Here is a 70,974-nt window from a genome sequence, read left to right on the forward strand (position 1 = left end):
TCAGCACCAAACATTTGGGCCAACCATTTTTGTCTTACTTGGGTTAGAAGTTTTGGAATGGGCTGATTTTTGGTGAGGATGATCTCCATCATCCTCACCAAAAAAGATCATTCTCACCAAAAATCAGCCCATTCCAAAACTTCTAGCCCTATGTTTACAAGTTGAAAAATCGTGGACCGTCCATTTTTTGTAAACCATTTTTGATGGGGTTAGAAGTTTTAGAATGGGTTGATTTTGGTGATGATGATCTCCTCATCGTAGAGATCATCCTCATAAAATCAGCCAATTCCAAAACTTCTAACCCATGTTTTGAAAAATGTTTTGTCAAAATGTTTGGTGCTGAAAATTTCCCAAATAATTATTCTATATCTTTACTATTATAATGAGAGAAGGCGGAGTGTAACTGGTTTCACACCAAAATTTGGATTCCAAAAATGCCCTCATCTTAACATTTAAACATAATATATATATATATATATATATATATATATATATATATATATAATCAGGGTCATTATGGTAAAAAATCAGAAAAAATTGTAATCCCACGTCCCTAAAATCACGTTGGTTAATTTTCAAAATTATAAAAATATCCTTTGTTTTTCTATGTAATCTTCAAAACCACTCTTCAATTAATGTTTTAAATTACAAATGAGCCCTTCAAATACATGTGCAATTGAACATGCCACATTCTCATATATTTAAAGATCTTTGGCTTTCACACTTAAATTTTTTATTGACATGATCGTTGAAGTATTTTCAAGGAAACCCAATGATAAATTCGAAGGAGTAAAGATCATTTGATCATTGACCTCTCACGATCCAGATTTTTACTCACATAATTTATTATTATTATTATTATTATTTTCTGTCATGAGCTTGTAGTGTGTCTTTTAAGTACAATCTAATTTAAAGTAGAAAAGACTTTGTAGAGATTTGAGATGATCAAAATACAATGTTATAAGTAGAAATAATAAATAATTTTTGAAATAGAAATAAAACAAAAGAAAATTTAATTATTATTAATCACAAAGGTGCTTTTTTATTTATTTATTTACAAGTAATAAAGATTTATAAGACCATGAGATTTTATAGAGTATTTCCACACTTCAAACATGTAAATAATTAAGCTTGGTAGTGAGTAATAGAGAAATAGATATTTTTTCCTTTGTACCTAATAATGGCACCAAAGATACCAATTGGATGTGTTTGAGGGTGGAAGCTGACCAAGTCAAGATCAAGTATGAAACCTCATGCTTAGTGTATTGGAAAGATGTGCACATGGAAAACCATTTGTCCTTAACCATGCAAATTTATTTTCTTTGTAATTCATACATAGAAAACTGAGTTATTACAGTTACTTCAAGGAAATGAAATAAGTTGATTATGTAACATTGCAGGACTCTGTTCGAGAGACCTGTTTCATTTGATTCTTTGTGAACTTGAAATGGTGTAGTAGTAGTCGTCCTTATACTTACATGTGATTATTATTATTATTGAAAGGTATAATCTCCCACATATCGGTTGTTGCTAGACCTAAGAAGTTGAAATCTCACGACATACATACATAAATCATTTCGATTTATCACTCATGATGTCACGTGTAATCGACATTGTACTTGAATTGGATCAAATATCTTAGAAAGAATCCACTACCTTACAGATAAGAAAATCTCTAATTCATAAAATTTTCATATTTTAGTTACACAAAATACTTGAAATTTTGGCATTAAGAAAATGAAAGCCAGTCAGACAGATAAGCAACCACATGTACTCAATTTAGGAAACACAACATTAACTACAAGCTGTTCCAATGGCACACAAGCAACACCACTTTCAACATGAAATCTTTTGTAAACTAGTCCTACAATCAAATTTTCAGAAGAAACAAAGCTTACATATAATATATATACATACATATAGGACACCCAAAGCAAAAGATTAAAGAGAACAACTGACAGATGGGATGATGGTTGTGTCGTTCCACTACATTCTGTTCTCATGGGAATAGAAAAGAACCCACATCTTTTCTTTTCTTTTCTTTTTTCCTTCTTTGTATAGTCTAAAGTCTAAACCAATGCACGGGTATCACACACACTCATTCCTGTCACACGCAACCTTTTCATATCATGCTTTCTTGAGTGAAATTGAGAACTGAATGAGAGCCAGCCACTCCCTGAAATACTACAAATATGAAGAGTCGTGACCAGGACTATCTGCATGCATGTCCATTGGGGAATCGCTGGAATTGGAATCCCTGCTTTGATGATGTGACAGGTTGGCTTCGTTATTCCTGGCTACGTTTACAGCGGTTGTAACATTATTTGGATGGTAACCTCCCTGAGCCAGGTGATAGTGCTGAAGGCTCCGACGAATAGGACTCGAAAGAGCATTTGAGAAGACTGAATTCTTTGCTTGATTATCAGAAAACGCAGACCGAGGGCCTTGGCCAACAGTGGCTGACCCAAACGAACCAGATGGGACGTGGGCAACTGGGTTAGCCACGTTTATTGTGGATTGCGACTGTTGAGGTTGGAATTGAAGCCTGGGAGACGTCGGGGGCTCCTCTCCACCATGGTCAAGCTCATTCTACACAAATATTGGAAAAGTTATGTATGGAACAGCAAGCATTGAATAATATAGTAAGCATATTTTATCAGAAATCTATATAATAACGCACAATGGTGGACCCCATTTCAACTATAGTTGTGGGAGATAAACGTCTCATCCAGCTATAGTGGAGTAGAGTCCACACTACCACATTTTATTGTCTTTTCTCTTCATCCCCTTCGACTTTATTGTCTTTCTCTCCTCCCCTCCTCCTTTTCATTAGTATCCCTCCAATTTTATTATCTTTCTTCTTTTACCCCAATTTTCAATGATACCCCTCTAACTTTACCATCTTTCCTCTTTTACCCCTTTAACCTCAAAGAGGATGCCCGTGCTGTAGGTATTATTGTCTTTCCTCTTCTCCTCCTTTCCTAATAATACCTCTCCAACTTTATTATTTTTCCTCTTTTACCCCCTTATCCTCAAGGATTTTTACTAGTTACTATTGCCACACCAACTGTGCAATCCTTTGGTGATTTATATAGGAATTGGTGTGGCAATAGTAAATTTGGTGGGCAATAGCAGTTCTCTTTTTAATAATAACCCTCCAACTTTATTAATTTTCTGCTTTTACCCCCTTAATCCCAAAGAGGATGCCCGTGCACTCTAAGTCATTGCTATAATTCAAATCAACATAACCCTCTTCTATGGGTTGCATTTGGTGTTACTTTTGTTATTTTTGAATAACATCTGCAAAAACATTTTGGTGAGAGTAGCTACCAATTTTTTGTTTTTATGAGAGTAACTTTTGAAGTAGTGATTTTCAACAACAAAAAATTGTTGGGTAATGTTGAATTACAAGACTACTTATGTAACCAAAAGTGCTTCAGAATGAATAATAGTGGTTTAGCAACATCAATAACAAAAAGGAAAACTTTACTAATTAATTCACAGTAGCCAGCGAGCAACCAGGCATGAGCAATTTTCAGTACTCTGGAATGCAACTTAGAAGCTTGATACCAAAACAAGTGACATAATAACTAGTCCTAGTTCAAAAACAAGGAGTTAGATATCAAAGAGAGCAAACAGAAGTACGTGAAGATGAAGGCATTATTGTGATTGAATTATTGTCACACCAATAAATTAATCTTATATCTAACATGCAAAGATAGGGAAAAAAACACAGAGAATGCAAGAGCAAGACTGAAACAAGCTGAAAGAAATAGCAGACTGAAAAAAAAAAACCTGTAGATAAGTGAGTATATCAGCTGTTGTCACCCTCGATCCTTCTTCCTGTTGTCGCAAGACCCATTGATAAAGCTTCTCCTGCACAAACTAGAGGATTAGGCTGAACAGCTGAAATCCCAACCCTCATTGGCCATTTCAACCAAACAAAAGTTCTCATATGGAGGTTAAAAGCATGGGTCAAAATTTAGTACTGTCTTGGAAAGCTTCTGTGGAACATTCTGGTTTCGACCGAGACCGTAATGAAACATTGAATGCTTCAGGAATGTTTTGGTCGAGACCATTTCAATTGTTCTGGACTGAAACATTGCCTCAGAACAAGGTTTTAAACCCTGGATAAAATCACTCAAACCAATGCTATTGTAGTCACTTAAAGCACCATGAGAACACCAAGACAAATCATAGGGCTTTGATCATAGTAAACTAGTTCTTTAAAGTTTAAGCATATAGAGTATGATTTGTATTGCAGATAGAATACGTATCTTTTCGAAATATGTTTACTGCAAGTATAAATGCATGCATGTGTGTATTTAAGTATGTATGGATGAGATTTTAATATTTTTACTTCCAGAAAAAAGACATCTTTGGACTATCCTTCCTTCATCCATTGGTTGGGGTATTTAGATGGAGAGAAACAAAAGAGTGTTCCACAGTAAGGAAAGTAATACCCATGATGTGTTCTTGGAGAACTTGGGGCTTCTTTACTTTTGGTCAAAGCTAAATGGAGATTTCACAGGGGTTTCCTTTGAGGATTTTGTTTTTAGATAAGATGCGCTATGTGAAGCATAGTTCTTTAAGTTGACTTGTTTTACTTTTTGTCGCTTTTGCATTTTTGTTGGGAAGTAGAAGAAGTGGGTAACTTGATAAATCACACTAGTTCACTTCACTTTGATCTAGAGAGTGAGGGCACCAAAATATCGAAAGAGAGTAAAGGTGATTTGTTCTCTGTGCATTCTTTCTATCGGTCTTTGATTTGTGACGTTTCTTCTTCAAGTACTCCGGAGCTTATTCTAGCAATTTTGGTCTTATATTCTTGTGGTCGAAAAATTATGATGAATTTAACGGGGTCCTCTTTGCAGATTTTGTAGGAAGATGGGATTGGGTTTGTAGCATTACGAGAGATTGATATTGTGTATTGTTTTCGCTTGACTGGCTTACTCGGACGGTCTTGCTATTTCACTATTATTAATGAAATCATTTTATTTATCGAAAAAGAAGAAGCAAACACTCCACAATCAGTTAAGCTTTTCTTCGTTGGTTGAGAAATCCCATTTTAGCATAGTGCCATAACCTGCATATCCAAATTCCAAACCACCTCTTCCACTATTTTGTGCAAGGGAAATTGTTTCTATTGGCTATTAATACCTTCTATGCATTGGCACACAAACATCAACTGAATTCATGATTCTAGAGGCATGCAGACTCGTTCCTTTTCAATTGTCACCTGCATGACGTCCAAGCTCTAATTTATCAGTCTAAGTTCATCATCATCATCATCATCGAAGCCTTAAAGATTTGGGGTCAGCTAAACTAGTCATGCTCACTCAATTTTGTCCATATCCACGTCTTATGTTATTGATAATGAGTTTATATCCACTTCTACTATCCCAACTCACGCTCTGTCTTTTAGAATCTTCAATCTGTATATTCCTTCTAACTGGGGTTATAATCGACCGTCATTGAACATGGCCAATGAACTTTCTCTTACTTAGTTCATCGCCTATTTGAGCTACTCCTAAATTTTTTCGAAGGCCTCCTTTCAAAAGTTAAATAACAAGTGAAAAGATGAGAGAATAGCAAAACTACAAGGAATCATACAAATTAACCATCTACAACTCCCTACATTCAACCCATAAATGGAAATCAAAATTGTGAAGTTTGAAATGAGGTTTCTACTAAAGCAAGTCCAATCATGAAATTCAGCAAAAAAGTTTTATACGCTCACAAGTCACAACAAACAAAGTTCCAACCAACAGGAAAAAACTCAAAATAGAAGCATCAAATTGCAAAACCAGACCATTTCCAAATGTCACCAACCTTTTGATTCCAATCTCCTCATTGGCTCCTTCAAGATAATTAAAATCAAATCCAAACCAACCTTTTCATTTAAATTCTTATTTTCCGCATTCTTGTCTACCCATTTTTGCATTCTACCTCAAGACTTACTGATGCAGGACGATGAGGGAAGAAGAGAAAAAATAAGTGGTTAGGAAATTTGGTTTAAGATTTTGGGTAAGGATTAAAGATTTTGGATTGGGTTTACGATTTGAGATAGGATAGGATAAACCCAAAAGGTAAAATGAAATTTTTTGCAATTATTGTAGGGTAGAGAAAAGGGTTACAGGTTAAGGTTTGTAAGGTAAGGAAAGTATTAAAAGTTAAGGTTTATAAGGTAATGATTAAAGGTTAAGAGAATGGAGAAAGGATTAAGGGTTGAGGAAAAGGGTTTTCAAGAATCAAGAAAAAAAAAACAAGATTGAAAGAATGTTATCTTGGACTCACTCTAAAATGGCCTCACACCACACCCATTGTTGGGAAGATTAAAGTTTAAACTCTATTTTTATTCAACTTTCTTCGTTACAAAGAAAAAAACCTAATATAATCTATATAAAGAAAATAAATCCAGAATCCTAATCAAACTAAAGTACCAAATAAATAATTTAATTTTCGTAACTCTCTCTCTCTCTCCTAAATTGCCAACCCTCATAAACTTAAATAAAAGACATAATAAATTTATCAAATTACCCTTAAATATTATACGAAGACGATAGGCATATTAAATATGAAAATAAGTTAAAAAAACATAAAAATAAATCCCTCACAACTCAAAACTAAAAAAATAACGAATCTAAAATAATCTTGAAAAAAAAATACTAGACACAATTAAGTGAAAACCTAAATAATTACAATTTTTTTTCAGAACCTCCGTTGACTTGATTTGTGTTCTGCATTACTTACCCAATGAACATAACTCCTTTAAAATCTTTTGCCCCAATATTCTCTTTTGATGTCATAAGATATCCTTTTTCAAACACAACAAACCCATTATCCAATAACAGTCTCCTTTAATTTTTTTTATTTTATCGGTAAGCACCTAATGTTCCTTCTCTCAACCTTGATAAAAATTATTTTCTCATTGCATAGGATATAAAAAATGCCTCTAATAAAATCACTCAATCAAAATTAGCACGCACTTGTGCAGGGGTAGATCTAGAAAGATTTATTTGGAGGGGCCGAACTAGTATAAAATAAAATTAGAAATAATAATTTATAATAAAAGTATTATTGTATATTCTTACTGTAAAAGAAGAACTAAGATTAGATTTTTTTTGTACCAAAGGTAGAGATGCCAAAACTGTCAAAGCCCCTTCGAACATCATTTGCTTCTCATTCTTGATTTAATGTGTATTCATAATATTAAAATACAGTTAACACCAACTTTCCATAAAAAGAATAATAGAGAATTTTGAATGACTTTTTTAGAGCAACTCCATCACATGACTTATCCCACTACCCATCCCCTTTCAACTGCCATTTTGGACCGTGGAGTCCAAAATAAGGGTCTCCAACACACTACCTATCCAACAACATTTTTTGTGTCATTTTCAAGATCCAAAAAAGAAGAAAATAGATTACTCAAAATAGAAGGAAAAAAAATTAGAGAAAAAACAGACTTGTAGGCTGTAGTGACGGACAAATAGGCCTGTAACGGCGGATTATCCACCGCTATTGTTTTTTGAAAGATTGTATATATAGTTTAAAATATTGTTGAAAAATAAAATTGATGTGGGGCATGGCCCCCTTTAGTCTCCATGCAGTTTCGCCCTTGCACTTGTGAAACCAATTACCATCTCACATAAATTTATTTACTCACCCATTAAATCACATCAACCATACATGATGATGGCAACGACGATAGCAATGGTGTTGATGGCATGGTTTCAAATCTCGTCCAAGACCGAGATGACTCGCCCAGCAAGAATACAGATATACACTGCGTCTCAACATTCATATCATCCCAAGAGATGTCTCGGACGATATTTTGAAAATCTCGGCCAAGTCAACTGGGATTTTGTAGATTTTGATTAAAATAAGGGAAATTTACTAAAAGAGGGCTAAATATTTTAATATTTACAACAACAAAAAAAGATTTATTTCAAAAGTTACCAAAAACAAATTTAGTCAGCATTTTAGTAAACTCGTTAGACTGTCCAACGTCTTAATGTGTTAAATTGCATTGTTTTACCAAAAATGCCCTTTGGATGATTAAAAGGCTGGATAGTCCAGCATTTTAATCTTGCTTTTAACACCCCGGCAATTTAGCTTTCATTTAAAACATTGGACAGTCTAGCAAGTTATTAAAACACTGGACTGTCCAATGACTTAATTCGTTTTTGGTAATTTTAGAAAAAAAAATAGATTCTTTTTCGTAAATATTAAAATATTTTACACTCTTTTAGTAATTTACCCTTAAAATAATTAATTTTTTTAGAATTTAAATACTTATTATATGACTAAAACATGATTTTATGCTTAAACAATTTCTAATCTACCTTATTTTTATTAAAAATTATTTTAATTTACATATATCTAAATCAATCATTATAAACCGAGTTAAATGGATTGTCTCGTCCATACGAGACGTCAAACTGAGTTTTGAAACCATGGTTACTTGATGGTGATGATGATGAATTTCATAAAGAAGTAAGTGTTCTTCATCGAAAAAAAAATGGTCATAAAACTTAATAAATAAATAAATAAATAAATCATAAACTCATAACAATTAACAAGCAGTCAATCACGCAAAAAAAAAAAAAAAAAAAGAGCAATCCCTTAAAGAAACCTCAAATCAATGAAATCTATATCAGATCGGCCTTATAAGCAACAAATCAAAATTATAAGAAAAGGGATCAATCAAACCAGTCCTTGGCGTTCCCCGGCTTGAAAAGCGAGCTTTTGCTGATTCATCGCTTGCGAATATAGTTGCGAAAGCGAATTTGCAGCACTGCAGAAGGACGTGTACATTGTTCGATCGAACTCATCGAGGTGAGCCGAATCAGATTTCCTCTTCTTCGCCATGAAACCCCCTTTCGAATTCTCTCTCTTAATTTTTTATTTATTTATTAAAGAAACCCTAAAAAAACAAAAACTTAATGGAGGTATTCTCGACAATCAACTACCGTCTGGTTGCAGAAACTACAAGGAAACCACGGGGTTTTCTTTATTTATGGAGAGTAGGGGGTTAACTATCCTCCGCAAGTCTCAATACTTTTTTGTGGCTAAGATAAGAAAATAAATTTTCCATACACAACATTTTCTAGAGTTGCTTCTATTTTAAGTAATAAAAAATGAGTCCAGATCATGGTTTTAAAACTTGGTTTCGCGTCTCATCCATGCCAAGCACCATGTCGTCTTGGACAAGTTTCATGATACGTTTGAGACGTCCCATTCAAAAATGAGAAAAATAAACGTAGGATTTTAAATCTCGTCCGATACATTGACTTGTCCATCTGTCTCCATGATTTTTAAATTTGTTCGAGACCGAGATGTATCGCCCGAGTTAACTTGGTATCAGAGCTGAACGAGACCAACTTACAAAGTCATTTTTTGATCGAGTTTTACGTCTCATAGTGTAATTTTTTGAGTTATTTCACGAGACGTCTCAAACGTATAGGAAAGCTCGTCCGAGACGACTTGGTATTGAAGCTGAACGAGACGAGATGCGATACCAAGTTTAAAAATCATGTCTGTCTTGTCTATGCCTAATACCGAGATAACTTGGGCGATACGTCTCGAACAAGTTTTGAAATCACGGTGCAGATCGTATGCACCTAAGGTGGAGGATTGAAGCCCTCCTCCCACACCCCTAATATCCACATAAGCCGTAATCCAAGAAAATATTAAAAAGAAACTATTTTAGGTACTAAATCCTTGGATTATGGCTTATGTGGCATGTAGACGATTTCAATCCTGGAAGCAAATCTTTTGTAGCAGAAGATTTGCTGTAGAACGCTTTAGCACTCTCTCCACTAATGAGAGAGAGAGAGAGAGACATGTACAAAAAATAACACCTTAGCCCTTTTGCGATCATGGTTTAGATCTGATTTTTTTTTTTTAATTTATAAAAAGTCCAAAAAGAAATTTTTTTTTTTTTTTTTTGCAATATCGAAGTCTTTCAAAATGAACAGCTACTTAACTCCAATTTTTTAAAGTGTTGGATTTTATTGATTCACGGATGTGACTCACTTACAATGGTACTATAGGAAACTTCCGGTTCCTTCAATCTTCCACCATATGGTCAGGACTCATAAAAAATTGGAAAAGTAAGGATCAATATATGGTATCGTTTTAGAATGCATCAATGATATGTATCAGTTTTTGGATATTTTGACGATACAAATTAAGAATCAAATGCTTTATGGGTTGGGATCTGTAGACTCATGAAAGTGAGCTCATATGTTCACACACAGCCGTACAGTGTGTACGTGTGATCCAATGGTTGAGATTTATTTTAGACATCTTTAATGTATTCCCAAGATCTTGTATTTCAACCGTTGGAAGTCACATATGAATGGTTGCGATTTTTTGTGAGTATATGAGTTCACTTTTCATGAGTCTACCGATCCCGACCCATGTTTTATTTAGTGTTTCATTTTGGACAGATTGTATTGTGATGTTTTAGTTGAAAGGTATTGAAATTACTAGTACAAATCAAAATACTGTTCTCACATTTGAACTCTCTTGTATCCAATTCATCATTTTCGTCCCTCACATGTGCACGCACGTGCACCTAGAGAGTCTTGCTCACATTTGCCAACTTGTCGAACACAACGAAATATTAACTCTCAAACATCACTCAACTTTCAATTTTTAATGAAGTTTTAACTCTCGAACACCTAGGTGGGAGTTGCAACATCTTAATAAAAATAAGAGTTCTAGTTCTCTCCAGGAGTTTGAGAACTGATATTTTTAGTTCTCTCATGTTGTCTTGTTGGATTAAAACCCTAGAGAAAGAGCTGTGACAACCAAGGTCGATTGTCATCTATGAGTCTATTAGACTTTCATCACTCTCTCTCAACTAAGCCCTTCACATGGGGTCAAGGAGTTTGCTCCTTTTTTGGTCTCAAGTTTGAATCCCACTACCCATAAAAAAAATCTTGGTGACCTCGCACTATTGCACGTGTGTAAATTAACATGTGATGGGCAAAGCCTAGGCGTGGGGCGTAGGGACTAGTCTGGTGCACGTAAACTGGTTCGGATACCCTTTGTTATCAAAAAATAAAATAAAATCGTAACGGAGCTAATGCTTCTTCTAAAACTGTTGTTGTTGTGACAAAAAATCTTCAAATTTTTGTGTTTAGATGCGAGATATGTTAGAATTTGATATGATGAGATTGTGAATAACTTAGATTCTTTGATCTCTACTAAGATTCTTATTAAATAGAGAAATGCAAATATAAGTAATTACATAATTGACTAACTACTTGATCTCATGATCTAATCCTAACGTACAAATATGATTATCTGCATCTACATGTACCATAAGACAATACATATACTAATATACTAATGGGTCGGGATCCGTTGACTCCTAAGAATGACTCAAGAAAAAAACATATGATCCCAACCTTTAAATGCAAAATCCGACGGTTGAGATTTATGAATATCTCGATAACACAAATCTCATAAATACTTTTTCCAAGGAGAAATCTCAATTATTGGATTTTGCATTTAAAGGTTTGGGATCATGTGTTTTTTTATGAGTCATTCTTAGGATTCAAGGGATACTGACCTTGTACTAATACTCTAATCAGATCTACCCTTTTCGTAAAGTACACTAACTTGATAGAATTGAAGGTCTTTAATGTTTATTTTCAATCGTTCTTTCAGGGTTTCTCCTTTTATTATGTTTTGCTTACTGGTATTTGGAATTGATGGATTTTGATTTTTTTTTTTAATATTGATTGGTGATTTTAATTTATTATTGTAAATAAGATTTTTTTTTTCCCTCACTTTAGTCTTTCATTTTTAATATAACGTAGGATCCACATGTTGTAACTGAAGATACATATAGGGTCCAAATATTGTGATTATATATAAAAATGTAGGTTGTTGATTGGAGATATGGGTAGATTCCTCGTATTGTGGTTGAAAACGTGTGGGGCCAATATATTTATCTTGTAATTGGAGTTTTCTGGGTGATTCACACATTCAGATTGAAGACATGTACCATACATATAGGGTCCAAATATTGTGATTAGAGTTACATGTAAGTTGTCGATTGGAGATATTAGGGAACACGTGGGATCAATAAATTCATCTTGTAATTGGAGTTATCGATGATATTCACACATTCTTATTGAAAACATGTATGAGTGGGTCTCACGTCAATTTAGAAAATCAATAATGAGACTTATTGTACCTAAGACAAAAATTGAAATTTTATGCCAATACTCGAAGATGAATTCTTCTGAGCAATCAAACATTGGAATTATAATTAACTCTCATCGTCAATTCTCAAAAATTAAAATTCAAATAATTAAATTCTAATAGTCAATCCTCAGCTTAGTTGAGAAAACTTTGTATTAACCTCAACATAATCAATTACCTTGAATCATTAGGGGCCATTTGCAACTATTCTTGTAATGAATTGAGATCAATAATCCATTATTGACCTTATAATTGATAAGGAGTGTATTTTTTAATTAATCAGACTCAAACCTCTTTATCTCTTCCAATTTCTATTTGCAATGTCTCCAGCAGGCTGAAGATGAGATATTTCCATCACAATTATTTTGACATTGAACCAATTTTGAAAAATCAGTTTTATTCTAATGACAAACAAACGAGCCCTCAACCAATTAAACAGAAGTTCGGTTCTCCCAAGAAAAACCAGCGCATGAAAGTCATTTTCCTACATGTGTTTTTACTATTATACCTTAATAAAAGCCAATAGGTATAATTTAAAATTGGGTGATTTAGACACATCTCCCTACCTTTTGATAAATATTTGAGGTATCCCAGTGTTTTTCAAACTGATGAGACACCCTTGACCTTCATGACCAAAGGAAATGACCTAAATGTCCTTGCATTCAATCTATAGATAAATATTCTCTGAATTTACTCTCAGAAACTTATCATCTTCAACTTCTTGGATAAATATTTCTACCCTCATCTTCAACATTATGATTTTAACTCATTTAATCTTCAAGCCTCAAGATATGCTTTCGGGAAAGTAGATGATGGATATAATGATTGATTCAAGGTGAGGATGAATGGGTTAAAACTTAAGACAACAATGTTTTAAAATTTGACTGAATTGGTGGTACAAATGAGTTCAATTGCATTTTATAATTAAATTATTTTAACTAATAAATCCTTAATTTTTCTAGAGCTGTTATTGGCACCTCAAATTTTACTTATCGCACCCCATATAAAGTAAAGAAAAGAAATGCTTTGTTGAGAATAAGTAAAAGTTGGGGTCCCAATAGAAGTTCTCTTTTTTTTTTTTTTTTGCTAGATTTCATTTTGTTACGTTTAGGATTTTATATGAGCCTAATCATAATTGCAAACAACTATTGAAATAGTTTTCAAACGAGTGTTGTAATGTAGAGATTATAATTTGAATCAAACCTTTGTTGAAGATTGTGTTTTAATCTTTAACTGGGGTGTGATAAATAATTTAACAAATTGGAGTGCCAACAGTAGCTCACTTTTTTTGGGGATTTTTTTTTTCAATAAGTGCGCAACTTATGTCCAAATTCTATTTTGATACACTGTTCATTTTAATTCTCAAATACATGCTTTTCGAGTGAATTCATCACTTTTATAATCAATGAATTCACTAGTATATCTACAAATTCATAGATATTAAAAGTGACAAACTCACAAATTCATAGGTTATAAAAATAATGAATGCATGTTTTGAGAATTAAAATGAACAATTATTGAATTCGGAATTTTATCATATTCAACGCATGAAATGAAGATTCACCTTTATATATATATATATATATCACCCTAATATGAATATAAGAGGCCAAGTCCGTCTGACCAATTTCAGGTAGATTAGTATTGAAGTGACCTCAATGGGAGACACACGAGGGATATCTTGACATGGTGGAGAGTGCATGTCCGTAAATGCATTTTCTCCAAGATACAAGTAAAACACATCTATGGATATGCATGTGCTTCTACGTCAAGGTGTCCCCCGTTGAGGTCACTCCAGCATGACTCTTTGAGATATTCTTGATTCAATTTTTAAAACATGGCTCTTTGCTATAGAGATAAAGAGATTGGAGAAGGAGGAATTTTGGGTTGAAGGTGAGGGTATTTATGTTATTTTATAAATCTTTCATAATAGACTAATTTCAAGGGGCATTTTTTCAGTTTGAAACTATCAGAACTCTTTTTTATCTTATTAGTTGCTCTATATGATTATTCTGTCACGCGGGTTTCATTTGGTAACAGAAATACAGAATCTCTCTCTCTCTCTCTCTCTTGTCTGGTTTTAAGTTTTACGTACTGTCGAGATTTGAAGGAGAGACGAACTGCGAGTCTTCTTTTTGAGCTCTCTCTCTGCTTAATGGCGGAAAAGAAGCTCTCGAATCACAGAACTGTTGATCAAACCCTAACATTCTCTTCGATCTCCATTTTCATGTTGGGAGCTTCTTCGACTGAGGCGATTTGTCGATCTTCATCCGTAGTTGCTTCACCGCTCATAAGGTACACTATGAAGACCCTAAAATTATCCAAAACAATTGGATTGAGAACTTGTTACGAAGATTTGATAGTTTAGATCGTAGATCCGTGGTAAATTCGTTTGAATTTCGATCTATGTGTTTTTCGCGACTTGTTTACGATGATTTTGAAATGTTTGGTTGGATTGGTTATGAAATTTATCAGGAGTTGTAGATAATGTGTTTAGAGAGATAATTTTGTTTGGAATCTGTGCAGTCCTGCTCAATTCTAGAGATTTTGAGATGGATATTTGATCTGAATAATCTCTGAATCTCTTTAGTGAGAGTGATCGTGTTTCTTTCTTCACCAGAATGAATGAGGCGTGAAGGCAGATTTACGAATTATGAAAACTTTTCAGGATGTGAATCAATAACCTAGACTGCCTCGAAATGTTTGATCAAGGATTTGTTTAAGTTTTTGCGATGATGGTGCCGTGAACATTTCCTTTTGTTTTTTCACAGAGATCTTAAACTCATGAATCGTAGTGGAGTAAATTTGGGGTCTTTATTTCAATGCTTTGGGGAAAAGATTTTAGGCAGAAGTTATTGTTACATCGGAAGCAGAAAATCTGGAATAGCTCATCACAATTAAATCCCGAGTCATTTTATTGATGACTAGTAACAATCTAAAATGTAAAAAAGAAGAAGGAAAGAAGCATAGAATAATAGAATCAGTTAGAAAAACCATCCCCATTGTGCTTTCTCGTCCTTCAAACTATGACGAGACCTACTACTGTTTTTACTATTTGTCAAATCTATGCAATTGATGCACACAGTGTTGAAGGAAGGGACTAGATTGCTTAAGAGACCTCAAATTCTTTCAATGGTCTTATAAATTTACTTATTTAAATCTTCAAATTTTGAATAAACTGTTGAAGGATCAGTTTTTAGTTGTTCCTGGAGGATTGCTTGTCAAGCTACTAGAATTATGCTGGAAATTTTGGTTGAAATAATCATTATTATTGAAATGAGCTGATAAAAGCATATTGAACTTGTAGATTTTTGCAGTTTAGATTGAGTGTTAGATGTGTAATTTTGTTTTGATTTGCACTGGTCTTTTGTGTTTCCAGAAAAGTTCGTTGCTAAGACAGATAAAACTCTTGGTTTGTGATATAGAAGCTTAAAGTTCGGTTTCGTGGAGACTGAAAGGTAAAGATTCCCAAGATAAACTAAAAGGAATTTGTAACATGGCTCCAGCGGGCAAGGCTGATAAGAAGGCGGCAATAGATGCAGCCTCATGGATGTTCAATGTTGTCACTTCTGTTGGAATCATCATTGTCAATAAAGCCTTAATGGCCACATATGGCTTCAGTTTTGGTAAATTCCCTTTAGTCCCTTGTCTATTTTGTTTGATCGTATCTTGAATGTGACTTATGGTTTGCTGTATGATCTCACCATATATGTTTAGCCTACTCTAGATGCTTTTGAAGTTGTTTCTTGAATCTTGTGCAAGGTTTGTAAATATTATAAATTTCATTTTATGTTTCAATCCGCATGGGAATGAAACTTATTTCTTGGAAATAATGGTATAAGGTAGGTTGGAAGGGGTGTGGATTGTCCTTAAAGAGAGATCTCCCTACGGAGACCTTGTAGGCTGCGAAAGTCCTAATTTGGACTCTTTTAAACCCCAGATCAGTGCAAGTTTAATTTAGTGGACTAGTCCTAGCATGTGATCTTGGACAAGACTTGAATGAGTTTTGTGATCTCGGATTTTTTGAACTAGTTCTGTCCAAGTCATAAAGTTCTGCTAAAAGCATGAGCCACCTTTTTTTTTCTTCTCAAACAAGTATGAAAGTGGGCACCCATTATAAAAAAAAAGTATGAAGGTGGGCAATATTTTCAGTACTACCTCATAACTCTCAAGCAATATTTAGGCTACACTATAAGAAGAAAGAGATGAAGTCTTTGTGACATCTTTTTATTCGTGATTTTAAGAATTAATGAAAAAAGGCTCTGCGCTCACCTGTCAGATACCTTCCTCGGGCATGAAGTTCAGTCGAGGATAGTGCTTTGGTCAACCTTCGACTCTCTTTGACGTGATCCTTTGTTCAATGCCATGATCTTCTTATCTGCTGTAACAATAAAGATGTGTGGGTCCACTTACATTAATAAAGCATAAGGCGTGGTTTTAACGCACTAAATAAGAATAAACATAAAATAAGAACTTGATTATATTTCAAGAGTTTATTTTAATGGTCACGTAACTCTTTCATCAGAATATCTATCTTTTTTCTAATTATATTTTCTTCCGATGGATGAGTTTGACAGCTGCTACTTACTTCCCTTTCTTGAGTAAGGTTATCAGCAGTTTCAAGTGTTTTTATTATTCTTTTTGCAAATTATTCAGGCAATTCATCTAATTCATTAGCATTGTTGTCGAGTGTTTCAAGATCTTTGCAATAATGGTTGTTTCATAGCTCTTTCATCAGAATATTTAAATATATATATTTTCTAAATTCAATTTTCTTCCGATGGATGAGTTTGACTGCTTTCATGTTTCTATTTCAATAAGGTTAATTTTATGCTTTTGGGCATTGGAAATTACTTTGAACTGCTATTTACATGGACTTTTTTTTTCTTTAATTTTTTAACTTACCTTTGAGTGGTTAAGAAGATCCAGGAGTTGATCATGTTTTTACACTTAATTCTGTGAGGTCATAGCAATATGCCTGTTCCTAATCTTGACTTCGATTTTCCTACAGCTACAACATTAACTGGTCTGCACTTTGCCACCACAACCTTGATGACTTTTATTCTTAGTTGGCTGGGATACATCCAACCCTCTCATTTACCATTATCCGAGCTCCTGAAATTTGTCCTCTTTGCAAACTTCTCTATTGTTGGAATGAACGTGAGTCTGATGTGGAACTCCGTGGGATTCTATCAGGTCAGTCTTGGTGTTCTACTGGTTTTTTGTTTTCCTTTTATCATAGAAATGTTGGAGGTTCAAAGTAAAATTTCTTGTCTAATATAAACTCTCAGATAGCAAAGCTGAGCATGATCCCTGTGTCCTGCTTCCTGGAAGTCGTCTTAGACAAGATTCGATACTCAAGGGACACAAAACTTAGTATATTAGTGGTTCTCCTGGGTGTTGCTGTCTGCACTGTTACTGATGTGAGTGTCAACTCCAAAGGCTTCGTTGCTGCTGTTGTGGCAGTTTGGAGCACTTCTCTGCAACAGTATGTAAGTCATCAATTGTTGAATATGAGTTCCTAATTTCTTTTTTATCTTTCCAAACAATTAAACTAGATTTTCTATCATCTTCACTAAAGGTCTTGAATTGCTTAAATTATGTATCTTAGTTTAGATCTCTACTAAAAGTGGTTCTGATCTAGTGGATTTTCTAATGTTGTCAATGTAGTATGTACACTTCCTTCAAAGGAAGTATTCACTTGGATCGTTCAACCTATTGGCTCATACTGCACCGATGCAGGCTTTATCACTGCTGTTGTTAGGGCCCTTTCTGGATCTATGGTTAACAAACAAGAGAGTCGACAACTATGATTATTCTGTGATTTCGGTGGTAAGTATTGTGATTATCTGGTAAATCATAATTCTTTTTTTTTCATCGGTTAGTAAATCATGATTCTCAGAACTGGTTCCATGTTTTTTGAAATTTAAGGCCCACATTTGCCTCCTTGCCAGTCGCCACCTCAGACATGCATTTGCATGTTTATTTCCCTTCCAAAAATGCCTTTATTTCATTAATTTCAATATATATGGTTGGTTGCAATAAAGTAAATTGGCAGTTATGTAATTCTTTTTTTTGGCTGGGCAAAAATAAATAATATTAAAAACACTGGTTGAGATAACCATCAAAAGAGTACAAGAACGAAGAGGAAAACCTCTCCGAAAAAAAAACCGACTAATTCTCCTCCAAGAGGCTACAAATTCTATCCCAATTAAATACAAAATCCTCAAAGAAAACCCCTCTCAGTTCCTTAAAGATTTTTCACCAGAAGAAAAGTGAGAACAAAATAGAGTAAATTGCATCGTCCACCGCACTTTCCTTGTCCTAAAAAATTCTCCCATTACACTCCATTGCAATCCCTCAAAACTATAGTAAAAGGAACAATACTCCATAGGGTCGACTGGGAAGATTCTTGCTGTAGTGATAGCCCTTGATATTAACCTATTTTGTCCATTTTGCTTATTTCGAGAACAAGGGAGCTTTGGCATCTAATTGTCTGGTTAGAGATGCATAAGGCAATAACATGGAATCTTAATCATTAAAAGTTACCCGGACAGAAATATTTCATTTATTGGAAATATGTCAAATTTTAATTTCTTGTACACGTGTTTTTCTGCCTGCAGCATATACTCCCATGTAATCTCCGAGAGTTGCATGCATGTGTTAGTCCGCACATATACATGAATCATTGTTGCTCGCTGCTCTACCACTAATGATTCTGGCTGCTTTGTGTTCATTGCAGATGTTTATCATTTTGTCGTGCACCATTGCAGTAGGGACCAACCTTAGCCAATTCATCTGCATTGGAAGATTCACAGCTGTGTCTTTCCAAGTCCTCGGCCACATGAAGACCATCCTTGTTTTGATATTGGGTTTCTTCTTCTTCGGGAAGGAGGGACTCAATTTGCACGTAGTTCTTGGCATGATCATAGCAGTGGTGGGTATGATCTGGTACGGCAACGCCTCATCTAAACCAGGTGGGAAGGAGCGTCGGAGCCATTCACTCCCAATCAGCAGACCACCAAAACATGGTGGGCATTCGGAATCTGAAGAGGTCGATGAGAAGGTCTAAATCTAATCCAAATGGCTAGCTGAGTTCAGGTATCTTTTAACATCAAAGGGTAGTACACGCTTATTCTTTTAGTTCTGATTTCCTTTTTATTGGATTGGCAGTAGATTTGCCAACAATTCCTTTTGTTTCATTCTCATCATTTATAGTAATTTATTTTCATTATTTCTTATCATATTGATGTGGAATTCCCTTGAAGAGGAGACTGGTGATCTCACCCTTATTACCATTAAAAAAAAATTTGTATGTAATTTTCTTTTAGTCACTGGTAACAACGCCCTCCCTTGTATTCTTGATGATGCTGGCTGATTGATTGATGTCAGTTTCCTGTTTCCTTACCAAGTATTGACATTAACAACAAACAAAGCCTTACTTCAAAGATTTGTGGTTGATTAAATGAATCATGTTCCCTAATCTCCGCTCTCACTGTCTCCATCCACGTTTTTTTACACTGTGTTTGGATTGAGAGAAATGGAGAGAAGAGAAAATAAATGAGTTTCTCTCCATTTCTCTTGTTTGGATTGTTAAGTGGGGGAGAGAAGAGAAAAGTATTGAAGAGAAGAGGAGACAAAAATGTGAGTTTTCTCTCTCCAAAAGTGGAGAGAAACCCTTCTAAAATATTTTATAATTCTCTAGATCTTTTTCTAAGATAGTTTAAAATTCCAAACTTGTCCCATGTTCTCTCCTGTCAATCCAAGCATGGTGGAGAGAAATTGAGTTTCTCTTCTCTTTTGTCCATTACTCTCTTTGATGATCAATGGGTTGGCATATACAATTCAGAATTTATTTATTTTTGTATGGGTAAGCTGGAGAACACCATTCAGATTTAAAGCTTGGTGCTTGTACTTAGGCTTCTTATAATGCAGCTTAGTCTTCAAAACTTCAAAGGGGTCATAGTGAAAACGTATATTTGAATTTAGGCTAGGTGAATCCTTAAATCGGCACTTTTGTTCAGTAGTTTGGTAGGGATGGACTATATTAGGGATTGTATAGAATTTAATCAAAGAACATTTGTTTCAGATGAGCAGACTTGAGATATTTGGTTTAAGACTTTGATGATGACAAAATTATAAATAACTTAAGTTGCAGATCTGGTGAATGTTGAAAAATTGGCGAAGGTTATAACTAAGGTTCAGAATCTTGTTCTTGATACAATATTCCAGATAGGAGAAAAATCAAGATGGAACTGATTGATACATTTTAAAAATATTCATAATGTTTCAGCATCAATGTTTTGTTCTATTCTTGCGCGAAAATATGAATGTTCTGTCAAAAACATTCTAAACCCTGGATATAATTTTAGTGGTACAATGGTACGGGGATATTTATGATGGAGGTAACCGAGATGGCTCGGCAGGACTGGTTTGTCGGTTGGTTCTGAATGAAAATTAGCCTACTATTATTGATATTCATGTTCTTCGTTAAGGATTGGGAAATACCATTAGACTCTAAATATACAAGCTTCAAAACACACAAAAGTCAAAATCATATTTACCAGGGAAACCAATTTCCATATATTATCAATCATACGTATCCTTAATTCCACTCTAATGTTGGTGCAAATTTTACCTTTTGATTCCTTAATTACTCTGCAATAGCTCACAAAATCTTATTGCAATAATTATTTAATTTAAGATATATTACATCTGAAAATTTTGGTAAAATTCATTTGATCTTTTAGACCTTTATTTTTTACACTAATTGTAAGGTTACGATTAGCAACTCAATCAATCGTATAATTTCTTAAACTAAACAAGACTAGATTATTGTAATGGGTCATGGCACTTGTGATATCCACACCATGATTTTAAATCTTGGGCGAGAGCAAGATCGCTCGGCAAGTCATCTCCGTTTTGTAGATGCTAAGCAAGATTTCCTCTATGACTCTTCACCATAATTAAAGTTATCTCAGCTGAGATTTTAAAAATCTTGTCCCAGATATCTCGTCACCGACATTTAAAGCCAGAGAAACCCACTAATTTATAGAAAGATTGAAGAGAACTAATGGCTTTTATAATCCAATAACAATCTAATCCTTTGAAACATAAGGTACATTGGTTTTGAAAGCAGATGGTTTATCACATTGTTACTTTTTCCTCCTGATTGGACCAACTTAATTACAGTTAAATGCATTAGTCGATTTTACAATTTATCAAACCACATCAACCATTAGTTTCTCAGACGCACAAATCAAGAAACAGTGCCTGTAACAATGATTCATTTACTAAATACTCATCTTCATCGTACTTGTGAAGAACATATTACATGGAAAATTGACACTATTAGATGAACAAACTATATGAAGGAGCATCTATACCTACAGCAGTCCAGCTAGCAATGATTAGTATTCATTTACATATTATATGCCATTTAAATTTAAGATAACTCTAGCTTCTAAAGAAGTCCGCTCCGTGCTCAACATCATCAGTTTTGATGTTTCCATTTTGGGCCATGAGTATTCTATACACCCTCTTAGAACAGATTTCACCTACTCTCCTATCTTCGTTGCCGAGCAAACCCTCTGTTGTCAAATCCTTGAGCAGGAATTCTTTCTCATGTACCTGCCATTACATGAACACGATTCAAAACACAATTTTTGTTCAGATTCCATTTCTCACATGGGAAATGTACTTTTTTCCTAAATAACCAAATGCATTTGCAATTTACCAGACATTTTTGCTCACTTTTTCCAGGTAACTAAAAAAAAGGACAACCTATTTCAGTCATCAACACAAAAAAAACAAACTCAAGTTTTCTTATGAATACTCACAGTTTTACTTGGATCCATGTAAACAGTCAGAAGGGATCTCATGGTTGGGTACTTCTTCCAAATGGCCATGGCAAATCTAGGTTGTACCTTTGGGATAGCTACCAAAGCCTTTAACCTGAAATATGAAAAGTAATTTTAGCTGCAACAATGTCCTCCCCCACCTATGGTGATAATGCATAACATAAAGCAAAATAACAAAGTTCAGATTCGGTAATTATTCGATGAGGGTTCAATTCGTTTATTTTGGATAAATTTGGGTAACTTTTGTTAAAAAATCGGAAAAATTTCTGAGATTATACAAGTATTTTATTGTATTTCTTACCAAAACCTATCATCTTCAATCTCTCTTTAAATCCTTTCTTCTTCTTGATGTTTGAACGTTGAAAAAACTAAAATTTTGAAGGTGAAGGGTAAAAATGTTATCATATTCCATGGTCAAATGAAGAATCGTCGATTAATTCGTCAATTCACAGAATTAATCGGCTAACCCCTAATTCGGAGAATTTTGTGACTATGCATAAAAGTAGCAAAAACATCGGTAAAAATTACCTAAGAGTGCAATAATGAAAGATCCACTGAATAAAACTCTTGCATTTCTAAAGAGCATGGGTATTGTCATCTACTTTTGCATTATTTAGTGAAGTGCACAAAGCAAATCGTATCCCTTTTATTGAGTCAATGATAAGGAAATCCCACTTAGATAAGTTCGATGACCTCTATTTAATACCTAAGCTATGTAAAAAAATGAACTTTACATATGATTGGTGCCCACCATAGATAGGTGGTGTCTGGCCGCACGACACCTTTGAGAAACCCAAAATGTAGACATGCCCATACACATACATTAAAGTAAATAATGATTTATTTATATTCGAGTCAAAATGGAATTTTGAAAAATTAAATAACCTAGAAATCTATTAATCTGGTTGTGTTTAACATATAAATCGATTTAAATACCATGCACAGAATATTGTCTTGGAATGGACCATTAGGGATGAGAAAATTATAGTGAGGGATATATGCAGGTTCACATCCCAGATGGCAGTCGTTGAATTTTCATTCATAAAAAATATGAGTAGACATGGGGTATGAAGTTAACAAAGATGAAAAAAAGAGAGATAAAAATAGAAAAAAATGCTGTGAAGAAGAATGTCTCTTAAAGATAATTTTATGATCATCATGTACAAAATCACTTACCAAACATTTTTTTTTATGAGATTCCTGTCAATGAAATCCTTGGAGACCATGGCTCCATTAGCATTTATAGATAACCATGTCAACTTTTTCCTGTCATAATAATAAAGCAAAAAAAAAAAGCATATTCAAAAAATACATTACCAATGGTACAAATTGATCTGCAGAAGAAGAAAAAAAAGAGAGAGCATTTCTTTAATAGTTTATAATGATTACGAGAATACCAGCTATTATACTGTTCAGAAATCATTTCAACCCTCTGTTACTTATAGTTGAATGAGTTGTCTGGATTTAATCAGATTGATATGAAGCATCCCATGGAGTTAAATTGGCTGACTCGATTGGAAGCACATCGAGAGGGCCAACATACAGAAATCTCCTAGCATTTTTATTTCTTTTAAGGTTCCTTATTGGTTCTTTTTCCTGGCAACTCTCAGTGTCTGGAATAAGTTTGAAAAGTTAGAGCTTGTGATCACGATAAACTATAATTGCAAATTAGCGGATTTTGCACAATGTCAATACAACAAAACCCTGCTCTATTCTTCCATACTCCACAAGAGAACTCGTGTCCTGGATCTGGACTTGTTTCCAATCCTTAGTAAAATAAGGAGGAATAATGCTGAAGTGACCTCAAGCTGGAACCTCATATTGCACTTCATGATGTGAAAGTGGATAGGAACCATAGATGCTTTTCCACTCATATCTCGATGAAAAAAATCTATGGGTCCTATCTACTTTCATGTTATGAAGTGCGATATGAGGTTCCAGCTTGAGGTCACTTCAGCAAGACTCAATAACGAGTGCCCTGAACATCGTTCTCATACGTGATTGAATATGGCCATTTCTGGTCACTTTATTGCATATGCCATAAAGTAGCCATGTCAGGCTATTATGACATCACGTACTGTATTATGCACGATAAAATAATGTTCTAACTTAGATCCAACTTCCATGTGTAGATTTGTTGGGTCCATCTTTGAAGCATTTTGCTTGGTAAATAAATAGGTTTACAACAATAAATTAGAAATATTTGAACCTAATTCCTATGGTGCACCGGCATCAACAGTTCATGTCAAACTGCATATGAAATAAAAAATGTGGTGACTTAAATTAATAACTCTAAAGATTATTTGTTCTTTATTACAAATGAGACAGCTGTTCTCCTTCTAGATATATATGGTTTAAAGCTCAGTACCATCACAGATGTCTGCCGAGATATCTTTGGTTCGGCCAAGAGCAGATGAAATGTTGATCCCAATGAATGATTTAGATTGTCTCAGTTTTCTCTTGACTGAAACAATGCCTCGAGACCAGCTTTTAAATGTTACAGACAGATGAAAAAAGAAAAAAGTTTTCAAATTTCAATGATCACCAAAATATACTTATAAATTTTATTTTGATAAGTATAATTTTATTAAAAAAGAACAAAGGAGGCCAAGGTAGCCCCCAAGAAAACAAAAACCCAAAGAAATGAAAACAAAGAAAAAGACAACAAACAAAGATCCAATTCTCTCAACACTATGAAGAGCACAACCCTTCCCACTTGAAAACAAAATCCACAAAGAACCGATCCTCAAAGCCCCAATGGGGGAGCAACCTCAAAAATCTCCAAAATTACTTTGTGGGTCGATTTCTCCACATCCAGGAAAACTCTTCTATTTCTCTCAAGCCAAAGCCCCCAACAAACAATGTATGGGAGGATGGACCAAAGACACATTTTCCTGTTAGAAAATACATTAAAGCTCCACCCCAAAAACAAAGATAAGACAGAGTTTGGAAGACCTACTCAGCTTGGAGAGACAAAGAAAATGGAACCAAATTTTCAAACTGAAGACACAATGAAGAAAAATGTGACTCCATGACTCACCACTCGCCTGCACAGAAAGCAAATATTTGGCATAAGCACAACCCATTTAATTAAGTTATCCAAGGTTAGGATTTTGTCTAGAGAGGATAGCCAAGTGAAAAACACAACTTTGGAAGGAACTAGAGGAGACCAGATAGCTGCCTCCAAAAGAACTAGAGTGGCAGAAGGCTGCAAGGCTGTAAAAGGATTTAACAGAGAACACTCCTTCCTTGTCTGCACTCCATTATCTTTGCACAAGGGATAGAATTGATGAGTTCTAAAAGGGACACCACCTCGTTAATCTCCCAATCGTCAAAGTTTCTTCTAAATCCCAGATCCCAAGAATTAACACCTATTGCAGTTTAGACTGTCTTCCACAGTTTTGAGTTTGTTCAATGACATAATATAAAGGGAAGGGATTGAACTGATAAGACAAAACTCCACACCACCAATACTCTAAAAAACGAACCATGTTTCCTTTCCCCACTCTGAATTTGATCCTCCTGTTAAACTCCTAAGACACTTTCAGAATCCCTTTCCACACACTGCACCTGTAAGACAATCTAGTTTCCCCACTCACCCACCCACCCAAAACTCTTCTCCCCATACTTTTTGATTTTGCAAAATTTTAGATACATGAATGCATGGTCATGTGCTGTTTGAGAAAATTAACGAAAAATACATTTCATTGAAAACCATAAATCCTGGCAGTGTTGGCACAAGATATGCACACGATCAGCTAAAAGCATAATTTATAATGTTATACATTTAACATCAAATGATCAAGTGGTTACCTGAATTGACAGTTAGCAAGGCTACATGTTAAACCAACAACATGATCAGCTAATTCAGCTTCATCTCTACACAGCCTTGAATGTACCTTAGCAAAATCAGTGGTCAATTTTGACAACACCTGTAATTTGGAATATTTCAGAGATGTCTACAAAACTATAATTCGGCAATTTCCATAAATATAAGGCATCTAAAATAATTGTAAATAAGGGCGTGAAACCTCTTCAACTGGTGGGCGTCTCCAGCAATTATTATTTGATGTGTTCTTGTAGTTTGCCTGTTCCCTAAGACAACCCAACAATCCCTGTTTTCAGATTGGTTGCAGCATAGAAATAATCATCTATCTCAGGTGTAACAGGAGATACAAAAACTGGGAACAGAGTTGCTATTGCCACACCAACTTTTACTAACGCCACACCAACTGTGTATTCTTTGATGATTTACATAAGATTTGGTGTGGGATTAGTAAAAGTTGGTGTGGCAATAGTAGCTCTCTAATAATAATAGAAGTATTTTCCATCATAAAAGAATAACAAATAACAAAAGACAAAATGTTTAACAGTTTATAGGTAAATAAAAATGCAGTAATAGATAATGAGGATTCAACATGGAACACAACTACTGGAAAAATGTTGCCATATTAAAGCCATTGCTCTTTTATTGAGCTTCTAGTGAAAACCAATGCTAGCTTGCAAATAGGTCAGCATTTTTGGATTTCTTGTCTTATTCAGTCCTTAATAATCTTTTCTATAGGTAAAACATAATTGTTTCAGAGAAATGACTCACAAGAGAAAAAACAGCTGAGGGGACATGATAAATCTCTTCATAGGCTACAATGTAACACACTAACACCCAAAATAGCCAAAAGGATCAGTTGGATAAAAAAAAAAAACTGAATCGCACAAAAAAATCCTTCAAAAAATAGCCCCTTTTAGTCTTTTACAATCCTATATCACTGGTAGAGTAAGGCTTTCATCTTCAAAATTGTCTACTACACAATTTCCTCTTTCTTATAAAAGATAAGACAGTTCCTTTCTTTCATATTCTTCAATAAAATGTGAAAGGGAGTATTGACTATATGACGCAACCTCTGATGGGAAATGTAGAGAACCTTCAACAACCAAGGTATCTTCTCAGCATGGCCCAACAGAAACAAAGAGCTAAAAGAAGGAATAACACACCACTCTCACTACAACGCAATTGAGTAATCGATCTACAAATTCCCCACTCCTTTTGCACATGATAATCTACAATTTTCTTCCCAGAGATGAGATGGTCAATGATCAATACTTAAATGGACAATGCACTTCTTGGCACCATCCATGTTTTAGCCCAAGCTGAGAAAATGGTTATTTAACAAAGCAATTAGTTGTTAAATCAGGTCCAAATCAGAAGTCATTAATGCAACATATAAATGTTAGCATGGTTTCATGGTGTTAAGCAACTTGTACCTGTCTGATATCATGGACAACCCTTTATTTAAGTGTAGATTTGTTGTTTGACCTATCAAACTATGCTTACCACACTTTCTTGAGCTAATTTCAGCCTCCCTCACTAAACATACAAGGATGTTGAAGGAACACATAGACATATACACACAGACATTTCAGCATGATTAGACCACATCTCATGTCCTGGCAACTTCTTTCTCATTAGAAAGCACAAATATTGCAGGTTTGTAACAATACCATAGAATATAAATAAATGGTTCCAACTTCCAATACAAGAAAGAAGAGGCACAAATTTCACCTACTATTGTGGAATCAACATAATTTAAGGGATCAATCGATACCTAGTTGGTTTGCCAGATCCAACTTGAGACCGTCCAGCCCAGGTCAATACACCTATGGGACTCAGGATCAGCCTGGACTTGCCTGACACAGGTTTGACTCACCTTGTCTTATTCTTGTCTTATACATATTTTACCTTGGAAGACCATTTGTACTTTGATCATGCGGTTTTTGCTGTATTGGCAACATTCCAAAATTTTCCCTTCTTATAAATATCCACAAAGATAACAAAGCGATCACTTTGGGATATTCCAATAATACTTTCCTTTGGTCACCGTAGAAATGAAAATATTTTAGCATATGTTGAGTGCATATTTTCCTCCACTCTCGGGTGTGTAATACCCCAGTCAAGCCCCGTAACCCTCTTATTTTCATTGTTCTCCCTTTCTTCAACAGATCGGTCTTTTTGAGTAGTTGGTTGGTTAACATGGTATCAGACCGCTAGGTTCGTATAGGTCACGGTTTCAAATCTTTCCACCCTTATGGGTGAGAGGGAGTGTTGAGTGTATATTTTCCTCCACTCTCTTGTGTCTCATACCCCAGTCAAACCCCGTGACCCTCTTATATTCATTGTTCTCCCCTTCTCCATCAGATCGATCTTTTGGAGTAGTTGGTTGGTTAACAATATATATTTGTGGAAATATGTCAGAATTTAATGCCATAAGTCTAGCTACTGTGTGGCCCTTAGAGTTTGAGAACCTGCATTGGCAAGACTCAGTCCCTCTGAACAGAAGCCAGATAAAGCATGAGTTGTTGGGTCAATGTACGTCACACCATGGAGTGGGAGAGCACAAAGAAACGTGATTATTACTGACTAAGCATGGCATGTACAACAGGTTATCGATCTTATGTATTTTTAATAGATATAGGTTTTAGTATGATGTTGTATGAGGATCCTTTGGAACTTGTTCTATATCCTGAACTTTAAATCAAAGTAAAAAGAACGCAAGGCTTATATGAGGTGAGGCTTCAGCATCATTGAAAAGGATGTCCACTACTCTTGTCAATCTTGCCAAAGTGTCCCAGCCCCACATTTTTTCTCCTTTAAAGTTCACAATTTCCTTCAGAAACCATAACCAACCTACCACTAAAATATATATACGTAAACCAGCTCTCACATAAGATTAATTAAGTCTTGGAAAAACATTTAATCAAATTGAAAAGGAGTTTTTTTTTTATGTTTACTCCCACCAAAATTTAATATAAACTAGTATGATTTCATGCCTGTCTGTGAATAAATTACTGAGGAACATCCAAATATTGGAGTCCCCAACTATTAGACATGAGGAATTTATCTAATATTGCACATGGCCAAGTTAGTTATTTGACCAAGCATATCTAGCAACACCTCAACAGGAGATCTACTAGCCCCTCAGATCATCATTAACAGTAGTAGGCTAGTAGCATCAACATATATGCCTTATCCCAAATATGGGGTCAGCAACAAGAATCATATTTCGCATTAAAAAATTCTATCTTGAGCACAATGAAGGAATGTGCAAGTTGAAGGTTCTAAAAGAGAGAAACAACAACCAAAAAGAACATTGAATGAGGTAGTGAGTGCTTTCAACTTACACCAAAGTCTTCCTCATAGGTCCTCCTTGTATATGCCCAAATCCTCTCAACCAACTTTCCTTTATTTTATCTTCTATTGGGCTAACCTAAATTTCCTGGGATATACTTATTTATGATTCTCTTATCTTCCTTAGACTTACATCTTCGCTATGCTGGTTCTATGGATGCTCTTCTGATTCACAAAATTTGAAGTCCTTCATGCTCCTTGTTACTCAATTTTCCCTTTTGCTGTTCTCCATTAAATTCACCAAGAAATCATAAAATTTGTGAAGGAGGTGCATCACGTTTGAAGCAAGACCAAGTGTCGTTCATGATTGAACAACAATTAAAAGCCAAATCACCATCGACCATTTAGATGTATTACCTTCAAAATAATTGTCTATCAAACTATCCAAACACAAGGGGAGGGTCATATGGGATATAAATTCCATTAATTTGTTAATAAGAATACACAAACTACAAAGATATCTGGATACATAAATATGTGAACTTGCAATATTGGACATTATTGTAATGCACATGAAGCAATATAATAAGGTAAAACAATTCCAAAATAATGAAAGAACAAATGTCAAATTTCCATAAAAATGTTTCCTTAACAAAGTCTTACCTTTTATTGATATATGCCATTAACCTATTTGTGACGAAGCAAATTGTGTAAGATGGATAGCGACTTTGAACTCTAGAAACATGATCCATGAGAGAATCATTGATGATAAGCTTACAAAATTCATCCGCCTCATATACAAGTAATAGATATTTAACTTCGGATCCCTTAGAAGAAAGCTGCAAAAAATACACAAATTTTTTTTTCTTGAGAATTAGTGACTCGAACGACATTCATCAAGCTTGAGATGCATTGCAACTCCCAATAAATTTCTATGCAAAAGGGTAAGTGTTTGGAACAAGCTCCATATAAGAACATCTTCTCTTGTATTATCAATGTTGAACTTTTTCATGTAATTGTTAAAATATATTGTTGTCACGCTCACAAGTCACAAATACAAAGTAACATCAATGCAAAAGGGGAAGTTATACTTAAGGTGAATGTTTCAGACCTCGAAAACATTGTTAACCTAAATGGAAAAATGTATAATTGAATCTTCAAAAATAAATAAATAAATGTATGATAAAAATTTTGGGATGCCAGTATAAGGGCTTAGGCCATGACAAAAGGCTTTGACGCCTTGCACCTAGTGGATTATATTGGGATTAATTTTTTTGGCCTATAAATTCAGTCATATTCATAGGCTAAGTGGCATATTTCAGCATTCTGTGTATGTTGGAACAATCCTTAGCTTTCATTTTGCTAAACTCGAAATGATAATTAACTTATCAAGAAAAAAGAAAGAAGAATGAATGAATGGATGAAGAAAGCATCAAATGCATCATTTTTAAAATGAAATAAGTAAATATTCATAAAAGAGAAAGGATTTGGAAATGCACAATCCTACGGAAATCTTGCCAAATACTTTACAGCTCTATACTACCTCTGAAATTTCTTCTGGTACAGTCATTGTCCACATAATTGATCTTTCAACTGAATTTGATGTTATGCGGAAACTGAGACCTTTTTCAGCAAACCTAGAAAGGAGATGTCCTGGATTAAGAAAGAAAATAGTTGCTCAGAACATGGAGAATGCACAATACAATCATATGAAATGTCTATTTCTAAATAAAAAATAAAAAACCAATGAGCAAAATATGTGCCTCACCTCCAATAGACCCAAGTTCAACTACTTTAGCATCAATTTCAGCTACTATGGATTTTAGAGCAAACTTCCCTTTCTCCCACTTGTCTTGTTCTTTTTGCAGTTTTTTCATCCGAATTGCTTCAGCTTTGATAGCTTCCTTTTGCAACTTCTCTTGCTGTATGATAGAATCTTAGGTCAGTAAGATTACCTTGACCAAATAATACAGCCAACATAGAGTAGTGTTCTTAGAAAGGCTGACCTCTCTCTTTAGTTTCCTTTCCTCAACTAAGCGAGCTTTGTCTTCCTTCATTTTCCTTTTTCTAGCCACTGTGTCATCCTTGTGGTTGTTTTTCTTTGCATCAACTCCAACATTTCTATCTTTCTGCTTTATGGCATTCCCTACATGCTCCAACGTGACATTTTCTTCTTCACAACTATTGTGTGTCTGTGTAGAAATTTGTCAAGTCATTGATATTTGTATACACTGATTTGCTAGAGTGAACATCCACGGTTTTATACAATAATAGTTGGATTTAATGTTGTTAGAGCTGAATAGTATCATTAAAATATGAGTAGGATTCAAATTGGCATCAAGTCATTGATACTTATGGATAAAATGGGAGATGCACACAGTTGCAAAAACGAACATCCTAGGTTTTATATGATAATATTTAGATGTAAAAAAATATAAAAGAAGTATTTTTCTTATTGAGAACTTCCTAATAAAATTGACTAATTTCAAATTTTAATAATTAAATATATTGAGAAATGAAATAAGGAAATTAATCAATCAAATCAAAAAGGGGATAAAGTAACAAAGTAATACAAATAATAATACAATAAAATAAAGAACTCTATTTGATTTTGTTAGTCCTATCTATAAGAGGAGATCATATGAAAAATGTAATGTTGTTAGGGCCAAATAGGATCATTAAAATGTGAGTAGGATTCATTTAAAAAAAATGAGTAGGATTCAAGAATTTGTACAATAAGATTCATATTTTTTTTGTGAGTGAAAATATGAATTATTATCCAAAAAGATTAGGAAAAACTGAAAGATCTTTTCCCAAAAATAAAGAAAAAACATGAATCAACACTTCATGTCCCATGAAAGAAGTTTCCAGCTCTCATCAACAATTTCAGTTCTCAATCTTCCAAACTATGTGCATCGACACATGGACATGCACTTCTTGTTAGTCTTTTTTTTTTTTTTTTTGTGGTAAGTACATACATTTCTTTTCTTTTTTATGGGTAAACTGGATTTAAATCCATGACCTCAAAGTTGCATTGCAATACGTCAATTGAGTTATGGGCCCAAGCCCTTCATGGATTTCTTGTCAGTCAATAATTAGTAAAACTACACACATGCTTATGCCCATGCCATGTCATGTCATGCTGATCTGGGTACCCTCAGGAATTTTGGAGGGTCGAGATAATGATCGGAAATGCAACCTATCAAAAAAAGAACGGAAATACACTAAGATGAGCAGAGTTATATATTACCAAGACCTAACTGCAATCTATGATAAAGTACTAGTTCCCAATCTCTGCATTCATATAAAACATAAAGATGTCATCACATAACCAGAGGAACTACCTGACACATAGCATTTTCCAAAGAACATTCACCATGCACAGGACTGTCGCGAAGAATTCGTGCTGAATTATCATTCCCTGGCAAACATAGTGATTACATTTTCATTATAATTATGGATACCTGGTTCAACTACATTCATAGAAAAAATCATTCCCATCTAATAGCATAAATTATTAATTTGAACCCTCAAAATCAATATTGTTTAAACATCTTACAAGGAGAAGAATCAGATGGAAGAAAACTAGAGCTCATTTCCAAGTTCTTCACTGCACCAAGACCAGCAGCCAAGTTTCCATCTTCCTTTGAATTTTCCCTCACACAACCACTTTCAGACTCATCGTCTGACTCCAAACATATCAAACCACTAATTCCTGCAAAAGGCAAGAACAATTCCAATTCAATAGCATCATCATCAACAATGCCATGCGATAAGTCAATAACATTGGTGTAATGCCAATATGATAAATATTACTTTAAAATAACCATGCTCAAACCCATCCAGATACATTAATAGAGGTAGGAGAAGTACTTCGGGTGACAAAAGAGACTACTCTCCCAGTAAAGGAAGGGTTCTCACGACCATAGTCACAAAATTCTCCGAATTTTTCAAAATTTCTTAAAATTCTCAGAACAAGGGGATTGCCGATTAAATCAACAAATTAATCGTAGAATATTATTACATTTTTATCTGTCAGCTTCAAAATTTTATTTTCTTCAACATTCAAATGTCAAGAACAAGATGGGGTTTTTAGGGAGAATGAAGATGATGGATTTTGGTAAGGAACCCTAAAATATAAATTGTTTCCTAGATTTTTTACGAAATTTTCTCACATTCATCTGAATTAACCGGATTGAACCCCCAAAGAATAATTTTTTAATCTTTGTTACTATGCTCACAACAGCTGAAGTGGCGGGACCAAAGGAGTCCAGTGGATTTGAACTCTTTCTCCCTCCACCATGTGGCAAACAGTTGTTTTTTAATTTTACCATATAAAAGGTTTTAAAAATTGCAAATAGGGTGCCATAGATAAAGGAACACCCTTAGACATGGCCAATCCATTGGATCCTCTATCAAAAGGGACCGTATCAATTTTCTATGACAACACCAGTGTGCAAATAAAACTACATATTAATAGGATAAGAACATGGTTTTAAGAATCGTCCGAGAATTAGATTGCTCACGATATTTACAATGTGAATTGTCCTTCACATTGATTCATCCATTATTTAGAAAATATAGGCAATGCTGATAAAATTCATCCGAGTCAACCAGGTTTTTGTGATTTTTTTTTATAGAAGCAATTAATTTTATTAATGATTTAAATATTTATTTTCTAAGTAGAAATGATCATGTGACTGAGCATCTTCTAACATACCATTTTTATGGAAAATTTTACTAATATATAATTTTAAACCAAGTTAAATCGTTTACCTCGATCAAGACAAAATGGCAAAAAACTGCTATTTTAAACCAAGTTAATAGCCCGGGCTACATTTGAATTTGATCTATAACAAACCCTAAAAATTGTAAAAACCTTAACCTTCAAGAACTCAGAATTAAAATGAGGAATAACAACCATAATATTTATATAAAAAAACACATATAAAATAAAATTTAGTCTGAATTCCACAACAAGGAATTACCAGATAATTTTTTCTCTGCGGCCGCATCGTAAGAGGATCCGATTCTAGGATCTGAGAATCCAGCAGTGCATTTAACGATTGAAACATCAGATTTAAAGAGATCGGGTGAAATTGGGGTTTCAGGAACGAAGGAGGGTGTGGAATCCATCCGATTAGGTTTCTTAGGGGTTGGATCGTCATCGAGAACCACAACATTGGGGCCGATTACTTCATCATTTCTTCTCCTTTTAACGTTTAAGATTATAGGAGAAGATTCATGGAGTTTTTCTTCTTCTTCGTCTTCATCTGAGAGGATTTCTACATGGAGAGGTTGAGACATTGAAGGAGAGAAAAGCAACACTCAAGACTTTTCCAGGTTTGTTTGATTTGTCTTCAAATGCTGTTTTACGCGCGAGATGGTTCGGAGAGTGGAGACTGATGAGTGCCTGGGCGGTGATATAACCCTTGACCTGGGTCTTTCCATCATAGACTTACTTCACTGTTTAGATGTGCATCAGTTATGGATATTGGAAAATGGACATTGATGAAGATCAAATCACCATTCACTGTCAACGATATAATAAAACAAAGTGTGAACCATTTCCTTACTAATATAGTAAGGTTTTGAGCCTTACTTAGGGTTGTTTTGTTCAAAACGATAACCACGTCAAAAATCCAACACCACGGCCCTCTAAATTTCATCGAAAAACTCTCAAATAAAAAATAAAAAAAACAATTTCTTTTGAATTAGATCCAAGGTTTTGAAAATGGACAGCTATTGAACCTTCACTTAAGTCCCAAACTTAAATATGAAATTCAACGGTGAAAAATAATTTTTCTTTTCAAAATTCATAAAATTTTGTCCTCTACAAACTTAAAACATCGGATCATGTTTTGAGCAACAAGAGGTGAGCCCAAGGGCCCTTAGTAATGATGAAATCCTTACTTAGTAAGACTAGGCTGACTCTAAAACACAACACTTCACTTCCTAATCTTTATCCCCTATAAGTAGGGTTTGGGATTTAATCTCCTCACGAATCTTGATGAACAATTTTAACTTTATTCTAGGGTTGACAATGAATCAATTCGATATCGGATCAGAGTATTTAATTGTTGTCAATCCGAAAATTTTACTTTGTGAACCAAATCTAATTTGATCAAATCCGCTTGGATAAATAAATCCTAGAACCAAACTCAATCTGACAAAGTTTTCATTCGACCCATCAAACCCTATTTCGAATCCTTTGCACTGCAATTAAATCATATCTGAAGGTGTATTCATCCCTAACTCTCATCATCCACCAAACATTGAAGTTCTAATCAACCTTTAGTGTGAACTTTCGATAGTTGAACTCTTGAAAGTTCAACTCCGCCCTTCAAACACATCATTTATTTCATTTTCTCTCTTCCATTTTTAAGAATATCCATTCAATTATATTACTTTTATCCTTTTACCCTTTTTCCAATACTACCCTTACAATTTTACTATCTCTCTTCTTTATTTCCAAATAGAATGATCATGTTACAGGCACGAGCAAACTCTAGTTTATATAAGAAAGAATAAAGCTGAAGTGACCTCAAAATTGTACCTCATGTCTCACTTTTTTGACGTGAAAGTGTGTAGGAACCACAGATGTTTTTCATCGAGATATGGATGAAAAAACATCTATGGTTCCTACACATTTCCACGTCAAGAAAGTGAGATATGCGGTACAACCTTGAGGCCACTCTCTAGGGTGACTCTATAATAAAATACAACGGTAGACCCTATTCTTTTATCCCTTACATGCAAAGGGGTTGAAATTACGTTGATACTTCCATAATTACGAGTAGCGTAAGAGATATCTGGAGGATAACTTTTAACTTTATTATCTTTCTTCTTCACTTCCTTGCCAAGTGTGGGCATGGGATTTTCGTATTTTTGAAACATCCTTCCACTTTGGGGTGTTTTGGAGTCGCCACCATTCATTTTCGGAGATGGGTGTGAATGGTCACCCGAAGTTGTATTTTTTGAAAAAAAACGTCATTTTGACATTTTTTGATGACTCTCATAGGATAAGGTGCATAGTCCAACCTTTTATTCAAAGGTAAGGGGGTCCATTTATGGAGTAGGGAAGGTGTTAGGCACCCTACTCCATCCACGTAATGTGGTAACCTCGGAGTCGATCTTTTAAAATAAAAAGAAAATGAAATCAAAAAAAATTCGATGTATGCCCTCAAATGTGAGGGGCTTTCGATATAGGTTCAAATCATTAAGGGCACCCTTATGAAGAAAGGGCCCTTTGGTGATTTAAATCATTGTGGTGTGTGCAAATGTGTAGAGAAGGGAGTGAGTAGGAGAGGGAAGTTGGGGGGTGTTCTCTTTCAAACCCACCTTGATCTTCTTTTATCTTCAAAGATGTCCCCTTGATGAGCCTCCTCTTATTTTCTTGACTTGTTTGATTGAAGGTTAAGAGTTGGAGGTAGTGAGTTGAGAGAGAAAGGTTGAGAGATTGATTTGAGGTGAGTTGTGATTTTTTGAGGTATTTTTCTTAATTTTTCATTAGGTCTTGGGAGGGGAGAATGGAGGGGTTTTTATAAAAGTTGGAGGGTTATTTTAGGGGTATAATGGGATGAAGGATTAGAATAAGGGATAATGACATGGGTTTTAGAGAAGAAGGGTGTGAAATTTGAAATGAAAATGAGGGTTGTGTTTTAACCCAAATGGTTTGGATCTTACCCAAATCCATTTGGGTAGAGTGTTTGGTGGGATGAAATGAGTGATGGTTGATGGGGGTGATGGGGGTGATGGGGGTGTAAGAGAGTTGTTTAGAGAATGAGTGTTAAGTTGGTTGAAGGGTGAGGTGTTTAGATTTAAGAGAATGAGTTATGTAAGGGATTAGGTGTTTGAATTTTTGGGAGGGGTAGTGAGATGATGACATGTGTTAAAAAGGAGGAGTTGATGTGGTGATGAGAAGAATTGATTGGTGATGATGGTTGGTTGATAAGAGAGAAATGTATGGGTTATGTAGACGCCCCAATTTGCACGAACCCATAGGAAAATCCAAATTTTCTCGAATTAATTTCGATTTAGAACTCAAGTTCTTCGACGGACCCACATTGCTATTTTGCATCATTTTCATGCATACATGCATCATCTCATATCATTGCATGCCCATGCCTTGTCCCTAATCCACTTAAACCTATGCCCATCACCCAAACCCAAATCCAAATCCAAGTCCATATCCCAAACCCAAACCCAAGTCCATTCTCTCACCCCTTATATGATGACACATGTTGATACCTCATAAGCCCCCAATACCCAATGCATCATCTAATTGGAGGGTCAACTTTTCCTTTGTGAAAACTCAAGAATGCCCTTCTCAAAAGGTTTAGTCAAACCAAAAAGGTTGTTTGGTCTTTGGTAATAATCCATAAAGGTGAGGGAACTTCCCATTATACCCTCAAAAGGTGGGAATCTTCAAGTACATACATGGAGTTCTCCCATTGGTCCATTTCAAAATTATACTTCTACCCTTACTTTATTTGTTATTTACAAATGAACCAAAGTCTACTTTTCACCTACCACTTCACCTTTACACATGTCATCCTCCTATTCACCCTCCCAAATATGCTTTTATTTTTTCATTGGTCCATTTCAAAACTACACTTCCACCCTTGCTTTATTTGTTATTTACAAATGAACCAAAGTCTACTTTTCACCTACCACTTCACCTTTACACATGTCATCCTCCTATTCACCCTCCCAAATGTACTTTTGTTTTCCCATTGGTCCATTTCAAAACTACACTTCCACCCTTGCTTTATGAGTTATTTACAAATAAACCAAGATCTACTTTTTACCTACCACTCCACCTTTACACATGTCACTCCCCCATTCACCCTCCCAAAAGTACTTTTGTTCTCTCACCTCTATTTACCAAAAAACCAAGGATCAAAGCATGCTTTTAGGGTTTCTTCACAAATGTCATCTTTACCCCCATACAAATGAAAAATTCAAAAAGAAATAACCTAAATCTCATGTCCATTTTCTTCATTTTTAGGGTTGGACCACTTTATCCCCAAAAGTCTTCCAAAAACTCTATAAATACCTTCAATTTCCATGAACAACTCATGCTCTCAAGCCCCCATCTCTCAACCTAAAACTCTACAAAAATTCCTACTCATTCTCTCATCTTCTAAACTTCAACTCAACCCTTAACCATCTCATTCATCTCTCAAGCCTACTCTTCAAGGTCCAAGTTCACCATCAAGGGACAAGGTAGGGTTTAAGATGTAGTTTACTTATTTCAAAGTTTGCATTCTCTTCTTCTAACCCTCTCTTTATTTTATTTTTAGAAAGCCTTAGGATGTAATGTATACCCTCTCCCATCCCCGGTAGATTGGACTAAGGTTCGATCGAAAGGATGGGGGTTGAAGCCCTTTTCACCTCAATCTCATGCATCATATTGTACACAATGCACACACTCACCTATGCATGGCAATGATGAAGAAATGTGTCACCCTCTTGATGGGGTGAAACACTAAGTTTCTAGCCATGCATACATGCATCATGGTTGTGGCCTTAAGGGAACTCCATCATGGAGTCTCTCTAAAAGTTCAAACCTACATTTATATTCATAAATTTAATGTGGCTACATGGGTCATTCTTTTCCATAGAATGCCCCTAATGTCATGTTAAAAATCAAAAACCCTTTGTTAAGGGAATATTCCACTTAATGCACACACCACTCTTACCATACATTCTCATGCATTTTAATATTTGTTTTCTTGAATTTTTTACAAAATAAAATGGCCAAGCAAGGTAACCACCTTTGGTGGAGAGGATGGGGTGCCTAACACCTTCCCCATCCTCTAATCGGACCTCCTTACCTAGATCTTAGGTAGACCTTGCCCTTTCCAACAAATGAGAGTCACTACAATGCCATGGAAAAAATGGTTTTCAAAAAATCAATTCGGGTGCCCATTCACACCCATTTCCAAAAAAGAATGGTGGCGACTCCAAACAATGTAGTATTGAGGTTCATTGTGAACATTTCATGTCTACAGGTTAGTTTGGTGATGATGGTGGGAGGTATGGGTTGAGGTGATTTTGTAGGAGTGTTTTAAGGGAAAGTGATGGATTGAGGTGTAGGAGATATGGGTTATGATGTGGGGTGGTTGATGGTGTTAAAGGATGGGGAATATGTTAGAGTATGTAGGGTATGGGTTATGATGTTGGTGGTTGATGATGTTAGAGAATGAAAAATAGGTTAGGTTAGGGTAGGGCTATGGGTTGAGGTGATTTTTGGAGGGAAGGGATGTGATTGGTTGATTAGATGAGGAAGGTGAAAGGGGTGATGACATGTGTCATCTTTTGGTGTTGAATTGGTGATTGGTTTAATGTGGATGATTTAAATTGGATTTGGGTAGTGAATTGGACTTGGGTAATGAATTGGGTTTTGGACTTTAGTAGTGGGTTGGATTAGGGAATGATAGGGTTTTAGGTTGTAGGTTGGGCTTAGGTAGGTAATTGGTTAGGGGGTTGAATAGTAATGATAATGGACTTGGGTTTAAAAATAATGATTGGGCTTAGGTCGAATAGTATTGGGTTGAGTTGATTTGGATTAGGGTAGGGATCCAATGAGTTTAGGTGATGGATTTAGATTGGGTTGAGAAGTGTAGAATAAAGATGGGTTTGGGCTTATATTGAATTTAAGGATGTAGGAGGGTGGTGAGGTGTTCGGGTCCATGGGTCACGTAAGTAGCATTGGAAATTTATTAATGGAAAATGCGTTGGATTTTTGTAGGTTTGGGCTTTTGAGTCCATTCTAATTTTTTCGATTTTTGAGATATTTTGCGTCGAGGGCCCGCTCAAATTTGGGTGTCTACACCAAGAATGTTTTTTAAAATTTTGGTTTTTCTTGCCAACCTCTCTTTCTAAAATACCCTTCAACTGTATACATTACATTTCTTCTTCTCTACCATTTTTCCAATAATATTCCTCCAACATTATTATTTTTCCTCTTTTATCTCTTAACCCAAAAAGGATATCCTTGTTGTAGGCACGGTCAAACTCTAGTATATTTATATAATAAAAATACATTGGTTATCTTTTCCTAAAGTTTATCCCTCACATGAGGAAATGTTGAAATTTAATTTTCTCACGAATCTTGAGAATTAAATAGCATAAATTCTAGTATTGGTAGTTACCAACAAATTAACATAATTAGTACAAAATGCCTGATTAAAGAAAAGGTTGAATAGGTTAAAAGTAGTGCATGTCACAATATAAAAAAAAACGTAGAGATAATGATTAATTAACATTCATTTTGAAAATATTTACAAAACGATAAAATATCATTTTGGTTAGAAGCACTCAATGATACTTTACAATTAATTTTCTTTTATGCCCCAATTATAAGAAAACATGCAAATTACCTTATTTTACCATCTTCCCCACCCTATCATGCTTTTACATCACCTAACACTGGGGATTGAGAATTTTACCTAATTGTTTTCGATATGCAATCTTCAGAATGCATTGGATGTTGGGATCGAAAGTTTAGAATGACTATGGCACTCGTTCCTTTTTTAGTCAAATCTTGATCTCTTATCTCACCTTTCTTTTCAGATGAATTTCCATGGTTCCATTCATCAAGAAATCAAAATTTCCAAACTACCTTTACTTAGAGTATGTTTTTTTACAGAAAATATTTTCTTCTATAATAAATTTTCATATTTGTTTAAATAATTGAAGTTCATTTATATTTATATAATGGGTCCCGTTCGGCACCCTAAGTTTTACCACACACTTTAACAAACGCGTTTTGTCCTACATGGGTTAGAAGTTTCGGAATGGGCTGATTTTTGGTGAAGATGATCTTTATGGTGAGGAGATCATCCTCACCAAAAATCAGCTCATTCCAAAACTTCTAACCCCATCAAAAATGATTTACAAAAAATGGACGGTCCACGATTTTTCAAATTGTAAACATGGGGCTAAACATTTCGGAATGGGTTGATTTTTGGGGAGGATGATCTTCTAATCATAGAGATCATCCTCACCAAAAATCAGCCCATTCCAAAACTTCTAACCCATGTAGGACAAAAAACGTTTGTTAAAGTGTGTGGTAAAACTTAGGGTGCTGAACATTTCCCTTATATAATAATAATGATGAATGCATGTGTTAAATCATTAGTAATTTGTACACGGCTGATGTGACAAGGGCAGAGAACCGCATATCCTTTCCTTGTGTATCAAAAAATAAAAAAAGATCTATGATTATGTGCCTTTGCCACGTCAACCGTGTATGATTTAGCACGTGCATTCATCACAGCTCTTTAAATCAATTAACTGAGTCATTGGCCTTGTCGACTCGTAAGGAGCCGAATCGGAAATGCACCGCCTGACATGGCCCATCCTTAGCTGGACAACAATGGGTTAGTCAAGCCTTTAAGAAGAAAAGTCACCTCTTCCCCTACCCTACTAACCTCAAATCCAACGGATCTAAGTATATGATGTAGCAAAATCGAACGGTTAGAATATAGATGATCATACTGCTTTATGGTAAGCAAGTCCATGAATATCTCATTAGTCAATATGACGCGTATTGACTTGTCAATAAGACGCGTATTGACTTGTCAATTGGTCTGACCAATTAAAAAAAAAATCCGTCTTGCTGAATATTTAAGATGCCCTTATATTTTCAAATTATGACGTACCCCTTACAAAGTCATAAATATTTGTGCTTGTGTATCTAGAAGCAATGGATTTACGATGGAAAATCCGTCGGAAACTTTCTTTTTCACTGTGATTCTCACTGCATTGATGTGATAGTCATAGATGACTTTCATCGAGATACGAGTAAAAAGCATCTACGACTTCAGAAATGTGAGAGTCACAATAAATCCCTATGTCACCCCAACATTACTCATTTACGATACGTCACCCTTCTTTCTTCTTAGTTTTTTTTAGATAGATAATTAGATTTATTTTTAATGAGAAATAACTAGTGTTGGCGGAAATTGAACTTAGGTCTATGGTATAATCATCCATTGACTACCAAATTTACATTTTTTGCATCCAATTATTAGTCTTTCAAAGAAGGTTAAGGGGTATCTCATCACTTTGAAAACGCATTGAAGGATTGAAGGGGAGGGGGGGGGGGTTGTTATGATATCAAATATTCATCAAATCACCAATTTACATGTGGTGGGGGTTGGGGGGGAGGGGGGGGGGGGGTGTTATATTCATCAGATCACCAATTTACATGTGGTTCTGCTTAATTTGAGATCAAATAATTAAGAGAGTTTCCTGAGCTCTACTACAACACTGAAGATCAAAGTAATATTTTGTTGCTGAGATTTGTGCTCTTTCTTGAATCTACTAAGAGAATATTTGAAATGGCATCAGAAGTGTTATTATCGGCAGTTATCACCAAATTAACAGACTTGGTTATCGAACAAATTGTTGCTGAGTTTGGTAGCCAAGGAGTGGGAATTGGTGATGATATTAGGTTCATACGTTCTGAACTTCGTACCATGAAGGCCTTTCTAAGGGATGCTGAGAAGAGAAGAGTGAGAGAAGAGGTGGTGAATGAGTGGGTAGCACAAGTAAGAGATGAAGCCTACAAAGTTGAGGATGTTCTTGAGGAATTCCTACACATCAACTTTAATACTTCTTCCATATTTGGTTTCTTCAAGAAGAAGGTAGCTCGTAGTCAATTTCATTCTCAGATTGAAATCATCAGGAAGGAGATCAATGATATCTCTAGGAGGAGTCAGCACTACAACTTTCGAAGAGAACAAGGAAGTAATTCAAGCCTTGAAGAAGATGAAGAAACAAGGGGAGGAGATCACGGCGTGTCTAATCCTTTTGTGGAAGAAGATGATATTGTCGGGATCGATCAAGATGTGAATAAGTTACGAGGGTGGCTGTTAAAAGAAGAAGAGGAGCATCGACGATCAATAGTTTCAGTTGTCGGCATGGGTGGATCCGGAAAGACGACACTCGTCAAGAAAGTCTACAAGAGCATATCCGGAGGGGAATTTGAATGTAAAGCTTGGGTATCTGTGTCCCAAGATTTCCAAGTAAGGGTGTTGCTGAAAGGAATGGTTCGAGAATTTTATAAAAGTAGGAATGAGGTAAGTCCTAATGAAGTGGAGACGATGGGACTGGACAAGTTGCGGGAAACGATGTACAATTATTTGCAAGGGAAGAGGTATGTTCTCATCCTTGATGATATTTGGGATCTTAATGCTTGGGAAGCTGTTAAATATGCATTACCGCATGAAAGTGGTGGTAGGGTTATCTTCACGACCCGCATATTGGGTGTAGCTTCTCCTATAGGGGAGACTTGCTACCTTCACCAAGTTGAGCCATTACCCCATGAATTGGCTTGGAGTCTCTTTTGTAAACAAGCATTCAAGAATGAATCTCTCTTGAATTATTGTCCACAACACTTGGAGCAAATCGGAAAGGAAGCTGTGAAAAGGTGTGGCGGATTGCCATTGGCAATTGTCGTAATCGGTGGTCTCATGTCAAAAAAGGGAATTAACGAGTTAGAATGGAATGACGTACTTGAAAATCTCGATTGGGAACTGAGTAATAATCAAGATCTTGAAAGACTTAATCGAGTGTTGTTAACAAGCTATAATTATTTACCTCATCATCTAAAGTATTGTTTCTTGTATTGTGGAATGTTTCCGGAAGATTATCGAATCAAGACTTCAAGATTGATCCGTTTGTGGGTGGCCGAAGGTTTTATAGAAGATCAACCTCGGAAAACACTTGAGGAGGTTGCACATGGGTACCTTGTTCAGCTCATTGATAGAAGCATGTTGCAAGCTGATAACCAGGTATACAATGTCGGTCTAACAGCTTGTAGAATGCACGACCTGATGCGTGACATTGCCATTCACATAATTAAGAAGGAAGAATTTGGTGTGGTTTTCACAAAGCAAAGCAATACCAGAGCTGTTGAGGGGCAACGTCGCGTAGTAGCAGTTGGGAATAGTTCAGATAGCATTCCATCAAACACATTTAGTGTAGAAACCCGCTCCTTTCTAACATTTTCTGTTGACAAGTTTTTTCCATTGACGGTATTCAAGAGCATGAATTGGTTGCGGGTGTTGGATTTGTCAGGAACAAAGATCAAAGATTTGCCTAGTAAGGTGGTTGTTCAGTTGATTCACTTGCGTTATTTAAGTGTGAGGGGAACATGGGTGAATGAACTTCCAGATTCATTGCATAAGCTATACAACTTACAAACTTTAGATGCTCGTGATACAAAGGTGGAAAGTTTGCTAGTGTATCCACAACTAAGGCATCTTCTCTTTAGTTTTTGGCCAAAACATGTGAGATTGTCTACATTGGGAAGGGGAAGGGGAAGCAACTCAAGTAACTTGCAGACACTAGGCTGGGTGGTCCTTGATGAAAACTTAGTAAGTCAACTACGTTACTTAACCCAGCTCCGGAAATTAAAGCTCCTTCAAGTCAAAGAAGAATGTCGTGTAAGGCTTCGTAATGCCGTCCAGAAGATGCAATACCTTCGCTCTTTGGCAATATGGTCATCCAGTGACGAAGACATCCTTGATTTGGAAACCAATATGTCATTAGCACCTCCCTTCCATCTCCATCTTGAAAAATTGGAATTATATGGGGTTATGAAGGAAGGGCACTTACCGAAGTGGACACGCTTTCTGAAATGCCTACGGAGAATTAAATTATGGAAGAACAATTTAATGGAAGACCCAATTAACACCTTCGCACAATTGCCCAATTTGGAAGTACTTTTTGTATTTGAGAAAAGTTACTTGGGAAGGCAGATTGGTTGGGGTGGCACTAGCAGCAGCAGCAATGAGGGACGACAATTAAGTTTTCCAAAACTGAAATACTTAGGGATATGGGGTTTGCCTGAGCTGGAGGAATTGAGTGAGATAGAGGAGGGGATGATGCCATCCTTAAAAGAACTTTATATAACAGATTGCCCAAAGTTGAAGAAGCTTCCCCATGGCTTTCAACATCTCAAATCCCTTTGTGATTTGAGAATGGTCAACATGCCGGAAGACTTCATCAAGAGGTTGCGTTGCCAGTATCGTGAAGGTGAAATAGTAGAAGAAGGAGATCAAGGAGAGGACCATTGGATGATCCAACATATTCCTACTGTAACAGCTTTTCAACATTTGTCCGATGATGGAGGATTGGTCCCTCGGGAATACATCATCAAACGAAAGTAATTGAAATCCAAAATTGACTGGTAAGTCCCACTCTTCACTATACTTGTAGGGTTCAGATTAAAAATCAGAATATTTCCTTCCTTTGTGGACATGTTTAAAGAATTTTTATTTTTTTTTGTCCGCAGAAAGCTGAAATTTTGACTACACTTCCTGGGCACAGGGAAAGCAGTTGTCAATTGCACCCAATGGATTCCAAGCACCAAGGACTCGCTCAAAGAAGAGATTAATTTTATTTATGGCCTTAATTAGTTTTTGTGCCAAATATTTTAAATATGATTGGAGTCCAAGGTCAGTGCCTTAAATTGTAGTTGAATTACTTTAAATATGACATAGTTGTGACCTCATAGCTTTCCTTCTTTCTGTCTTTTTTCTCTTAATCTACATGGTGTTGGTGTTTCACATTCTCTATCAGTGTGAATTTATGGTGGATTATTATATGTGCTGCGTTCTGAAGTTAAGAGATTTTCTCTAATGCTCCATTATATTTTTCCAATCACTAAAGGATGCTACCACAGGTTTCATTTTGGCATCCAAGCAAATACGATTACCTTCTTTATTTTTGAGATCTTTGTATAAGTGTGTGTAAAATAGAACCTTATGTCATACACACTGATAATGTGTCCTCTAGTAATTCTTTATTTATATCATATATGATTGGCTCCATAACTCTGAATATTGGTGTTTGATTAGTTTTTTTTTATGAGTTGATCCCATATTTGAAAGATTAATATTTTGGATCAATAACTATATTGCATCGTTATTTGAATATATATACAATCTATTACTATCTAAGATGGAATTGTATAATTCACATCAATTCAGTTTTTTCATTGGTGATCTGACCTACTTAGATATTAGACACATGACCTTTAGCATAAAACTTGTAATGCTACAAAAGGTGAAAAATGAAGAGAGATTCTATTGCTACACCAAGTTTTAGTAATTGGGGGCGTGCAACATCAATGAATTTGAAGGAATTGGGTTTGTAACTTTGAAGTTGAAAATGAGTGAATTCACACCTTAGGAGTTGAGGATCTGGATTCTTTCCAATCCCATTCTTACTTTATCCACCTACGCCTTTGTTTTTTTGAGGTGTTCTTATTTCCATTTTAATTTCCCCTGTTTTTTTTCCCTTTTTATCTATGCTTATAAAGTGCAAAAGAGATTCAGCCTCGCTTGATGTGATTGCAAATCAGCGAAAAACTGGACATTTGGTGGCATTGGATGCTTGTTTGCCCCTTTGGATACTTGGTCCCAAAAGTCATTTATGAGGTAATCAACTTCACAGATTTGCATCCTTCTATGATAGTATCAAGCAAGTTTGCAATAAAAAATCATTTATAAAAAAAATCTATGGTTCCTATCCACTTTCACGTCAAGAAGTGCGATATGAGATTCCAGCTTAAGGTCACTTTAGCATTATTCTTCATTTTATTTTCACAAATGGTAAATTACATTTTGAACATTAAAACATTTTGGTTAAAGTGTGAAAAAAATTTCCTCTTAGTTTCTGTGCCAAAAATCTATGGTTCTATGCACAGCCACTTGGGGAGAGTGATGTGCACGAATAATCATAGATGCTTTTCACCCATATCTCGATGAAGAGCATCTATGGTTCCGTACATACATCCACATCAGCAATGTGACGATGGATGTCCATTTTAATGTTAATTAAGCATTTTCCTTTCAAAATATGGCTTTGGACCAGTAATTTTGGCCTCATCATGCATGCCATTTTGGTACGATTACCATCCAATTTATTATAAACCACTTTTTTATTTCACACGAAAAGCATCAAAATTCAAAACACAACATTCTCCCCATCCACCACAGAGTACAAGTATGTGCCACTAGGGTTTCTCGTAGAGCAATTCCCACGTATCTCTCCTTCTCCACCAGTTAACACGTGCAATTGACTCATCTTAATCATCGACACCACCAACTTCTCAAAAAACAATGTTTGGTTCACAGCAAAGCTCATAACAATAGGTCTTGTCCTCTTGTCCGTGTACAAATCTTGGTCCGATGTAAACAACCCTTGTCGATTCATCAAATCAACATAATACTTGTTATCAAACAAGATTGGTGTACGGATATCAAGTACAGTTGTGTTAGTGGAGTTGGGTGTAGGGCAAATAGCTTTAAGAATATTGGCGAAGGTAGGGTCCATGGTAGGATCTTGTGTGGGGTATAGGCGTTGGGTGAAAGAGGTGCAGTGCCCTATACCAATGGTGTGGCCACCAGAGAGTGCCACGACATCGGTTGCATCGAAGCTCTTGTTTGCGAGGGAAGTGAGAAGGAAAGTTGTGTTCGCAAAGGGAGGAGGGAGGTTTTGTAATGTTTCTTTGAGGGTTGCGAAATTGAGTCCATCACGCCTACCCAAAGGGACACGGTATACCGGACCACCAGACTACGTGAGATGAAATGAATTTGTTAGAGAAAATTATTTTACAATCCACAAATGATGGTTGATTATGAGTGATTTTTTGCTCACATCCCAATAATCGTTTGACATGTGGTGCAAATGAAATCAACAATGAGAGAGAAAGTTTCACTTTCCTGTCCATAGTGAAAAAAGAATTTTTTTTTATTTGATCACCTTGTGACATTCAAAAACATGATCCGATGAAATGAGATTATAGAAGACAAAATTATATGAACTTAAAAAAATAAAGCAAATTAAAAAAGGGGACTGCCAACATCCAAGATCTCATTGAGATGTTAGCATTCTCCAACTATTGATTTCCAATAATATGTTTATTTGTTTTGTATTTTAGTGAAAAAATAAGGGTATATTAGTTTTTTACATAATAAATGTTTGTTTGCATTCATTGCCTAATCATTTATTGCAAGTAAGACATTTAATTTTGAAGATTAAATTCTCTTAACATTTATTATGTGAGAGACAAGTATTTATTATTTAAATAAACATTATTATATAAAAAGATCAATATGCCCTTATCTTTTTTAGTAAAAGACAAATAATATAAGGATATTATTGAAAAAAAAAGTGTTTGAAAATGCTAATATCCTCATAAGGTTTTGGACATTAGCATTCCTTATTAAAAAAATAATTATTTTTCTTCGTTGAATTTTATTTTTAAATTTGGGTGCTCGATAGTCATTCATATTCAACACCTTGGATCAAGTTAAAAAATTATTTTTTTTAATATGAATATTTTCATGAAATCTTGAAGGTTGTGTTGTTGGATCGTCAATATGAGTCGAACGACCTTTTTTAAGATTTGAAATCTTAAAAAATAAACGTATGAGCAAAGGATATACGGGTAAGAGAGAAAATTTATCTCTATTGCTGATGTCGTTCGTGTCACATGTCAAAGGACTGTTGGACTGTGATTAAAAAATCACTTGTTGATTATTATGAAAATATCAATTGATCCTTGAGAACCTAACATTTTTCCTCCCATCCCAACCGATGGTTTGATAGCTCTCAGCCATCTTCTTTGAGATCCAATAAAGGATTAAAACTTTGGATCATTTACCGTCATCATCTTCTTCCCTTTCGTGAGAGTGGAAACATCTTTTTTCTTTTTATTGATAGGCATTTTCTAACTACACATCTCAAGGACTCCAACAGGGCCACATATTGTCAATCATGATGTGTGAACATGACGGCTCTGCCGTTAATGTCATCATGATGCCAAAAGCATACGGAGGCGAAGATGCTATAACATTTTTTGATCCTAGTCAAACCCCTAAAATCTAGCCACATAATCTAAGTCCTTTTTCACGGTAGTAAGATGAACACTCTTTAAGGTATCCATCTTTGAAGTCCCTTCTGATTCTTCAAACGAGCTTGACATAAAGAATCAGAATTTCTATTGCCACACAATTTTTTACTAATAGCACCCTCAAGTTGTGTGCTAAATTATTTTGATATCCGAGGAATTGGGCTGCTCTTAGTAAAAGTTGATGTGGCAATATAATGTCTCAACCCAAAAATGTTTAAGCATTAAAATTTTAAAAACACTTTCTATGCTAACTTGGATTTTCAAAAACATGATTTTTTTTTGCTTGATCCAAGATTTTGATAATGAACAGCACTTGAACTCTCACCTAACTCCCAAATTGGCTACTCAACTCTCACCAAACTCTCAAATTTAGAATTAAATTTTAACAGTGGTGAAAAATAAATTGTTTTTTAAGTTTATAAATTTTTTTTTCTGTACATCCCCGTGGCATTGTGGATTTGGATCATGTTTTTGGATGTTCAATGACCACCCTTAGCAAGATTTGAAATCTTACTAAACTAGTAAGGCTGGTCTTACTCTTGAAATTTGTACTTTTATAAAGTCGACAACTATTCAAAGAAAATTTTGTCGTGTTTACTTAAAGTTTTACTTTAAGAGAGATTTATCGAGTAGACTTTTCTGTTGCAATTTTACTATTAAAACTCCCTTACGTTATTAAGTTTGTTACTTAAACAAATCTTACTTTATAAATCATGCTACCAAGTACTTAGTGAGATTTCAAATCTTACTAAGGGTCTTCGAACCCATACGGATAATCAAATTAGCAATCCAATGACAGTCCTTTTAGATTTCATAGAAAAATTCAAATTCAAAAGAAAATAAATAAATAAATAAAATCTTTTTAAGCTTGATCGTAGGTGTTGAAAATGGATGGCTACCAAACTCCTAAATTTAAAATTAAAATTAATATTTGAGTGAAAACTTTTTTTTTTCCTTCAAATTTCTTATAATTTTGTCCTCTATAATCCTCTTACATCAGATCACGTTTTTAGATTCCACAAATTGATTCGGTTAAAACTCACTCCAAGGTATAACGTAGGTCGGTAACAAACTATGTAAAGTAACCAATTAACATCATAAATTTAAATTTTATAACATGGGTCGGTAACCAACTTGATAAACTGAGGTTTTGAGAGTTTTTTTAATAAAAATGCAACAGTTGGGTCTGCCGGATAAATCTCTCTTACTTTACGGTCCAATCGTTTGATGCCACTTAGTATAAATGTCAGTTGGAGAGAGAGATGGTGATTGGGTTTTACCAGGAAAATGGAGTCACGTGCGGCAAGAGCAAGGATGTCAGAGCAGGAGACGATTTGCCCACAAGTCTTATGGACACGTTCACGAAGATCGTTAATCACCTTAAATGCTTCTTTCCTTAGTGTCAAGTTTGGTGCTGCATCCTTCTCACTCGGACCACTCATTGACCCATCAAGCAATACTGAACCATCGCATCCCTACAAATCGCAATTAAAACTCTATCATACATCACATATATACTCAGTGAGTCTGTGTGGTGTCAGTGTGGGTGTGTGCTGGGTGTCAGTGTGGGTGTGTGAGAGAGAGAGAGACGTCAATGTATTTAACCAGTTTTGGGATATTTTCTATCGTGGGTTTTCATATAGGAACTCCAGAGTCCAGAATCATCATCAGCGCATGTTAGTTCCAGCTAGACAAAAGTCACAAAATAGCCAAAGAAAGGCGCACGTTAACAATAACCTGAACAAAGCAGTCATGAAAGTGGAGACGAAGCAAAGCAGCAGCAAGTCCAATATCTTTCTTAAACACCTTCTTTAAGTGATCCCTAACAATAGTTTCCACCTTAGGACAGTTATGTTTGTAGTATTTCCAAGAAAGTCCCTTTTTCAAGGGAAGAGAGGTTTGTGCCTCTAGCACAGATAAATGAGAACCCAACAGAAGAGTAAAGATCAAAACAAGAGAAATGAGTGAAGAAGAATAAGAAGCCATTGTTGCTCTCTGTTGGCTCTTGCTTGCCTTGCCTAACAAAAGAGAAGGGCTGACTGATTTATAGTCAGAGGCCAAACACGTGGTGGCGGTAGCTTAGATGACTATGAATGGAGAGGCACTTGTCGATAACTTTCTACCAACAATTCAACTTACTTGGACCCTTCTATATTTTTTATGACGTAAAGGTGATCAAGGTCTTCTATGAGAGATTAACTAAAATGACATAAATATCCTCCTCTTTAATTTCTAGCAAAGTTCCTTGATTTTTCTCCTCATAATTTGTAAATCTCAACTTCTAAGGTCATTTGAGTTTTTTTTTTTTTTTAACTCCAGTATATTCAATTTTGATGGTCTATATGATCGTCAGAGGACTCTTTTGAAGGGAATATGAAATTTGTGTAGTTTCTTGATATTTTATTTTGAGCCTTTACTATAAGGAAAATCCTAGGGTAATATTGGCATTTATTGTGATTCTCACATTTCTGACGTGGAGGTACGCACATAGTCATAGATGTGTTTATCGAGATACGAGAAAAAAAGCATCTACGGTTATGTGCACACCTCCACATCAGAAATGTAAGAATCACATTAAATCCCAATGTCACCCCAACATTTCTCTTACTACAACCATATCGTCATCATTGAGCACAAAATATCGTCATCAATCCACATTGAAGCCTAGGATTCGTTTGAGATCTATCTTCAAGATATATATATAGACATACATTATTGGGATCTAGTATTCAAGTTTCAAATACAAAAAGTAAATATTCTTTTATGGTAGACTATGTTTTTTTTAAGACATGCCGGGGTGCCTAGACCCTTAGGCCTAATTAGCAAGGGTGAGGTAACTGGCCGCTTTGAGTAGCATATCTCATTCCAATCCCCCCGTACATGAAATACCCCACCAACCCACATACCAAGCAAGGGGAGATCTTTTGTAGTACATTTGTCCTACAGCTCCATATAATGATGTTTCTACAGCCTTGATTGAGTCACTTCGAAGATCAATAACACCAAAATCCTCTAGATCTAGAAGCATAGATCAGATTCTATAATAAAAACAAACAAAAAAACAAAAAAAAAAAAACTTTTCAAAACCACGATTAAAGGTTTTAAAAACAAATGGTCACTAAACTCCTACGTTTAAATGGTACGGATTTAAAGTTTTGTTGACGTGGCAATATCTCAATCATCCCAAACTACTGTAGGGAAAATGTAATGCAAAGGATATGATTCACTCCCCCCCGCAAGACAGGATAAATCCCTCGGGAAGCCAACAAGGGAGCTTGAATTCAAGACCTCTCTTTTGGGAAGGAGCCCTAGTCACTATGCCCAACACTCAATGGTTAAGTTAGACTCGTTAGAGCTTGATGCATGTTAAATGCACATTTCTTTTTGTGAGTAGTTGTTTTTGGTCCTAGTCCAAGTAGTCTAATCTTTCTTCATTTTGTGGGGATAAGCATAGTAACAAATTTCGGATTCGTTATTAATTGGTAGAGATTCAATTCGAATAAATACATATATGAAATATGTTCTTGGTTTTTTTGAACAAAACCCATAATCTTCAACTTCTCTAAAACCCTTATCTTCACCTTGATATTTGAATGTTGAAAAAGACAAAACTTTGAAGGTGGAGGGTAAAGATGTTACAATAATCCATGAATCTTCAATACATTTTCTTGGGAATCCCTAACTAGGATTTCAATCGTCTATCTAATTGAGAGCATCATCCCTAACCATGAGTTCACGATTCCTGGGATGCATTTTATGTTAATCCCTAAATATTCTACTGCCTTGACTTATTTCCTCTACAATGGGGATTTGTTGTTAAAAATTGAGAGTATTAAGTCAAAAATATTGATGAGATTTAGTCATTTTTGAGAAAAAATTGGTCACAGAAAAGTCAATTTAGGATTTCAGAGAACCCTAAACAAATCAATCACACAAACTCGCATGCATTGATGGCATCCCCAATTTACATAATTACCCTCGTAATGCTTCCTACGATCATCCCTCATCTGGGATATTGAAATTCTAAATTGACTTTTCTGTGAGCAAAAACTCTCTCACAATTTGCACTTGATTTAACAGGTTAACACTCTCATTAAGTAACATTAAATTCCTATTATTCTTTTAAAAATAGTTTACAATTTTCAAATTGTAAAGATTATAAGCACACATATAATAAAGGGTATTTTACTTAAACCTCAAAGTATTTTGTGGAACTTACTGGCCCAACTATCGTTTTCGAAATGAATAATGATTTTCTAATGCCCCCTTCTAACACACGTCCCCATACTCTCCTTGTGTGGCATGTGCTAGAACCATAGATTCTTTTCCTTGGGACACACAACTGCACATCTTTATGCGAAGCACGGCTATGTACCCCGAGGGAAAAATCTATGGTTCTAGCCCATGCCACATTAGGGGGGGGCATGTGTCAGAGGGGGTGTTAGAAAATCACGACTCTTTCGAAATATTTATTAGAAGGGCAATGCACCAGTTATGGAATTTATCATCCCCATTTTGGTATTTATTTATTTTTACCAAATAGGTATCTACTATAACTTTAGATTAGATGGAAGAGATGGTTAAGCTCAAACTCCAAAGGAAGCAAATCAAATAGAGAGGAAGGAAGAATTGAAGCCTTCCCGGTTCTCTAGCTCAGTCGGGAACCAGACTAGGCCCTTTCCCATCACTACTCGGTGTAACTGATTACACAACGCAAGCTTAATATCTTTGATTTTTTTTTTTAGAGTGTACCGCTTTTTTCAAATAATAAAAAAAGGTTTATGGATGAAGTAATTGAAATGACAATGTCAGTTACCTTTTGAAATCAAAGTAGCAACAAGCTGTGCTCAATCCGAAGGAAATTATGTGGATGCTTTAAAAAATTATTAAGAAGCTATGGTACTAGAGATTGATCCCTGTGATCGAAGTTATATACTCTATAACATAGGCCTTATCTACACCAGCAATAGAAAGAAACCCATTCTTACCACAAGCTTTTAATAATGTAGCCGTGATCTATCATTACGTGCGACTATCTCCACTATAGAAAGAGTTAACCATTTTAACTTTGTTTGAAACATTTTTTCTCCGAAATTCATAGAATTTTTAAACAGATTTTTTCCCCAAATTATTAAGAATACATATTTAAATGTATTTACCTTTATACCCTTATTTCCAACCTAAAGGGAACTCTTAATGTTGTTCTAAATTTTTCACATTTTGTAAAAATATGATCTTCAGTTTCAGGTTCACAAGGCTAAAAAAAGTGACATCTGTACACTAGCATCCATTTTGGAAAAAAAAAATAGAGTTTTTATTACCACACCAACTTTTGTTAACACCACCCCAAGATTGTGCAATTTCTTTGGCAATTTACATATGAATTGGGGCAGCGCTAGCAAAAGTTGGTGTGGCAATAGAATCTCTAAATAAATAAATAAAAACAGGTGCACAACTCTTTTGATAAATATTTAAAGAATAATGATAAAACTCTCTAAGTGTGTGTGCATAGAACCATAGATTTTTTTTCTCGGATACAAAACTGCACATATTTATGAGAATGTGTAATTGTGTATCCAAAGGATAAAATCTGTGGTTCTTTGCACAGTTACATCAAGAGAGCTTGGGGGCCGGGAGTTTGTCCGAGGGGATTTAGAAAATCACGACTCATCTTTAAAAGAGTAATGATGATCTAACACCCACACGTGACATATTTAAAATACTCTCTCCTGACTTGGCATTTGTCAGAATCATAAACTTTCTTTCATCAGGATACACAACTGTATTAATTTATGGGGATATGCAGCTGTATATCCATGGTTCTAGCACATGCCACGTTAGGAGATTATTTTGAGTATGCCACGTGGAAGAGTCAGGTTATCATGGCTCTATTTAAAAAACATGGTGGCGGACCAGTAATTTTAATCTGCGGCATGACTGTTTTGGTACTTTTTTCTATGACAAACCATAGGGTGACACAAGGGGACACACAGATGACAAAATGATGTGGTGCCGTGCACATTACCATAAATGTTTTTCCACAAGATACAAGTAAAAAACATCTACGATTATTTACATGCCGCCGCACCATTGTTGACACCTTTGTTTCTCTGTTTGTGTCATTCCAGCATTTTCCTACCTTTATTTCACAAAAAATTTATTGATTAAACTCAAACTTACAACAGCTAAATTTAAAAAGCTCCATTTGCATTCTCCCCGTCCCCTTGTACCACAAAATGCAATTATGTGCCATATTGCGAGTTTCTCAGAGAGCAATTCCCACGTATCTCTCCTTCTATACCGGTTAACACCTGCATCTGACTCATCTTAATCATCGACACCACCAACTTCTCGAAAAACAACGTTTGGTTCATAGCAAAGCTTGTAACAATAGGTCTCGTCCTCATGTCCGTGTACAAATCTTGGTCTGACGTAAACAACCCTTGTCCATTCGTGAGATCAACATAATACTTGTTGTCGAACAAGCTTGGCGTTCGAATATCTAGGTAGGTGAAGTTAGTGGAGTTGGTCGTAGGGCAAATGGTTTTGAGGCGATTGGCGAAGGTTGGGTCCATGGTAGGGTCCTGACTGGGGTACAAGCGTTGGGCAAATGAAGGGCAATGTCCGATACCGATGGTGTGGGTACCAGAGAGTGCCACGACATCGGTTGCATTGAAGTTTTTGGAAGCAAGAGAAGTAAGAAGGAAACTTGTGTTTGAAAGGGTCCAGGGAGGTTTGCCAGTGTTTCTTCTCTGGTTGCAAAATTGAGTGAATCACGCCTGCCCAAAGGTACTCGGTAGTCTGGACCACCAGACTGCATGAGATGAAAGTAATTAATTGTGGAAAAATTATATTTATAGTCCAAAAATGTATGTTGAGATGGGAGGACCACTCATGATCCAATTGGATGTCCTGATACTATAAAATAGGAATGGTGTCTATGTGGCACGCCTTATTTGGTGTTTAAAAAACATCGGGATCCTAACAAAATTGTGCACGCTGCCCAACGTGTTTATTAACTTTATTTTCCAAAGCCACCATTCTGGATCGTCACTCTAAGAAATATATATATTGATTCCTAAGTAATTGTTAGAAAACATTTATTTTCCTAGGGGTGTCAGCATATTGGGTGCTTCACTTACTCGGTTAATGGAGCATTGGAATTGAAGCACCCAATATTTTTCCCAGGGGTGTCAGCATACTCTGTTTTTTTTTTTTTTAAATATCGTTTAAAATGTGTTGTGTAATTCTGATTATTAAACGATAATAAAAAAAAGTGTCTTATAAAATGACACGCTTTTACGTTTTAAACATATTCAAAAAAAAAAAAAAAACTTAACTTATTTATTTATAAATATATGACTAATTTTTATAGTCTTATGATTAATAGTAATTTGATCTATCAATGTTGTTTAATGTGGGATTTGATGATAATGTCTTGATGTTATGATTTTTAATTTTTTTTCAAATGTCAGTCTTCTAAGAAATTATGTTGATGGTTAAATTTTTTTAACATCATAAAATGTATAATTATGTGTGAAAATTGTTGTCATGCATTAGATATTCAATAGTATTATTTTTACTAAAAAATATATTAGAAACTTAGAATAAATGTTTAATGTATTATATGTATTTTATTATTTCTTAATTTTAAGATATATTTTTATTTTTATATTTATCATTTTTCCTCTTTTTCTCGTTTCTTTCTTGTCATTTCCATTTTTTCCAAAGTTTTAATTTCCTTGCCATTTTCCTTCTCTTATCTGGAGGGTGCAACACATATGGAGGGAAAAAATTCGATAGCTGATTCTCTAGCAAAGTTTTGAGTTATGAGTCGAATTCAACATTGTATTCTGATTGTAACACTCTGTCATTGATTACTAGAAAATGTATCTTAGGCTGATTCTCTAGCAAAGTTTTGAGTTATGAGTCGAATTCAACATTGTATTCTGATTGTAACACTCTGTCATTGATTACTAGAAAATGTATCTTAGGTGACAAACTTACTTTACCTCAATTTTGGCTTATATGTGTATGTGTGTGTGACCTAAATAAAACATTGGTTTTGTTTCTTATTGGTTTTAGTTTCGGGTTTAGGACTCTTGAAATCAAAGCCGACTCTAAAAATATTCAATACCTGAAAATATAGGCAATTGTTATAGAGAACTTCTCTTGGCAGATCAACTTTTACTTATAACATGCCAATTTACACCAGCAATCCTTTAATTTCAAAAGGATTGGTGTGTTATACATAATAGTTGGTGTGCCAATAGAATCTATCTTATTTTAAATTTAAGAAAGACAATTTGTTTCGAGTCCTGATAATATTATTTGCTAGGTAGCATACTCAATCGACTTTCTGACATGACAAGTTTGGAAATTGTAGAGTTGTACGTATCAGGATACACGAATGCACTTCCCCATAAAAAAGTGTATCCCGAGGGAACTGTATATCCCAATGCGTACAGATCAATGATTCCCAAACTTTTCACGTCAGGGAGTTGATTGAGTATGCCACCTCGCGAGTCATACTATCACAACCTATTTTTTTAAGACGAAATTGGCGCTCTTACTACGGTCTTGATTTGGCATGTGTACATAATCATAGATCTTTCTCCTTGTGTACCTGAAGAAAAAGATATATAATTTTTGTGTATCAAGAGTGTCAGTTTATCATGATTCTTTTTTAATTAAAAATATTTAACTTCTAAATCCTCATTTAAGAGTTGATACAAATAATTCTTCTAACAAATAAAAAAAATTGAAAAAAAAAATTCTTTGATAATTTCTATCATGTAGTGCAAAGTTTGCCATTACGTAAAAAGGTTAAAGACTTTTACTTTGCTAGACTAGAGACAATTGTGTCAAAGTTTAAAATGCTTTGATGCCACTTACCATACGCACGTCTCTTTTCTTTTCTTATTATTTTTTTCTTTGTTTATTTATTATGAGGGGTGGTCCGGACCTTAGGCCCAATTAGCATTGGTGAGGCAACTAGCCTCTTAAAGCACCACATCTTGCCCAAATCCCTTGTATACGTGCAATACCTCACAAGTACATACCAGATAGGGGCAGAGTTAATAAGGAGCTAGTGGGGGCAATTACCCTCATAGAACTTTGAGACACCCCTATATTTTCAACTAATTACATGCCCCATTTGTCCCCATGCCACTCCCTCACCTCTCTCCCCATTTGCCCCCACACCCTCACCTCCCTCCAAGTTTTGTCCCTCCCCCTTTCAATTTTTCATTGATGACATTGCCTCTTGACCAGACCTTCCCATATACTAATCGGAAATGACCTAGATATCTTTTTCTTCAACTTCTAACCAAAAATCTTTGAATTTCTCCCTAAAATCTTTCATCTTCAAGTTCTTCAACTATACAACTGACCATAGTTTGCCCCCACTACAAGAAAATCCTAGTCCCACCCTTGATACCAGATTAGTTGGGATAAATTTTTGTGGGTCGTCAACGAGGGAGTTTGAACTCAAGATCTCTCTTTTTGGAGGGAGACCCTGGCCTCTACTTGCTTTATTTGCATGTCTACTCGGTGGGCCCACCCATTGAGTTTGAAATCGATTGGTGATCCAAAGCATTTTTACAAGAGAGAAATAGAGAGAGGGTTTGTTGTTGGGGTTTTTTTACCAGGAAAATGGAGTCGCGAGCAGCAAGAGCAAGGATGTCAGAGCAGGAGACTATATGCCCACAAGTCTTATGGACACGTTCAAGAAGGTCGTTAATCACCTTAAACGCTTCTTTTCTAAGTTTCAAGTTTGGTGGTGCTTCCCTCTCACTCGGACCACTGGCCGACCCTTCAAGCAACACTGAAGCCTCGCATCCCTACACATCACAATTAATTATCTCATCATACATTTATAGTAAGAATAACCACATAGAGAGATTCTATTGGGACACTAACTTTTACTTCACCAAACTTTTGAAATCACACTGTCATCTATGCGTAGAGTAGTGTGTTATAAGAAAAACTTTTGAAATCACAATGTCGTCTATGCGTAGAGTTGTGTGTTATAAGAAAAACTTGTTGTGTGTTAATAGAAGTTCTCAAAAAAGGAAGGGGGGGGGGGGAGAGAGAGAGAGAGAGAGAGAGAGAGAACGAAACCTGAACAAAACAGTCATGAAAGTGGAGACGAAGCAAAGCAGCGGCAAGTCCAATATCTCTCTTAAACACCTTCTTTAGTTGGTTCCTAACAATAGTTTCCACCTTAGGACAGTTAGATTGGTAGTAATTCCATGAAAGTCCCTTCACCAAGGGAGGAGAGGTTTGTGCCTCTAAAACAGTTAAATGAGAACCCAACAGAAGAAAAGAGATCAAAAGAAGAGCAATGAGTGGAGAAGAAGAAGAAGAAGAAGCCATTGTTGGTTGCTCTCTCTTGTGGCTCTCGCTTGCCTAACAAAAGAGAAAGGCTGATTTATGGCCAGAGAAACCATGCACGTGGTGCTGACAGATTTTAGAAAGCTAGGCACGTGGTGGTAGATACCTTTCTACCGTTTCTGTCACTTGTACTCTTGTACTTTTCTACCCTCTATCAAACAGCCGTTTGAGATGTTAGGGTTTCCCAAGAAAAATGTTTTCTAAGAAGAATTATATTAATCCCTAAAAAACAATCAAGCACTGAATTTTAAGAAACTTTTATAAAAGATTTTTTGATTTTCTCAGCCCATGACATTCCCCATACTCGTAGAGTGGCATGTGCTAGAACTATAGATTTTTGCTCTGAATAAGTCAAGAGAGTATGGGGGATTATATTGGAGAGGGAGCCAGAAAATCATTATTTTTATAAAATGTTCTCTTAAAAGATTATAGTGAGAACTATTGCATTTTATTAAAAATAAAACTTCCTACAAGTTGTGACAACTCCAAGGAACTTTACTTTATCATGTCTGTTAACCATCGAACTTTACTTTATCAACTTAGATACCCAACAAACCATGTAGTAGTGATCTAAGTAATAAAATTCAAATTGATGGGCTAATCACATTAATTTGTGGCATCCAAAAACATAATTTGATGCCGAAGGGTTATAGAGAGCAAAATTCTACAAATTTTGAAAAAAATTGAAAAAATTAGTTAATTTGAACCGTTGAATTTCAATTTTAAATTTTGGAGTTTGTTAGCCATCTATTTTCAACACATTCGATCAAAGCTCAAAAAAGGTTCTTTTTTTAATTTTGTTTTTTTTGAAATGTAAAGTTTTCCACGAAATCTAGAAGACAATGGGATTAGATTGCCAATTTGATAATCCATGCAGGCCCAATGACCCTTAATAAGATTTGAAATCTTACTAAGTTAGTTGTTCTAGTCTAATTCAAAAAATAAGGTTTGTTCAAGTAACAATCTTGATAAAGCAATGGAGTTTTTGAAATAAAATTGCAACAGATAGGTTAGCCCGATACATCTCTCAATATTATATTATATAATCTCGAGAAAACCAACCTGATTCTTTAGAAGAATATTTTGTTTTTCATGTTATCTTAAGTCATAATAAGTGTTTGGTTCACGAAAAACCTAAAGCATGAGGTTAGCATTCCCTATATTAAGGTTGCAACTTGGTTTGGCTTGGTTTGGTTTGGACTTAAATCAGAACCGAACCAATATAGATTGGTTCCACTAAAAGAGAATCAAAATGACTAAACCGAATTGTCCATAGAATCAAATCAAAACAAATCAATCTAAGGTCAGTTTAGTTCAGTTCAGTTTATGGGTTGCCAATATCCTATAAATGAGTCTAGAACCAAAATATTTATTATGGGAAAAAAACAAATAAATAATTAACAAGAAATTTCATTTAATAAATCATTAATCTATCCATAAAAAAAATCATTAATCTATGTCTTAACTCTTCAAAATCAATAAGTCATTAAGAGTTAGATTCTTGGGTTGGCTCAGTTCTATACAAGTCTTGAAATGAGAGTTGAATTGATTGGTTCTCCATTTTATGGATAGATTAATAACTTATTATACGAATTTTTTTTTTTTTTTCATTATAAATATTTTGGTTCTAAAGCCATCGGTTTGTTCGATTCTCTATTTGAATCGGACCAACTTGTACCCCTACCCTAGATACATCGATCTTTCATCCTTGTAACACTTATTGAGAGATTTGTGAAAATGTTTATATTTATTAAAGAGTTCACATGTATCTATGACATGGGCATCCTCTCTCAAGTTAAGAGTGTAAAAGCAAAAAAAACAAAATTAATAATAACGTTGGAATAAGAGTGACTATTTTAACACAACACAAAATTAGTGAGTTTGGATGTTAAGCCTAATTGAGTTTGGGGTATTATTAAATTTTTTTAAAATTAAAGGGGGTAAAAGATGAAAACAATAAAGTGAGTTAAAAGGGTAAAAGAGAAAATATAATAAAGTTATAAAGGGTGAAAAGTAAAGGAAATAAAGTGGGTCCCACCAAATTATAACTTGATAGAAGGGTCAATTAATATGATAAAAATAAAAAAAATAAAGTTTCAAGGGTATAATTCAATAATTTTGAGATTAAAGGGGTATGAAAAATAATAAAATAGATTAAAAAGGGTAAAATAGGTAATATAATAAAATTAGACCAATGAAAATAAAATTGAGGAAATAAAAAGAAAAAGTAATAAAATGATTAAAGTGGATTCCACACAAAGATTTAGGTCTCACAATTGTACCAACTTAATTGTGTTTTATTATATAGATACTATATACATATGTATCATAATACATCAATATTTATATATTAATTATAATTTTTTAGAGTGCACCCTGTCATTTAGATAGCAACATTAGTTCTTTAAATTTTAGAGTTCAATGAATGTCCTTTTTCAAGTGCTTGATCATAGTCAAAAGCTTTATTTTCATTTTTTATATTGTATTTTTTATGTAAACCATGACTCTAAAGGGGATTGAATATATATAATTTTTTTTCCATTGTGGGATTTATGAACGGTAGAAAAAATATTACAAGAAACTACAAGAAAAACTTATATGCTTCGAAATAACAAATGTTTTCATAATTTATGTGCGTGCCAGCAGTTTTTGAAGAAGCGGGCTACTCCCCTCAAACGCTGGAAGAAGAAGTTAACTGTAGAACACATAATGGCTCAAATGGACAAGAAAAAGAAAAAGAACCTTGGAGCCTTCCTACTAACCTAACGCTTTTCTCTTTAATAAAAATCCGTGTAGCCTTTGCTTTCCAATGTAGATTTGGAGGGCAATTTAAATTTGTTGACTTTCCCTTCTAAAGTTAGGGTGCCAATAGAATCTCACTGTAGATTTCTGTCTGTTAGTTTTAAGAGTTTGTATAAGTCTAATCCTAATTGTAAATAATGGTTGAAGTTGTTTATAAGTGTGCTATATTCCTTTGTAGTATTCAAATGATGACTTAACCCAACTTTTGTAACGTTTGAATGGTGTGTTCTAATTTTTAATTAAGTTGTGATAAATAATTTAAGAAATTTGGGTCCCCCCCCCCCAACTCTTTCCTCTTCTACCCTCTTCTACTAGTCGGTTCTTGTTCAAGAACAATTTCTCAATTAAGGATTTCTGTTTCACTAGTTTGAAAACCCTAAAATCATCCAATTTCAATTGCTTCAACCATGGTGAGTTCTTCTCTAGCTGTTCCATTTACGCAGATCTCAGATTTTTCTCTCAATTCTTGCTCGTTTTTTTACCTCCGTGTTGTCTTCGATGTAGCGATATTTGCAGGAAGGAGGAAGTAATCTAGACTCCCAAATAGAATCTTTGTTGAATGTGGAGAAACAGATGAGACTTGCAGGTGATGTTGCTGGTACAAAGAAAGCTGTTATCGACATTATTCAACTGTTCTTTCAAGCTCGAGCATGGAAAACCCTCAATGATCAAACTTTTCTCTTGTCAAAGAGAAGAGGCCAACTTAAACAGGTTTGCATATAACCCATATTTTTCAATTTTTGGTTCAATTCGACTCAGAGTAGTTGTTTTCTGCAACTAAGAGTTTGTGGAACCAAAACATAGAAATTCTTCATTTTTTTGTGTGGTAGTTGTGATTATTTTACAATAGAAGATTGAATTTGATTCCATATAGTTGTTATTTTGTGTTCTTTAGATCTTCTCAAAGAAGTTGTGAATTGTGATAATGATGTAGAAATGCGTTCTCGATAAATATTACGAATCTCACCAATATGTGAAAAATACATTGGTGTTATGGTGTGGAAAGTTAATTCCATATCGTTGTGGTCATAACATACCACCACACTCTGCAGATGTACGTGGCGCCCATTCTATTGTGGCTTTTACTCTGTTACTCTTCTTTTGGAATTAGGCCCTCCAAGTAGCCCTGTCCCCTGGTCGCCCTTCGATTAATGCCCCCAGTGCTCACTTGGTGGTGGCTTTCACTTTGGTACCCTTTTTTTGGAATTGGGCTAGCACTTTCCCCAGGTCGGCCGTCCACTAACACCACCCCGGTGTTCACTTGGCAGTGGCTTTCACTCTGGTACCCTTCTTCTTCGGCCCCCCTGGTAGCATTTCTCCAAGTTGCTCCTCACAAGGATCAAACTTGAACCTGAGACATGGTGTTGGCTTTGGTACCAAATGATACAAACCTAAACGATACACCAAAAGTACCTAGGGCTCCATATCTCTATGGGACGGGGGTACTTTGATCTAACAAAATCTTCTTGGTTAAGGAATAAATAGTCCATTCCATTAGAAGTATTTAGGTTTTGAATCACCATTTTGATTAGGGTATCCGCACACCTTTTGGGATGGTACTAGTTCCCTATGATTGCACTCCCAACTCCACGAAATTTCCCAATGTGCAGTAGACTAAGTTAAGAGGCCGCCCAATTTCAAACACATCACCAGAGAGAGCTAACTCCCGTTGCTAGTTTTATCATTGAGCCACCCCCCTAGGGGTATGCCTAGCTATATCTCATTGTTGTACCTGTTAGGTCAGCATGAGAACATTGCCTCTGCCACTAGGCAAAGCAAGTGCGAGTCCTACTGCATAAAGTTGGTTTTATGTTTTACCTTGGGTTTTCTTAGGCACTAAGGTTTCTGTGAGAGTTGTTTCTCCATATTTCCCTGACCTCCCCATTTGTCTTCCATTTCACGTTAGATGTTCTACATGATAGATTGTAAAATCCTCCAAAAGAGTTGGCCAATGCATTTGGGACTGTCAACGGTGGATTCAACCAAGATTTCCATATTTGAGGGGGTTTTTTCGTTCCTTATTGGGTTTCCATAATCAAGAATTGGACCTTCAATGCTTATTTTTATTCTTCATTTTTCCTTATATTTCAATATTTTTTGATAAATAAAATAAAATCAATTTAGCCAAGCTGACTAGGTGTTAAGGCACACTGAAAGAACTCTTGTCACTCATCTGAGTCTGGCATCTTCTCTACATTGCCTGCAATTCAAACGCACCTATACCAAAAAATATTGATATTCTTCAACTTTCATGAGTTGATCCATCTTCATGCTTCTATTGGAAATACATATTCTCAAGATATTGTCTTCAATTTATCAAAGTTCTCATGTTGCCCATACTTAAATAAGATTTTTCTTAAGGACTGCCCTCTATTCCAATACTTCAATAATTATGAAAATATCTTGAATTTAATTTTTTTATTTTCTGTCTGTTTGAGTTTAGATAATTATATTAATGAAGTAAATTTTCTTAATCATTGTGTTATTTTGCATGGAATGGTGTGATTATACTTCAATTTTTATCGTTGGTTAAATCAATTTCACGCAGGCAGTAACTGCGATGGTGCAGCAAGCGATGCAATATATTGATGAGACACCTGATGTTGAAACTTGTGCAGAGCTAATCAAAACACTTAACAATGTATCTGCTGGAAAGGTGAACTTTGGGTTTGATAAATTCATAGTTGTCCTGCTCTAGTTAATCCTTTATTGAAGAATTGGTTGGTCTATTTTGGGGGATTTTGATTGATAATTCATATTACTTTTTATACATACGTTGAAATAGAGAGGGCAAGGTTGATTAGGAAACTCACAAAGATTAAGGAAGAACAGGGTCTTATTGCTGAGGCTGCTGATCAGAGTGTCATTTGGTGATCTATGCTGGTGTAAGTCTTCTCATTTTTTTATATAAACAAGCAATTATTGCACGGTGTTGGCAGTTCATATCCTCTAATAACTCTTCCTGATGTTGATGGTCCATTATAGGTGGAAACATTTGGAGCAACGGCAAAAACGGAAAAGATAGCATTCATCCTTGAACAAGTATTTAGAATTTGATCCTGAGAAGACTCGATTAATTAAAGGGTATTTTATTTGGGTATAAGTGTTGATACTGATTTAGATGCCAACTAACTTGTTGAAATTCAAAAATTCCAGGTTTGGTTATGTTTAGGTCACCAAGACTATGTGCGTGCTCAGATCCTCTCGAGGAAGATTAGTCCACGGGTTTTGATGCCGATGTTTCAAAAGAAAAGAAAAAGCCTAAGGAAGGGGACAATGTTGTTGAAGAGACCCCTGCTGGTATACCTTCACTGTTTTGATAGGTAAACAAAATTTATTAAAGAAGAAAGACTGTACAAAAGAGGGAGGAAGAGATATCCAACACGAGAAAAAAGGAAAAAAACAACAAAAGAAACCAGCCCCACAGAAATTACTAATCTGCTTTTTATAAACCCCTCTTTTTCTTGATCAATTCTTAGAATAACACGGTCTGAAAATTTTCCAATATAGGCAATGAATAAGAAGATAATCAACCTCTTTTTGTCTGCTCCTCTTGCACATGGAGCGCAGAAATTGATACTCCAACCCCTTGTGATCAAGTGGTTAGTTGTAATAATTTTGTCTAGGAGTCCAGATAAAATTCACCTTGGACCAAATAAGAGCCTTCCATAGATCTGCCATAGGGATGGCAGTATGATCCGAGGGGATGAGATGGCCATAAAAGAAGTAAACCAAAAACGTCCTCGAGGAGTTCCATTTTCAAATCCTTGAGTTTGGCTCTGAGTAATGGGCCCAAGCCCGATTCCTTATATTTGACATTCCAATCAATTTATGTGGTCATTAAGGTCTCAATTGTTTCTTGACCGTGTGGCATGCTTTTGATCGATCTATGTTCCAAGTCTTAAAAAACTTGGTCATATTTTAATCCACTGCTCATTCTTTTCTATTATTTGGTCATATTTCCTTGGTCGGTTTCGCATGTATTGGGTCCTTCCTCGTAAGTTTTCTTCCCTATTAGTTGAATGGGCTAGTAATGACTTCCATTCTAGAAAAAGACTTTTGTAGACTATGCTTCCCTCGGCTATTGCTTGGGGGGTCTGGAATGAGAGAAACAACAGTGTGTTCAATAGTAAGATTAGAAACTCGCATGCAGGTTTTTTGGAGATCTTGGACTATTTGTACCTTTGGTCAAAACAGTATAAAGAGTTTGCAGGATTTTCCTTCGATGATGTTGTCTTTATATGGAATGATCTTTGTAATCATTGATACTTTATTTTCCTTCTTGTTCTTTGTGAGGCTTCCTCGGCCTTCTTGTTTTTGTTTTTTCCTTTATCACTATGTTACACTTTTCAAAAAAAAAAGTCTTAAAACACAATATGATGCTAAAATGACGCTAGCCACCAATAAAAATGAAAAAAATACTAGAAAAATTAAGGAGAGGAATAGAGATTACGAAACAAGAACTCTACAAGCTAAGAAGCCCATATAATGGACTTGACACAAACACTAGTAAGGGAAACAGGGATTTGACTCTTAGACCCTGCTTGATACACTACAAATCATTTGCAATGCAAATGGTTTGCAATGAAAGATTTACTTTTGCTTGGTAACCATTGGGAAATATCTTGCGAATCTTTTTTGTGTTTGGTTGATATTTGCAATAAAAAAATTCGTTATGATTTCTTGTTACAATAGAACATGAAAACAATTTTAAGTTAATTCAACCTCATCAAAGAAATATTCAAATTACAAATATACCCTCAATGCTTGCTACATTAACACACATGAATTTACAAAAATATTCCTATCAAAAGGTATGGTAACCTACTTATTGAAATTATAAAAATACTCTTCATCACAGAAACCATCATATTAATTAAATATCTTTAGTATTTGTTACAGTAACATGCATATGAATTTACATAAATACACCCATGACGAGGGATATTTTGTAATAAATTAATGAGGGGTATTTTTGAAATTTTCATATGCAAATAAATGTTATGATGAGATGTTTTTTTGTGAATTCATATGCATGTGATTGCAGTAAGTGTTGAGGGCTATTTTTCTAATTTAAAACTTTCTTGTATGAGGGTTATTTTTGTAATTTCAATATGCAATTTAATGTATCGTGAAAGAGAGGTATTTTGTAAATTTATGTGCATATTGTTGTACCAAGCACTTTATAATTTGATTAATTTCCTTGATAAGGGGTATTATAGTAATTTTGATATGCATAGGTTGCAGTCTAATAATTGTAAATGATTATGGTACTTTTTGTGCTGCCAAATCATTTCCTGAAATTTCTTAAGAATTTAGGTGATCCATGCAAAAAAAATTCAATGCAAATCATTTGCATTGTGTAACCAAGCACCAATAGAATTGGTTTTAGAAAATCATTTGCATTTGCAAATGATTTGCAGCAAACAAAGCAGGGCCCTAGTTTCTTAAGATCCAAGTCATGGATGCAAATATGAGTAGAGAAACTAGAAAAATCTAGAAAGGCTGAGAGAATGCTACAACAATGTGGATTACTCAGGAATAGTCTAGGAGTGCCATAGTGTACATAGTAAAATCTCTAGATGTCTTCGGCTTCAGATGATTCTAAAATTGTAGAGAGTTATAGAGATTTTTAGACAATTCATGAAACAGAAGGATCGATGCCAAGTGGTTTGAACCATACTTTATCCATTTCACCTCCCCAACAACCAGTTCTAGACATGACTCATGAAGATCATGTAATTTGGACAGCTTCTACCTCAGAAATATTCATGTTAGCGAGTATGTGGTTGGCAATCTGCACACGAAATGAAAAGGTCAACTGGGTTTAAATGGTTTGGTGTAATAATCAGGTGAACAAACACTCCTTTTGTACATGCTTGGCCATCAACAAAGAAGTCACGACCATTGAAAATCTTTTTAAGCAAGGCTCTAATAGTCCATCAGTATGTGCTCTATGTTAGACGACAGGTGAGACGAATAGTCACTTGTTCTTTAAGTGTTGCTACTTTATTTGGATTCTTCTGTCGATATTGGGTCGACTTGGGGTTCGCAGGTTGGAGACATTTGTGACTTGTGAGGAGCTGTAGGATTTGGCGGCTACATGTTCAAGTCATGGTCTTGTTTCAATAAAATGGATTTTGAGAAATAGTATGGAACATCTGGCATGAGTGCAGTTGTAGGATTTTATAACAAAATACTTACAACAGGGTATTATTGGGGAAAACACGAGGTTTGGTTTCATATAAATGGATTGGAACTCAGATTCTGCAAATGCACATAATTTTATGGTGGCCTCCAGATGGAGGTTAGACCTTCATATCAACAATGCAAATCATTTCATGGTTAGATGAACCCATCCTCTTGGGAATCAGGTAGAAACTTAATCTCGATTATGCCTTTACCAAATAGCTCCCCTGGTATAGGGGCCTTGGTTCGGAATTTAGGTGGAGATTATCTAGGGGAAGCTTTTGGCCTGAGCAGTCTAGACTTTAGTAATAAACATTGTAGAGATAAAAGCCATCCTTTCGTACCATCTCTTGCAGTGGACAAGGGGTACAAGGACAGTATCATGTGCTCAGAATTCTCAAAATGCAATCAATACACAATAGAAAATGCTATATCCTCTGGAGGTATATCTGTTCGTCACACACGATAGAAAACCTTCAACGGCATTTCAACTCCATTGGTTTTCCAGTACCATCCTCAAGAAGTTCCCATTCCTTTTAATGATAGGTTGAGGTCCTGCCAATCTCAAAAGTTACTAATTAGGAAACAAAGCCTTGTTAGTGATGTATAGTGTTCCATTATCGTAAAGGAATGTATCCTTTTATTGGTTTCTTTAATACAAGTTTTGCTTATAAAAAAAAAAATCTTAATTCTAACTCAACTTTAAAAGTAACGAAACTGGCTTGTGTCAGAAAAAGTCTAGATACAAAGCAATAACCAAGAAGATCAATGAATCTCAGATAGTTCTGTGCGCGTTCTTTTTTCTTTGGCGGGGGATGGCATATGCTGCAACCTTCTTGTTAAGTTACCTTTTGATTTGTAAAATAATGGAGAATTATTGCTTGCTCCTCACCAACAATAATTGATTTGGACGAATTAAAGTGCTTGTTTTCAGGCCGTTGTCTAAACATACCATCAAAACTTAGTTATCTTAAAGGTGGTTGAATGAAGCTTCATACCATCAAAATCAATGCATATATTTGTGTTCTTTTTTAAATTTGGTGCCACAAAAATGGACGGTCACTTGTGTTCCTTCTCCGGTTTCTTGTGACGGTACCACTCCCACAACAATGATTTCCTTGAAATTTGCCGATGCTACAAAAGCAATATATGAGATCCTATCTGTGAAAGAAGATCCGGCAAAGTATATAACGGTATTAGTGCCACCAGCTCTTTAATTGATGTTTTCCCCCTATAGGTTTTGGAACTTTCATAATAATGGTGAACTTGTAGGTCTTAAGGAAAATTTGCTGGCATATGGTGTTGTCACCACATGATCCAATGCAGTCAAGCCTTCTTAATTCCAACTTTTCGGTATGTCTTTCGTGTTCTGCTTTTCTTTTCCCATGTGAACTGCTTTAGTTTTTGAATTTCTCTTTTTTGTTCATCTAATGTCTTTTGATGCTTGTCTATGCACTTACATGCCCTCTCAGGCTTCTATTGAAACAGCTGGTTACAATGGAGGTCATACAGTGGACAGCTCTTAGGAAAACATATCAGGATGAGTTTGAAAATGAGAAGAAAATGCTTGCAGGCTCTTTTGGTGACAAGGCTACAGAGGATTATTGAACATGTAATTATTTCATGGGCAATGAACTTGGAGAAGGTTCTCGATCTTGTCGAGAAGGGTTGCCACCAAATCCACAAGGAAACCACGGTTCACAAAACAGCTCTGAAAGTCTAAATACCCGATTGTACTGACCGCACAGTACTCTCTCTCTCTCTCTCTATATATATATATATATATATGACAGGATCGCCATCGAATGTTTTACCCAACATGTTTTGTATACTGGGGTTAGAAGTTTCGGAATGGGTTGATTTTTGGTGAGGATGACCTCACCATGGAGATCATGCTCACCAAATCAGCCCATTCCTAAACTTCTAACCCCAGTTTACAAAACACGTTGGATGGTGATCCCGCCCCTATATACACACACACATGATGTATGTGTTGGAAGCAACACGAATAACGGCTTCTTTTGGTCCTCTATTTTGCAGATTGGTTCTGACAACACTTTGGATTTTATAGTTGACACAGTGGATCTGATAACCAATACAAATTTTTAGTTGGTCAGCATGCATTGTTCGTTTTCCAAATTCTTTCTTTCTTTGTTAACCGTAATGCCAGGTGCTATGGTTAAGGATATGAAATACTTGTTTTTGCCTCGAAATTGAATTGGATTCAAGTATGTTGTATACTACCAATAACACAAATTCCTCATAGCTTACTTATCACTGAAACATCTTATAGCCATGGAAAGACTTTCAGTGCTTTTTAATTGTTTTCTTCTTTTATTGCTCTGATTTTTAGGAAATGATGCTTCACCTATGGTGGATTTGTAGAAGCATCGGCCCAAGGACCAGAATGTTAGATAATCCTCAATATTTCCATGTTGTGC

General features: G+C 35.3%; 7 protein-coding genes across 13 annotated transcripts; 3 read left to right on the forward strand and 4 right to left on the reverse strand.

Annotated features, from left to right (window-relative positions):
• Window positions 1–1,751: 1,751 nt before the first annotated feature.
• Window positions 1,752–9,065, reverse strand: LOC147404094 (uncharacterized). Its single transcript, XM_086439936.1, has 3 exons — window positions 8,716–9,065; window positions 3,796–3,876; window positions 1,752–2,589 (listed from the first exon to the last, which is right to left on the reverse strand). The coding sequence occupies exons 1-3, from the start codon at window positions 8,872–8,874 to the stop codon at window positions 2,185–2,187; spliced, it is 645 nt and encodes a 214-aa protein (XP_086296062.1). The 5' UTR covers window positions 8,875–9,065; the 3' UTR covers window positions 1,752–2,184.
• Window positions 9,066–14,243: 5,178 nt separating this feature from the next.
• LOC147404095 (UDP-rhamnose/UDP-galactose transporter 6-like) lies at window positions 14,244–19,469 on the forward strand. The gene is made up of 6 exons (XM_086439940.1): window positions 14,244–14,520; window positions 15,605–15,851; window positions 17,237–17,421; window positions 17,517–17,717; window positions 17,896–18,057; window positions 18,968–19,469. The coding sequence occupies exons 2-6, from the start codon at window positions 15,722–15,724 to the stop codon at window positions 19,295–19,297; spliced, it is 1,008 nt and encodes a 335-aa protein (XP_086296066.1). The 5' UTR covers window positions 14,244–14,520; window positions 15,605–15,721; the 3' UTR covers window positions 19,298–19,469.
• A 2,015-nt stretch (window positions 19,470–21,484) lies between these two features.
• On the reverse strand, window positions 21,485–34,745 carry EME1B (essential meiotic endonuclease 1B). 2 transcript variants are annotated; one of them, XM_086439938.1, is made up of 12 exons: window positions 34,197–34,742; window positions 32,768–32,923; window positions 32,553–32,629; window positions 31,215–31,400; window positions 30,977–31,130; window positions 30,752–30,861; window positions 29,872–30,047; window positions 26,117–26,180; window positions 25,899–26,017; window positions 23,262–23,351; window positions 22,065–22,179; window positions 21,485–21,855 (listed from the first exon to the last, which is right to left on the reverse strand). In XM_086439938.1, the coding sequence occupies exons 1-12, from the start codon at window positions 34,513–34,515 to the stop codon at window positions 21,682–21,684; spliced, it is 1,740 nt and encodes a 579-aa protein (XP_086296064.1). In that variant the 5' UTR covers window positions 34,516–34,742; the 3' UTR covers window positions 21,485–21,681. The 2 variants fall into 2 exon arrangements, with proteins under 2 accessions (XP_086296064.1, XP_086296065.1); XM_086439939.1 differs by lacking the exons at window positions 21,485–21,855; window positions 22,065–22,179; window positions 23,262–23,351 and adding an exon at window positions 23,380–23,698 and having other exon boundaries at window positions 34,197–34,745.
• Window positions 34,746–42,399: 7,654 nt separating this feature from the next.
• Window positions 42,400–46,026, forward strand: LOC147404097 (putative disease resistance RPP13-like protein 3). Its single transcript, XM_086439941.1, has 2 exons — window positions 42,400–45,415; window positions 45,521–46,026. Exon 1 carries the CDS (start codon window positions 42,561–42,563, stop codon window positions 45,393–45,395), a length of 2,835 nt encoding a protein of 944 aa, XP_086296067.1. The 5' UTR covers window positions 42,400–42,560; the 3' UTR covers window positions 45,396–45,415; window positions 45,521–46,026.
• A 1,125-nt stretch (window positions 46,027–47,151) lies between these two features.
• On the reverse strand, window positions 47,152–51,172 carry LOC147404098 (peroxidase 12-like). The gene is made up of 3 exons (XM_086439942.1): window positions 50,885–51,172; window positions 50,428–50,622; window positions 47,152–47,805 (listed from the first exon to the last, which is right to left on the reverse strand). The coding sequence occupies exons 1-3, from the start codon at window positions 51,131–51,133 to the stop codon at window positions 47,197–47,199; spliced, it is 1,053 nt and encodes a 350-aa protein (XP_086296068.1). The 5' UTR covers window positions 51,134–51,172; the 3' UTR covers window positions 47,152–47,196.
• Window positions 51,173–55,066: 3,894 nt separating this feature from the next.
• On the reverse strand, window positions 55,067–59,563 carry LOC147404099 (peroxidase 12-like). Its single transcript, XM_086439943.1, is given in 4 exon segments — window positions 55,067–55,871; window positions 55,874–55,961; window positions 58,795–58,989; window positions 59,270–59,563. Coding segments are annotated over 4 exon segments (1,020 nt in total). The 5' UTR covers window positions 59,525–59,563; the 3' UTR covers window positions 55,067–55,389.
• A 2,912-nt stretch (window positions 59,564–62,475) lies between these two features.
• On the forward strand, window positions 62,476–70,829 carry LOC147404100 (26S proteasome non-ATPase regulatory subunit 12 homolog A-like). 6 transcript variants are annotated; one of them, XR_015177699.1, is made up of 9 exons: window positions 62,476–62,754; window positions 62,849–63,055; window positions 64,893–65,000; window positions 65,130–65,229; window positions 65,330–65,386; window positions 65,501–69,726; window positions 69,806–69,886; window positions 70,022–70,280; window positions 70,574–70,829. XR_015177699.1 is itself a non-coding variant. In XM_086439944.1 (9 exons), the coding sequence occupies exons 1-4, from the start codon at window positions 62,752–62,754 to the stop codon at window positions 65,142–65,144; spliced, it is 333 nt and encodes a 110-aa protein (XP_086296070.1). In that variant the 5' UTR covers window positions 62,599–62,751; the 3' UTR covers window positions 65,145–65,229; window positions 65,330–65,386; window positions 65,501–69,726; window positions 69,806–69,886; window positions 70,006–70,280; window positions 70,574–70,829. The 6 variants fall into 6 exon arrangements, 4 of the variants coding, with proteins under 4 accessions (XP_086296070.1, XP_086296071.1, XP_086296073.1 ...); XR_015177698.1 differs by having other exon boundaries at window positions 62,477–62,754; window positions 70,006–70,266; XM_086439944.1 differs by having other exon boundaries at window positions 62,599–62,754; window positions 70,006–70,280.
• Window positions 70,830–70,974: the final 145 nt, after the last annotated feature.

Source organism: Akebia trifoliata, chromosome 4, assembly GCF_017979445.1.
Source record: "Akebia trifoliata isolate Shusen 1 chromosome 4, ASM1797944v1, whole genome shotgun sequence".
Classification (NCBI taxonomy): Eukaryota; Viridiplantae; Streptophyta; class Magnoliopsida; order Ranunculales; family Lardizabalaceae; genus Akebia; species Akebia trifoliata.

Bases quoted from the DNA above. Each gene is read 5' to 3' on its own strand.
- LOC147404094 (XM_086439936.1), bottom strand. From the start codon at position 8,874: ATGGCGAAGAAGAGGAAATCTGATTCGGCTCACCTCGATGAGTTCGAT. The intron at 3,877-8,715 runs GTTTGATTGATC...TAGTTTGTGCAG, and splicing joins CCGGGGAACGCCAAGGACTG to GAGAAGCTTTATCAATGGGT. The intron at 2,590-3,795 runs GTTTTTTTTTTT...ATATTTGTGTAG, and splicing joins ATATACTCACTTATCTACAG to AATGAGCTTGACCATGGTGG.
- LOC147404095 (XM_086439940.1), top strand. From the start codon at position 15,722: ATGGCTCCAGCGGGCAAGGCTGATAAGAAGGCGGCAATAGATGCAGCC. The intron at 17,718-17,895 runs GTAAGTCATCAA...TTGTCAATGTAG, and splicing joins GCACTTCTCTGCAACAGTAT to TATGTACACTTCCTTCAAAG. The intron at 18,058-18,967 runs GTAAGTATTGTG...TGTTCATTGCAG, and splicing joins ATTATTCTGTGATTTCGGTG to ATGTTTATCATTTTGTCGTG.
- EME1B (XM_086439938.1), bottom strand. From the start codon at position 34,515: ATGTCTCAACCTCTCCATGTAGAAATCCTCTCAGATGAAGACGAAGAA. The intron at 26,018-26,116 runs GTTTCACGCCCT...TCCAAATTACAG, and splicing joins GACGCCCACCAGTTGAAGAG to GTGTTGTCAAAATTGACCAC. The intron at 21,856-22,064 runs GTGAGTATTCAT...ATGTAATGGCAG, and splicing joins ACATGGATCCAAGTAAAACT to GTACATGAGAAAGAATTCCT.
- LOC147404097 (XM_086439941.1), top strand. From the start codon at position 42,561: ATGGCATCAGAAGTGTTATTATCGGCAGTTATCACCAAATTAACAGAC.
- LOC147404098 (XM_086439942.1), bottom strand. From the start codon at position 51,133: ATGGCTTCTTATTCTTCTTCACTCATTTCTCTTGTTTTGATCTTTACT. The intron at 50,623-50,884 runs GTTATTGTTAAC...TGCGATTTGTAG, and splicing joins TTCATGACTGCTTTGTTCAG to GGATGCGATGGTTCAGTATT. The intron at 47,806-50,427 runs GTAAAACCCAAT...CATCTCACGTAG, and splicing joins CACGTGACTCCATTTTCCTG to TCTGGTGGTCCGGTATACCG.
- LOC147404100 (XM_086439944.1), top strand. The intron at 63,056-64,892 runs GTTTGCATATAA...AATTTCACGCAG, and splicing joins GAAGAGGCCAACTTAAACAG to GCAGTAACTGCGATGGTGCA.